General features: G+C 40.7%; 1 protein-coding gene across 1 annotated transcript; it reads right to left on the reverse strand.

The window, feature by feature from the left end:
• Window positions 1-18642: 18642 nt before the first annotated feature.
• Window positions 18643-52087, reverse strand: CDKL4 (cyclin dependent kinase like 4). Its single transcript, XM_008700201.2, has 8 exons — window positions 50748-52087; window positions 47618-47739; window positions 36154-36226; window positions 29478-29568; window positions 28350-28547; window positions 26647-26729; window positions 24612-24668; window positions 18643-19289 (listed from the first exon to the last, which is right to left on the reverse strand). The coding sequence occupies exons 1-8, from the start codon at window positions 50913-50915 to the stop codon at window positions 19026-19028; spliced, it is 1056 nt and encodes a 351-aa protein (XP_008698423.1). The 5' UTR covers window positions 50916-52087; the 3' UTR covers window positions 18643-19025.
• Between the last annotated feature and the right edge of the window lie 4290 nt (window positions 52088-56377).

Here is a 56377-nt window from a genome sequence, read left to right on the forward strand (position 1 = left end):
TTTTTTTTTTTTTTTTCGGTTTTATGATTTCGACAATCAGTGGTTAGTTCTCATCTATATTGTCTATAGATATTTGAAAGTGGTGACAGGTACACAGGCAATCAATGTGTAGAGTTTGGTGAATCTTCGTCCTCATTACGTTTCTCAGACAACCACACGTGCATACTGTATAGCACATTCTTTGACCCAGAGACTCTGCTGAACCAGGGGTCGGTACACATACCTGGCATTTCCATCTCCTTCCATCAAATTTCCAGATTTCTTTGAGTGCCTGAAGGGTTTGCTTCCTTGAAGTCCACTCCATGATGTACATGGGATTGTCGATGGTATAGTCTCTGGTCGCTACCCCACTGATGGCAGAACGACCCTTCTTCTCTCCACCGTTCTTCTGGGAGCCATTCTGCAGGGCCCAGGTTGGAAAGACCCGGTGATCTTAATACACTTTTCTTTTCCAGGGCTTCTTGTGATGCTGGGCAGCACCATGGCAGAAGCATCCAACCCCAGACTTCCCCACTGCTTAGTCGAGCCAGGAGTGGCTCCCACCTCCTTTCCCCGTTAAAAATTGAGTTAGAAATAGATCAGAGAAAGGGACTAATCCATGAGTGACTAGAGGCCTTTCGGTCTTGTAGAAACTATAAAATCAACACTAACAGAAAAATGAGTTTGAGTCCTGGGATCAGCCCTTTGAGATCTGCCTGCCCTGCATGGTCTGAGTTTTCCTGTTTGGCCTTACTATGGCTGGACACTGGACTCTCCCTGGGAAGCAAAGACAAGAAGGGAGGAGACAGGTTCAGACCCCGATGGTGTGAAAAGCCTGTCACAGCTGGAACCTTATCTCTGCTTCCCTAAATGCTATTCATATTGAAACAAATATCCTTTAAACAGCAACAACAACAATACAACCTTTTATTTTGGAGTAATTCTAGATTTACAAAAAAGTTGCAGATAACAACTTATAGTTCCCGTATATCCTGACCCAGTTTCCCCTGATGTTAACATCTTGCATTACCATGGCACATTTGTGAAAGCCCAGAAACCAATATTGATTCAAACCATTCACAATTCCAGATTTTATTTAGGTTTCACTAGCTTCTCTGCCAATGTCCTTTTGCTGTTTTAGTATCCAGTCCGGGATCCCACATGGCACGGAGTCATGTCTCCTCTGCTCTATGACAGTTTCCTAGCCTTTGTCTTTCACAGCCTTGACAGTTTTGTAGAGGATTGGGCAGGTATTTCGTAGACTCAACTTTGGTTCATCTGATGTTTTTTCTCATGATTACACTTGGATTATGGGCTGTGGGAAGGATACCAGAGGTGAGGTTCCCTTCTCTTCATCGCAGATTGGGGGTACAGGACACCAGCATGGCTGATCACTGGTGACGGTAATTTGGATCACACGGGCAGGTGCGGTCTGCGGGTTTTTCCACTCTCAAGTCTACTTGTCCCTTTCCATATTCTCTTCTTTGGAAGAGTCAGCAAGTCCAACCCACACTCAAGGGGTGGGAAACTGGGCTCCATTTCTTGGAGGGAATAGTGTTTACATAGGTTATTTGGCATCAGTCTGTAAGGAAGCTTTTGTCCCTTGCTACCCTTCCTCCCTCATTTATTGATTTATGCGTGTATTTATGTATTTATGTATGTATATACAAGCATCCTTTTAGTTAAAAGTAATAAATAGTCTTGTTTAAGGAAAGGTGCTGGGTCAGTACTTAACGAATACAGACCCCTCTATGGGTTCCCAATGGATATAAGAACAGGGACTCTAAAAAAGACAGTTTAATCTCAGCTCTGCCACATATTAGCTATATTACCAAGGGCAAGTTACTTAATCTCTCAGTTTTTCTTTTTAAAAAATGGACATATTATATATAAAAAATACTATTTAGGGGTGCCTGGCTGGCTCAGTTGGTAGAGCATGCGATTCTTGATCTTGGGGTTGTAAGTTCGAGCCCACTTTGGGGGTAGAGATTACTTAAACATAAAAGCTTTAAAAATTACTATTTTGTAGAGGCATAAGAATTTAATGAGGTAATTTAAATGCATAGCATAGGGTCTAATGAATAGTTAATGCTTAATAAATATTAGTTGTTATTTATTACATGATTTAATTTTATCAAATTAAGAAGTATGTATGTAATATATGCATATGAATATACATTTAGGGTATAGCTGTTGATGATATCCTTAGTGACCTTCATTTTCTTCTCTTTGCTTATTTGTACATTTAAAATTTTCTATAATAAACATTTTTTTACTTTCCTAGTCAGAGAAAAAAAATAATAAAAGTCTCCAGATTGATAGCACCTGCCCCTGCCAGAAGTATAGAAAATGTCCACTTTCTCATATCACTGCTGGGGAGAAAACTTGCTAAATTTTTTCTGAAGAATATACTGGCAATGACTAGCAGACACATTAAAATTTTGCAGACCATCTAACTCAGCAATTCCGTTTCTAGCTATTTATCAGATGAAGATATTACAGAATATATACACAAAGATTTATCCTTATAAATGTTCAGTACATCAATTATAAAAGCAAAAACTGGTAATAACTGAATCTTATATATGAATTACAGTCTTGGATAATCAAAAGGTCATTTCGTAGAAAAGTATTTAATAACATTATTAGAATGTTGACAATATATCCAGGTGACAAAGGGCAAAACTTACGACCAGTATAATTTTATTTCTGTAAAGCACACACAGAGTTGTTTGAAAAATATGTCTAAATGGTGACAGCTATTATCTCTGTGTTGTTGGATCATGAGCGACTTCCTATTTTCTTATTTGGGTTTATCTGCATTTTCCAGATTGCCTACAAGGAACCTAAATTATTTTTGGAAATAGAAAAAGCCAATGCTATTTTTAACATGTTCATCACAGAGAATTTGGAAAATATAAAATTTTATATAGAAGCAAGTAAAGTTGCAATTCTACCAGTTAGGACTATTACTAAAATGTGTTATATTTCTTTAATTCTTTTACGTAAATGTGTGTATAATCTTTGCCCCTCCCCTCCCCCCGCAGATTAGGATCATACCATGTGCAATGTTTTGTATTCCCCGTTTCTAAAAAAAAAAAAACTTAACACTGTATCATAAACATTGCCCTAACTCTTGAATATGTTTAAAAACAATGTTTAAAAAAAATACCAAACTCGTGGGGCAAACGTGCAGGAACTGTTGTATAAAGATTCGTTACAAAGCGCACAAAGCAAGTTGCAAACTGTATTACAGGGCGATCATATAAGATAGTCATCAAAAGCACATAGTTTCGATTATCTCTTAGGAGGAGGAATTATGGGGAAATAGTTGGAGGTTTAAAATTTTAAGATAATGTGTATATTGTTGTTATCCCTGTAATCAAAAAATAATGCAGATTTTCAAACAAAAACATTTTTAAAGGGCTGTGCAATATTCCACTATACCCTGAAATGTCCCGTTGGACATTTGGATTTATTTCTGCCTTTTCATTATATGAATAATGATCATCGTAGTGTGAATATCTTTGCTTTCAAGCCCTTTTCTGAGCTCTTTATATCCTCTGATAAATTTGAAGAAGAACTCCTAGGTCAATTTGTGTGTACTGATCTTAAAAGATTTTGCTTGAAATGTATGCTTATACGGAAATGTATGCCTCTGTATACAGAGTAACAGATTTAACTTTCTATTTCTTAATAGAAATCAGCAAGACCACTTAGCTTATAGTGTCTGGTTTACTCAGAGGATTTCTCACGGGAAAAATGTACTCTCTTTTGAAATATATTCCAGAGTCTTATTTGAAAACTCCAGTAGAAACTTCGAAAACTGGCTACCAGTCTACAACAGAGAAATGGAGGCAATAGATCAACGTTCTTGATTCATTAAGCTAATGTGATGCAGGCCAATTCAGTACTCTGACATGGAATTCAGAAGAGAGACTGTAAAAAATAAATAGAAAAAATTTAAAAAGTCATTAATCCATGGTTTTCTCCTCTATCCTATTTTAAAAAGTAAATACAGGGGCGCCTGGGGGGGCTCAGTCAGTTAAGCGTCTGACTCTTGATTTCAGCTCAGTTCATGACCCTGGGGTCCTGGGATTGAGCCCCCCCCCCCCCGGCTCGTGCTTTCTCTTGCTCTCTAATAAATAAATAAATAAAATTTGAAAAGTAAAAAGTAAATATAGCCCTACTCTTTTTAAAAAGTAAGTTTTATTGAGGAATAATTTGTATATCATAAAATTTACCCTTTCAGGGTATACAGTTTGACGGCTTAGCATATTATCACTGTGTAACCATCTCCATCTTATTGTAGAATATTTTCATCATTCTTGCTTTTGGAAATTATTGCCCCATTTTATTTTGTGATTATTATACACAGAAGCTGCCTCAAATCCATTATCAGATGAGGCAACGAGGAGACACACGTAGTTAAATAAACAAATACAGTTTTGACCACCCAGTTAATCCGTGTTTAACATTTCTTTGGGGCCTTGAACATTTTCAAGGCCTTGGTTTTCTTATCTGTAAAATCAGACGGTTGGTGTGCTCTCACAAAGGACTCTGACTTAAATTCTATCTTTTTGTGTAGCATTCATCTGACTGTTCATATTTCGTGATAGGTTAAGTCCCATCACTTTGGTTAGAGCCAGGCCTTGCATACACAGAGGAGGAGTACACAGGTGCCTTCCTTACCAAATGTGAGGAGATCTACCCAAGAGAGACGGCACCTTTTACAGTCTGGGGCTAGCCAGTTCGCTAAGGACACATGTTTCTACACGGCTACTTTAGTGAGGATTGGCCTTAGAGAGATTACAAATATCAGGCTGTAAGAATTTAGTGAACATTGAAAATGCCCCAAAGCAAGGGACCTGGCTTCAGACAGCGAGTGCTTACCACCTTTAAATGCAAAAATAAGTGAAAGGTTTGGTGGAAGTCTTCTGAAAATTTTAAAGCCAGCTCTGCCAATTCCTCGCTACCTCTCTGAACCTGAGATTTCTTACTTGTAAATGTGGCTAACAATACCTATTTACTCCGGTGTCTGGGAGAGTGAGAGAGTATGTACAAAGCATCCAGTCCAGTGCCTGACATCTGAGGAGGGCTTACTGTAATTTAGTTCCCTTGGACCAGTTCATCTACCAAGAGCATAAAGGTCATCAGGAAAGAGGAGATAATACATAATGTAATACGTGATACATGCATAAGTCAGTGAAATTAAGGATTAATTGAAAAGCCATGGGCCGCCTGGGTGGCTTAGTCAGTTAAGTGTTTGCCTTTGGCTCAGGTCCTGATCCCACAGTCCTGGGATAGAACCTCGGCATCAGCCCCCCTGCTTAGTGGGGAGTCTGCTTGTCCCTGTCCCTCTGCCCTGCCCCCACCAACCCTCCAGTTCCTGTTTGCATGTTCTCTCTCAAATAAACAAATAAGATCTTTTTTTTTTTTAAAGGAAAAGCCATAATTTGCCTCCATAATGCATCAATGATTTGTATTTCAAGTATGATAGCTGCTTTATATTTAGAATATTGATTTAAAATATTTCTTTCCTTTTCACTATGTAAGGCTTGAGATTTCTATTATTACTTAATGCTTCTCTCTTGCTTGATCCTATCAAATTTCCTAAAATATCCAACAGCTTTGGTCATTATTGCTCCCTTGTGGGTTTAGAAATTCTGAAAAATTAAGGGGTGCATGGCTGGCTCAGTCAGTAGAGCAGTGACTCTTGATCTTGGGGTCGTGAGTTCTAGTCCTACGTTGAGGGGTAGAGTGTACTAAAAAAAATCTTTAAAAAACTCAAATTCTGACTATTAAAAAAACATACAAGAAACACTTTGTAAATTTGTGCAAGATAGGGTCTGATGGTTAACAAGTTGAGATAAAATAAAAGTACCGTAAAAAATGTTCTAGGATTTTATATACTGAGAGCCCTGGAAAATTTCCTAGCAATGGAACTAGATGGAGTCTTCTTGGGGATCTTGGCCAAAAATTTACTTTAATCCTTAGGAATTGTGCAATTTGAAAATGGAAGTTTCAATTTCACTTGTACTTAATGGCTATCTTTCAGCCATTCTTCCTTGTCGATGTTAGTGATCAAAGGGCATGTTGTGCACTTACTGGGCAAAAATGATATTCTTTCTCTTCGGAGTGGAATCCAGCTTATCTATTTATGGCATGCCATAATCTGTGGCAACAAGGAGTCTAAAGTGCTTACAAAGGCAAAACAAAACAACAGCAATAACAAAGCCAGTACCAAGCCCAGTGTTGAATAACGTAACCCCCCTCGTACCTCTTACGTATTTTTGGATTGCTGAGAAAGGGACAGCTGAGCTCTTGCAAAGCAACTGCGCTCTTAGGATTTCACACTTGCCACCACGGAGCTAGCTCTCTGTAGAGAGCTCTGTAGACAGGTTGGAGAAAGGAGATATTAAGAGTAGATCGGGAAGGTGGAAGGACCCAGGACTAGTCCCTTCCTTGTGAGGCAGTCAGAGCATGATCCCTAGCTAGGTTCTTGCTCTGTCCTCGTTTCTCTATTCAGTCTATGACAGACCTGAGAAAAAGAGAGGAGGTGGACACAGGTACAGGACAAGAGAATAGTGACAGTTGTTTTGTCTATATCATTTCATAAAGTATTGTAGCCAGAAGGATCCTTAAAAACATCGAGGGGCCAGAGAGACACAAGAGAACACGCTTAGCACAGAGCAGTTTGCTGGGGTGGGCTCTAGAACCCTGGGGTGGGCTCTAGAACCCTGCCCACGCTATTTCCCCTTGCCTGCACAGCTCTGGTGCGTGCTCTTTGTAAGAGATGTTGGCCGGGCGTGTCACTAGTACATTTTTTTTTTTAAGATTTTGTTTATTTATTTGACAGAAAGAGAGACAGCCAGCGAGAGAGGGAACACAAGCAGGGGGAGTGGGAGAGGAAGAAGCAGGCTCCCAGCGGAGGAGCCTGATGTGGGGCTCGATCCCAGAATGCCAGGATCACGCCCTGAGCCGAAGGCAGACGCTTAATGACTGAGCCACCCAGGTGCCCCCACTAGTACATTTTTGAAGCCCACAGTTGGCTGTCGGCCTATTTCTGCCTCCATTTTTTACCCCCTGTGGTAGCCTCCACTCCCAAGCCCTAAAGAGAGACCGGGGCTCTGATGTTGCCCTCCAGCCACTCAATAGTGCCGCCCACGGCAGCCCACGTGCCCATTTTCTCAGCACACTCATGAGGAACAGCTCTTGGGAAAGCTATTTCTTTAAACAAATTCACATAAAACCCGAACTGGGACTTTATCTCCCTAATCTTCTCAGTGGGATTACTCTGGAACCCAGATGCATTTCTAAATGTTAAATATTTAAAGTAGAATGAGGAAGAGATTTTTATCTCTTCTAGGCCAGACAGCCTCTGGGCAGAATTAGTCATGGTCTTGCTCTATTTCAAGTGTAAAGGGTCTAGATATAGGGAAAGGCAAACTGGGGAGTACCAGGGCAAGAGGGAAGAGGTCCTTTGTCCTGGGTTGGAAGTACTAGGAGCTGTCTAGATGTTAACCCAGCAGAGCTTTCTGGAGTTTGGGTGACAGTAGCCATGAGTTATATTATAGAATCTGGATTTGGAAATGGAAGAGGGGATTGCCAATGGATCCCTTGAAGCCAACTTGTGGCTGAGAACCTGTGATTTAGAGGGAACATTTGATGGAATCAGTTTTGGTGAGGGATTTTTCTTCTAAATGTGATTACATTAAAGGAAGAATGAAGAGTATGGCATCTAAAGAGAAGTCAGTCTCTAAAACAAATGTGTGTGTGTGTGTGTGTGTGTGTGTGTGTGTGTGTGTGTATTTTTAAGTAAGCTCTATACCCAACGTGGGACTTGAAGTCATGACACTTAGATCAAGAGTTGCATGCTCTGGGGCGCCTGGGTGGCACAGCGGTTAAGCGTCTGCCTTCGGCTCAGGGCGTGATCCCGGCGTTCTGGGATCGAGCCCCACATCAGGCTCCTCTGCTGTGAGCCTGCTTCTTCCTCTCCCACTCCCCCTGCTTGTGTTCCCTCTCTCGCTGGCTGTCTCTGTCTCTGTTAAATAAATAAATAAAATCTTAAAAAAAAAAAAAAGAGTTGCATGCTCTACTGACTGAGCCAGCCAGGTGTCCCTCTAAAACAAATACATTTTAGAGATTTATTTGAATTCAATCCAAGATTATTTGCAAATTTAGCTTATATAAGGTAGTGCTGGTGTTTTACAGGAAGTTCTTATATTAGTAAGATTAAAGACAGTATAATTTTCTCTGACCTGAAAATTGCAGGTAGTAGAAGGGAGAGATTAGCCAAATCCAGGAGGAAGGAAATTGGATAATGGAACAATTTCTGCTCTTTTCTGTCAGAGCAGAAAGTGAAGTGATGGGTATTTGGTGAAGGAAGAAACGAATGACAGAGGATAGGGATTCAAATCCAAGAAAAGTAAACGTGTGGCTAGAAAGGAGGATAATTATGAAGGAGGAAGGGAGGGACAGTGGAAAGGCGATCTTGAGATGGGGAAGGTGGCAGGACAAGTGACAAATGTCAGTTCTTCCCCTAGGTGCACTTCTGACAGTTCCTCTCCTTTTCTCTTTTCCTCTCACTGCAAGCATTTCTCCAAGATTAGGACTGACTTTTCTTCTCATTGCCTTACAAATACAAATTGTCCATACGATTTCAGTTGCCAGAACACACACATTAAGTTAAGACTTGTGTCTCCAGCATAGGTCTCCTGCTTTTTTCTCTAGTTGAGTTTCCAGCAGGTAATCATGCTGGACAAAGACAATGTTAAGCTTGTTTTGTGTATCCCCACACCTAAGATGCTTTTTCATCCACATTTCGTTGTACCTCCCCAGCCAGTTCTTCTCTCTCTGGTGATTCCAACCCCTCAGGCAATCTCTTGGACGTATAGTCCGATTATCTCACGATGCTGATGTTGGTGTCTTCTCTAACTTTTCTGGTGAGATCTTAATTTGTGGTTAACCCCATCAGGCTGTTTCTTCTTGGTGGCTATGTATTCCCTTGAGGGCTTGTTTTCTTCTGTGTCTGCCCAGTACTTGATAACTTGATCGTGTTTGCTAACAATAAGCAAATATTTTAAATAATACCAATAAATTCAACTGACGTAAAAAGAAAAACGACATTTTTATCTGCTGGAGGATAAGGGCCTTTTCATGTTGGAAATGCAAAAGCCACTTCATGGAAGATATGAGTAGTTGAGGAGGATCGGGTCTCACACTTTTTTTGGGAGGAAACTTGGCAATCACTAAAAAAAAAAAGTCTAGATCGTTGCCAGAGGGGAACATGGTGGGGGATAGGCCAAATAGGTGAAGGGGATTAAGAAGTACAAATTTCCAGCTAAAAATAAATAAGTCATGGGGATGAAAATACAGCAGAGGGCATATAGTCAATAATACTATACTGACTTTTATGGTGACAGCTGGTAATACGGTAACTGTGATGAACATTTTGAACTGTATATAAATGTCGAGTCACTATATTGTTGTACGCCTGAGACTAATATAGTATTGTATGTCAACTATACTTCAATTAAAAATAATAGATAGGGGCGCCTGGGTAGCGCAGTCGTTAAAGCGTCTGCCTTCGGCTCAGGACGTGATCCTGGCGATCCGGGATCGAGTCCCACATCAGGCTCTTCCGCTATGAGCCTGCTTCTTTCTCTCCCACTCCCCCTGCTGTGTTCCCTCTCTCGCTGGCTGTCTCTCTGTCACATAAATAAATAAAATCTTAAAAAAAAAAAAAAAATAAAAATAAAAATAATAGATAAATAGTCAAACTAAAAAATATTCTATGGATTTCTTTCAAAGGACCACATATTAATGTAGAAGTTAATATATTCCCAAAGTTCTAGAGGGTAATAAAAGTAATAATCATTATATAGCTCTCTCTATTACAAAGCACATTAACATCATCATTTCATGTAATACTTTTAACAACCTCAGGTGTTAGGATTCTCATTTCAGGTAACTGTTATTCTCCCTGTAGAGGCGAAGACACTGATGATCAAAGGTCATGACCTGAAAGTGGCAAAGCCAACATATGACCTGTGGTTGGATGTCTTTCTGGTTCAGAGAGAGGGAAAATGTGGAAAGACGATGGAACCAGTCATCTAGAATACTCAAGGTTGCTAGAGACCTTTTTGACTGAGAAGAAGCTCTGTTTGTGTAATGAGATAAGCCTTTTCCCTAAGAGCACACAGGATGACCACTAGCTGATGTCTGCTGAATGGGAGGATGAGTGAAGAGCACTGGTTAAAAACACCCACCAGGACCCAAACTGACTGATTCCTTTTTTGGGCAAAAGGTAGAAAATGAATAGTCTGACACCTCTCCAGTTATCTAACACAGACATGAATATTCTTCTTGCAAAAAGAAGGAAGGTTCCTCGTAGGCCACTGTAAAGAGATCAAGTAATATTTCTATCAAGAATGTACTCATGTATTTGGTAAAATCCAACGTGTGGATCATTTCTTCATTACAGTGTTTTAGATTTCCTGCATAGGGTAGTGCACATGTTTTATGAGAAGATGATGTCCTCTTTGGAAGCACAGTAGCCCTGACTAAAATAAATAGAATTCAAAGACAGAGGCCAATGTGTAGTAGGGAAGAATGATTTCCAGATTCCCTAGAGTGTATTTATAGTTCTAGGCTAAATAACATCAGATCCCTGATTTACTTTAAGTGTGCATATTGTTTGAGAACATGTTTCTCAAATTCAGTGGTATGCAATTGAAAAACATACTCTTGGGGCGCCTGGGTGGCTCAGTCGGTTAAGCGTCTGCCTTCAGCTCAGGTGATGATCCAGGTCCTGGGATTGAGTCCCACATCCGGGTCCTTGCTCAGCCGGGACCCTGCTTCTTCCTCTGCCTGCTGCTCCCCCTGCTTGTGCCCTTTCTCGCTCTTTCTCTGACAAATAAATAAAATCTTAAGAAAGAAAGAAAGAAAGAAAGAAAGAAAGAAAGAAAGAAAGAAAAACATACTCTTTTCAGTTATCCACTGCTATAAAACAAATCATCCCAAAACATAGTGGCTTAAAACAATATATTCTCATAATTTTGTGGGTGGGCTGGGCACAGCTGGGCAGTATGTGTTCTACTTGACACTTACTTGGCTATATTCAGCCGGTGGCTGCACTGAGTTGGAAGGTCCAAGAAGGCTTTACTGACCCTTTGGTGCTCTTCCAGTGTCCTCTTTGTCTTCACACAGTATCTTGTCATCTGGAGGTCTAGCCTAAGCTTCTTGACAGCATGGTGGCTGGCTTCCCCAGAGAGAGAAAGCAGAAGTTGCCAGGCCTTTCAAGACCTAGGCCCCCAAAATGGCACAGTGGGACATCTGCTGCATTCTGTTTGTCTAAGGAAGTCACTGGTGACAAGGTGGGGAGAAGGGAGGGAGTTCACCTCTTGATAAAAGGAATGGCAAAGGGTCATTACAAAAGGCCTGTGGGATGGGAGAAATCATTGCAGTCAGCATTGGAAAGAACCTACTCTACTCTTTCAACATAGCACTATTAAAAATAATGAAAGCAGAAGGGTTAGTTCAAAAGAAAAGAATTGAAGCATCTTTAAATAATGACCTCATTCATTATTTTACTAATTGTTTTTCTCTCTTTTGATCATTGGTCTAAGTTTGGTCTTGAGCCTCTTCAACTTTTTAAACCCACAACAGAAACTATTGTGATGATTTGGAATCGAAGTTGCAAGAAAATTTCATGTTTTGTAGCTCATGTATTGGGAAGGGTCAGAGAAATATTTTGATGAATTGAAAGAAAACGAATCTTACAGCCTCAAAGTAAATGTTCCCAGGAATAGGTATCTATTGGGTCGGACTGGAGAAGATTTTCTTAGTTTTTCCATTTGTGAAAATTGCCAACCCAAGGCACAAAAAGGAAGAGTTGCTATATCAACTGTTCAGATAGTCCAACGGAGAAGAAACAAAGTAACAAGTTCTGAAACTTACATGTGACTATGACAGTTTTCCTCATTTAAATACAAAGTTTTAGGCAATTGGACTACTAGGTGAGTTGAACAGAAATAAGAAGACAGAAATATTTCTCACTTTTATTAAAATAAGCTAAAGAACATGTTCAGGTTAAGTTATATATACAAATAGAAGGTCACCGAAGTATTTAAGCCCATTTTTAGGTAAATATCTTAAGCTAAATTTTTAAAATATTACATATATTTAACATCATAACAACTAAAACTGCTTTGTAGTGAATTGTTCCTGTGGTATAAGTTGCTGTTATGTGAATTATTGTGTGCTAATTATTATTATGGCTACAATTTCATGTGATTTGAAACAGACCTGCTTCTATACTAATATATTCTAAAATTGTAAGTAGACCCATCTTCAATGTGACGGTATCGAGAGACATGGTCAGTGACTAGTGTTCACAACAGAAAAGAAAAATTTTAACTTTAATAAATACAGGGTGTTTCTACTCTTGCTAAGTAGGATAAACGATTCTCAGCTTGAGTAGATTACAGGTTAAATATAAAGTAGACGGAACCGGAGTCTCTGCCGCTCAAATATAAACCGGATAGAATTCAGATATATTTGTACGGTTCCCTTAAGTTACCATGAACTGAAGGCATTACAGGTTTTGCTGAAGTTAGAAATGTCCTCAGTGTTCTTTGCCTTAATGGATATCTTAAATTAGTATTTCCCAGCATGTGTCATTTCCCAGCTAATTAGAGTTAGATTAAAACATCAAAGAATGATTACATATTACTCTGCATTTTAAAAGCACACCTGTTTTATTTACATTAATTAAAATTTAGTGATAATTAGCTTTAAAATCCATGTTAGTTTATAAAATTGAACTTCCATTAGACAGTTGTCTGCAAACTACTACTGATGTGATAGAACTAGCAGGGCGTGGTTGTGTGTGTGTGTGCAGGAAAGCAAGCAAGCGAGGGAGATATGAGAGACGGAGAGAGAGAGAAGGGAGGGGGAGAGAGAGATCTAGCTCCTGGCTAGATCATAAAACCCAAAATTTATCTCGATCTTGTTAATGAGAAAAGGTCTCTAGAAAGCCTCTTCTAGTGGAAGAAATGTCCAGGACAGAAACGCCATGTGCGATGGAGAATCACAGAGGTCCACAGCTGAATAGGAGCCCTAGAAATCACCTAGCTTCTCTCTTCCCTTATTTTTCAAATGGGAAAAAGAAGGCACAGAACAGTTACACGTTGTGACAAGGCTACACCGAGAATTGCAAGCCAGTCAAGAACCTGGTGTCCCAATGCCCAGACCAAATGATGTCTATTATTGTTCAACCTACCACTTGCAAAGACTTTGTCTTCTACTAAAACAAGAATGAAGTTGTTGAGTTCATGACTTTAATAGAAAACAAACACTCACACACACACACACACCCAGAACATTATTTTATTGTGTGCGGCATTTTATCTTTATGTCTTAATTGCAGGCATCACAAATTTGTATGTAATGCATTATAAACTGGAAGCTGGTGATTCAGCTAATACCTTACACTGATTCCCCAGTTTTTTCAAGATTTTAAGGCTTGTGGGGTTTTAGGATCATTCCTCTTCTGGCAGTATGTTTTAATTAATGATAAAAGTCTTTTGGTTTTGTTGTTGTTGTTGTGTTTTTTCTTTAGAGAATTCTTTGCATTCAAGTTTGCTCCACAACCAGGATTGGAAATCACTGGTGGTGACAAATGACTAAGAAAGTGCCATCTTTTTGAAAAACTGTGATTCTATGACAAGTAAGCTAAAGAACCATAAAAAAATCTTCAGAGTCGAGATTTTTTTCAAAATAACTTATTAATTTTCTTAGGTCTTGTAGCCTGGGGGATCTGCATGAGCACTGAAGTCAGCCATACGGCTCACTTAGAAGGGGGCTAGTCTGCTCTCTGCTCCTCTCTTCCTGTCCTGCCCAAGAGCTTTGTTCGCACCCCTTACTCAATTATCTCCCTACTCCAAAGCACGCAAAAGCCTCTCGAACACAACTTTGTGATGATTCAGTCTAGTTAAAATCATCTTCAAACAGTGACCCCCCTAAGAGGGCTTTGTGGTTGGGGGCAGGTTGGAACAAGTGCATTCAAATACCACCAGGACTGAAAGGGAGCCCAAAGGCAGAGCCCAAGCAAGCAGCCTCCCGGGCTGAGCAGGGTCTCCTGAAACGTCCTTTCTCTGGTGTATTTCCTTCTTCCCGAAGAAGCAGCAGGAGCACAGAGAACGAAAGCCCGCATTTTCAGTTCTCTGTAGAGTGCTCTGCAAACAAAACAAAACGCAAACAAAACGAACTGCTTGGCTGCTTGGAGAGTGTCAGGCACAATGCGGAAAGTCTGAGGAACTCAGGGTGCAAAGAGATCGTGCTGGGGTGGAGAGAGGGGGAGCACTGCGGCGGCGCCGCTCGCCAGGGTGGTGCAATATTTGGACGGCACAGGAAAGAGCTCTACACATAAATGAAAAAGCTTGAAAGCTGGCACGGGTGAGACAGGCCGCAGGTGAGCCAGAAACCTGACAAGGGTGTGAAGGAAACGCGTGCTTCCAGAGCTGTGTGGGCTTCTGGGAAGAGCCTGGTGAGTTTTACAGAGGTCATTCCTTAATTCGGGCGCTAGATGCCGAGGCGCAGCTGTCTTCCACGTGGCTGAGAAACGCAAGGGAGTCTGTGCAGCACCGAAGTGAGAACCAGGCGCTCGAAACAGAAAAGCGGAGCCGGTTGAGGTCTGTGCGCCTGCGTGATTCAGAGGCGGGTCGCCCAGGGAAAGGGCCAGTGTGCAACGCTACTCAGAGGATTATTTTTCTTCATGGTAAAAAGACTGCAACAGAGCATTTTCCTAAGCATTAGATGCTTCTCCTCTCCCCATCCCTCCCCTCCCCAGTGATCTCTAAATGATGGATTTGTCTATGGGAAAAAAAATTGAGAGAGAAAAACGCCAGTTTGCCTTAATTCTTAAAGGTAAGCAAAAATAAGAAAAGACAGTCACCCTATCAACCCTTGCCAAAAAGTCCATCGTTGTTTGAAGCATGATTATAAGCAACATGGGAACTGGAGTTGTGTGCTGTATTCTGAATTCCTGTGTGTGCGTGTGCTCGTGTGTGTGTAATATAATGTAGATATTTCGGAAAGCTGGGGTAGTATGAGTAGCTTGGCAATAAGGAGACTTACATGGTAAAAACACTATGAAAGTTTAAAAGAAATCTTTCAGCAAAGTTGCCTTTTATCTTTTATTTCTCATTCTCCTTGTTCCTGTGGCATGGTTTAATTAAAAATGCAAGAAACATACAAATCTGAAGAGGCGCACTCTTGATGATAAGATGACAATAAGAAGACCACAGAAGCTTATATTCACGCTAAGCACGTTAAATGGCCAAATAAGCCCACTTGGAATGTCCTTCCAGTGAGCAAGAAACTATTGTTGAGATGCCATAATTCCTAAGAGATGCTCCCAAATAAGTGAACAAGATTCTCTAGAAGTTTCCATAGCCATGTTTATAAGTGCAGTAAACTTGTAGAGGTGAACATAAGATGTTCCTGTGTTTTCCTAAAGGCAATTTATGCTGGGTGTATCGGTGCCAGATACACGGCATTTCTGGAATTATGTGTATTTGCAAAATTGGACAACACTCAGGTAAACATGCCAGACCCAGGAGCAGACAAGAGTTAATGAGATAATCTTAATATTTATTGAAACATCACTATTTTGTGCCTTTATGGCAGACAGCGATAGACAACCCCATGCTATTATTTTACATGAGTTCCTTGTTAGCAAACGAAAAGCCCATTAAACAGACTGCATCATTCTTACATGTCTAGGATAAAAGGCAGCTACCATGATGTTTCAAAACTTATAAACATATATGGATATATGCGTGCATATGTGTACGTATGTATGTCAGTGTATCTGTCAAGTTTACTTGGGAAAATATCCCAGTGTAAACTGGGCTTACCTATTGTGTTTTGTTTGTTTGCTTCTTTTTTTTGGTAGGAGACCCAAAGAAGTTAACTGAAAGATCATCTTTCTGTTGGAAGCATTTACAAACCTGATCTGATCGTGATACACAAGTTCAGGGCTGCACAAGTTCACAGAGGCTATAGAGTCAAATGTTTGAAAGAGTATCGACCGTGAACTAAATATTGAGGACACACACCCAACAGGATACATCTAGACACTGAGATGATTGAGCCAGGAAAAAGACTAAGAAACCGTGATGTTCCGAAGGACAGCATTAGAGTCAGCAGTTAGCGCAGGGCATTATGTCATGAGGATGGTGATTCCTTGTAGTTCCTTATTTGCTATGTAAATGTATGGAATTTTCTCTGGCTTGCTTTAAAATTAGAATCATCAATGTCTCATGAGACAGAGAGAGTTGAGTCTGCCCTGGAATCGAGGGTTAAACCTACGTGACATTTCAAGGTTCCCTTCCTACACCAGTATAAAATCCAGCATTATTCAACAGACCTGGTTACAATAGTGTAAATTAAAATGCAGAAACATAATGTCATTCCTTACACAAACAACAGCTAGGCAAGCTATTTGATAATGCTCTGAGACATTATGTGGTTAGGTAAACCAAAATGACATATGTAAATCTTTTTCAAAAATCAACATACGAGCCTACAAATTCTCTATAATCGCCTCGGGAGGGGCTGCTCTGATGAAATTGAAAATGTCTCCTCCATATGTGCTGTTTCAGACTCTATAACATTTAAAGAAAATGTTCTAAAAGATAAAGTTGGCCTGTAAAAAGCATGGGCAGAGGAATCAGTAATGATCAGAGCAAAACAATTCTAGAAGGCATCTTAATTTTCATATGGCTCATTTGCATTTGAAACACTGAGAATTCCTATCTCTCTTGTACAAAAATGTGTACATATTAAATTACTTTCCACTTGAAAGAACATTTTCCTAAATGTTTGGAAGATGATCAAATTTTAACTGGAGGACTTGTTTTCTTCCATCAGGTGTGGGGGAGATGTGGCTTCCTGGTAGGAGAGGCAACAGTTGATTCTAATAGCAGAACAAGACAAAAATAAGAAAGTAAATGGAAAAGAATTCCTATTTGTACAGTTTGATTTAAAGATGGTAAAACAAAAAGGATACATAAGATACAAAGATGTCAAAAGACATCAATTTAAAAATCAAATAGGGTTACCTTTCCAAAAATTGTGATATTCTGATACTTGAAAATTAGGTTCTATTACTTATTGTAGAATTCTCATGGATGTAGTTGATATATTTCAGCATGTTTATTTCTGAGTATCTAGTCAGTGTTTAAAAGGTAGGTGCCCATCAGCTGTCAGATAATATTTCCAAGAGTCTACGTTCTACGTATCTTAAATTTTTTAATTTTAGGATATTAATTTTAGGATATTTGGCAAAACAGTAAAGATTTAAAACCTCTTTACTATCAATTTTAAACAATATTTAGTCTTAAGGAAATTGTTGGTTACTCACTCAGAGATCTAGAAGTTGGTATCCGGGGGAAATTTGAACTCACAAAGTGAAACCACATTGAATGAAAAGACTTTTTGAATTTTTAGTTTATTTTCTGATACGGTAAAATGTTGAGGGAAGAGGCACATGTTCAGAAAGAAAACCAGAACCTGAAAGACATCCCTGTCTTCCTCTTGGCCTTGCTTTCCAGAGACTTCACCTGGTGGAGGGAGCTGCTCAGGCATGGTCTCAGTGGTGGGGGCTCTAGTAAGGCTTCCTGGGGAAGTGGGACAGGATGCAGTTGACTGAGGACAGAGAACATGACCTAAGTTCTGTAAATGAGATTATCTAGGTGTATGCTGCTCTTTGTGCTTCTTTGCCTTTTGGAGAAATAAAGCCCCTGATCTGTATCAGCTGTGCTAGCGGGTATTAAGGAATGGGGAGCACAGCTGTGAGCTGGAGACGTACAGGGAGCGCAGCACCCGCACCCCCTCGAGGTGAGGCTGGTAGACTACAGTCAGGAGCTGAGGGGCAGGATGGGGCCATGCTGCTGCTCACCCTCCCAGGCCAAGCGTGGGGAACCTGGGGAGATGTGCTTTAAGGAGACTGTTTTTACACACAATTCACCCTGTATTGCAGACTGCTGCCTCAGACTTATTTGAGCAAACCCTAATCTTTTGGTTAAGTCAAGTGCACTGGGCTTGACTTGCAAACACAGAACTTAAAACAGTAAAAGATAAAATGGCCTGTGTAGTACAAAATTTGAAAATCATCTTAACATGTCATCTTATTGATTAATTTGATCTTTCTCTCTCAACAAACTTTGATTTTAATGATCAAAAGGTTGAAACAAACAAACAAACCCTTCTTCCTTCATGGTAGACATGCTAATGAGAAGATAAATGACCAATAAGGAGACCGAAGGTGGAGGCTAAAGCAAACATGGAATGGGGTGATTGTCAGTCCGGTAACTACAAAGTTACATCGTCATTTATTAATAAGCAATGTTCTTCTATTTATTTATTTGAATAATATTTACCAAGTACCTTCTATAGGTCAGACAGTTTTAGGGGCTGGGGACATGGATGAAAAATAAACCCCAAACCAAAACAAACCTACGTCCATGGGGTTTATGTTTTAACTTCAAAGTTTTTCTGAAACCAAGTGAAGCACGGTCACCTAGAAAACTGCAGAATCAAGGTCTGTCGTATTCATCTTACCATTCTACAATATTGGCATATTTTAGGAAGAGCTTGGTTCTCAGGTATTTGAGTTTCATCTCTTAGTATCTGCCAGAGCTTGTCCTTGGTTTTGAGTAAAGGCCTAGGGAAGGCAGGCCTAGGTGCCTGCCAGCGGTAAAAAGACGGAAAGAGTTAAGTTTTCATACGGTGTGTCTGGAGGTGACAGAAGGGCCCCGGGATTCCTCAGTAACGTTCAAACTCAGTCCTGCTGAAACTGGGGTTTTATTGCACGAAGTTGTTGTATTTTGGGTCCATGATCTGGCAGGCGAACCATCCAATCAGCGTAGCAAAAAGTTGAGCAATACTTTGATTCAAGATATTTGGAATAAGATTTTGCAACAAATTTGGATATTTTCATAGTTTTATGGTTTTATTACATCAATCACCAGAATTTATTAAGATAAACAAATACAACTAAACCAGTGCAAAAAAAGGTCTTGGTGTCTACCGAGTCTCACTTTGAAAGGTAGGAAAAGGAAAGAAAAAGAATCATTTTTATACATTTTAGCTTTGAACAGAGGTACCTGCTGGCGTCTTCTGTTTCGTCCTTCAGTACATGCTTTTCTTTTAATTTGGTCCTCGTGAAAAGAATCAAAGTAGGGGCTCTCCAGTAGTTGGGCACAGGTTAATCTGTCATCAGGATTCATCTTCAGACACTCCTTTGAAGGAAAAGAAAGTATTCAAAGAGGGGCCTATTTTGTTACTGTGACCCGAAACTGAATAACTTGTCAGAGCAAATATGAGTTTAGAAAACCTTCAGGTGGTGTCTATTATCAAGTACTTGAAAGTTGTCGATAACTAGAATTGCTTTTCTTTTGCCATTTTAAAGTCTTGAGGGTAGAATTCAGTGTCTCTGGAAGGAGGCTACGAGTACAGCAGGTGTTTTTTTTCCCCAAAGATTTTTGTCGGAGAGAGAGAGAGAGAAAGAGAGAGAGAGAGAGACAGCAACAAGCAGGGGGAGCAGCAGGCAGAGGCAGAGGGAGAAGCAGACTCCATGCTGAGCAGGGAGCCTGATGTGGGATGCCATCCCAGGACCCTGGGATCATGACGTGAGCCGAAGGCAGATGCTTAACCCACTGAGCCACCCAGGTGCCCCATAGATTAGGTGTTTCTACCAATGACATCTCTTCATCACTTGTCAAAGCAAATAGTTTGTGGGACACGTCAAGTGTGATCCCGAGCGCGATCCCAGGACCAGCTGCATCAGCATTACCTGGGAACTTCTTGTCAATGCAGTTCCTGCTCGGTCAAAAGCACTGGGGGTGGGGCCCACAGGCCTGCATTTGATAAGCCCTCTGGATGATTCTGATACCTGCTCAAGTTTGAGAACCACCGGTTTAGGGAGATGGCTGAAGTATTAGTTTTCGTAACAAAACAAGTCTAAAACCTGGATAATTGGTGTGTGTGTGTGTGTGTGGTGTGTGTGTGTATATATATATGAATAACTAGAGGCAAAAAGGAAAAGGTAGCATCATGACCCTTTATATTAGAGGCTACTAGAAACTTCTAGCTTTGCCTCTGAGAGGGGAGGACTCTGGCCGCAGTGGGGTTGGTGGAGTCCCGTCACAAAGATTTTCTTCAAGAAGTCCTGATACTCTTTGGCCAGAGAATGGGGCTTTTCCCATGAAGAAAGACAGATTATGATCCATAAGGAATTAGAACAGCCGTAGAACTCCCAGGCACAGGAGACCTGAAATTTCTTGCCTTAGGACCATAATAGAGAAGTAAAACTTACCAACACAACAAACATAGTTTTGAGGCGTTTAGGTGTCCAGATAATTACGTTGACTGAGGCTGTCCCGCACTGGGCTGCCCTGTGGTGTCCATTCCTCCCTAATCCCAGCTGACCTCAGGTCTCTGAGATCCTTGCAAATGCCGCCACCCCCACCGTCTCACCTGCCCTTCAGAGCCATGTCTGATTGGACCTTGTTTTAAGAAACAACCCTGCTCGGCATAATCAGCACAATCAGCTTCACCTGCTCCTCCTCAGCTGCCACCTGCTCCAAGCAGACCCCATCCCAGCCCCACGTTAATGATCCGCACCATAGTTAAGTCTATCTGCTACTGGGGGTCTGACTCCTCAAACCCTAACACTGACAGGACTGTAACCAGCACAGAAAGACTGATATTCAAAGATTCTGAATATAAACTGTGGTAGTCCATTTCTTCATCACTTCGTTCTGGCTTTTGCCTCCATCATGGCACTTAAGTGACTCCTGTTATTCATACCTATGACTTCCATATTCATAAATCCAATAGGTAGACCATGTTCTTATCCCCACAGTGTTAGACACTACTGGCCACATTCTCCTCCTTGAAACTCCCTTTGGCTTCTTGATGCTTCCCTTTCCTTCTTCTTACCTCGTGACCACCCCTTCTCAAAACAACCTGTGTTAGTTTACCCTCTTCTCCACAACGGGTGGGTGGAACTCCTCCAGGCTCAGTCCTAGGCTTTCCTTTCTCCTCTCTTTTCTAGCTGATCTCACGGATTCCTAAGGCTTCAATTATTAAGGTTTATCAGAGACTTCCACATGTATATTTCTGGTCCAGACCTCTCCTTTGAACTCCAGACCCACATACGCAGTGGCCTACTTAACAGTTCTGATTTGTCTCAAGGGCACTGTTACGGATTGACTTGTGTCCCCACCAAACTATGTTGAAGTCCTAACCCTCAGTACCTCATCATGTGACCTTATTTGGAAATAGGCTCTTTGCAGTTGTAAATGGTTAAGATGAGGTCATACTGGAACAGGGTGGACCCTAATCAAATGGGATGGTGTTCTTATAGGAGGGAAGACAATGCAAAGACAGATACATGGAAAACACCAGAAGACAGAGGCAGAAATTAGAGTTCTGTTGTCACAAGCTCAAGAATGTCTGGGGCTACCCGAAGCTGGTAGAGCCCAGGAAGGATCCACCCTAAAAGCTTCAGAGAGAGCATGGCCCTGTCAACACCTTGGTTTGAGACTTCTAGTCTCCAGAATCGTGAGGATAAATTTCTGTTGCTTGCAGTCACCCAGGCTGTGGTACTTTTGTGACAACAGCTCCAGGAAACTGGTACAGATATCTCGTGGTTGCCACCCTCCTCTATCCACTCCCCAGATCTGAATCATAACTAAGTCCTATCAGTTTTATTTCCAATCATATGTTGAATTCATTCACTTTCTTTAATGGGCTTTCAATCTGTTGAAATCTGGTCTACTAAATACCTATGGGCTTTTACTTTAAAGAACATTTTTAGATTCTAAGGAAACGCTGCTAATGCAGAGCTGTTCCATGGGGCCTGGGCTAGAACGATATCCCATTTTGTTAGTTTTAGGAGCAGTGAGATGAACTGGGTGGAGTTGAGGCTTCGGAGTTCCCGACTGCCTGGATTAATACCTTTCTATACAGCAAGAGGCTGATGAATTCTCAGAGGTGTTCCCTGAGCAGAGTGTTCCCACCTCAGGAAAGGTTTTTAAGATGAGGGACGAGAAATCGGAACTGCAAAGTACATGTCAGGATCCTTTCAGTGAAACTTCAGATTTCACAGAAAAGCCTTAAAAATATTTCCAAGAGCCTACAGACTTCTTCTTTGGCCATATTAAACTGATACAGTGATAGGATGTTATGACTATGAAAGCAACTGAGAAATAAATAATACGGTGTCTGTTGTCTCATTTAAAACCTAATGGAGAGACACAAAAGCTGCCGTAGATCGGCCACTGCATGCCTCCACTGGCTTTGGCACTGTCACTGGCTGGCATTTCACCCATTTGAGCAGTTGCCTGCACAGATAATGGCCTAGTCCCATGGGATGACTACCTGTTATGGTAGCTGGGTTTTATTTGTTATTAAAGATGTCTCAATTGCAATTAGTGAAAGAAAGCCTTCTTTCGGGGCACCTGGGTGGTTCAGTTGGTTAAGTGTCTGCCTTCGGCTCCCGTCATGATCCCAGGGTCCTGGGATCAAGCCCCACATTGGGCTCTCTGCTCAGCAGGGAGCCTACTTCTCCCTCTCCCTCTGCCTGCCGCTCTGCCTACTTGTGTGTGCTCTCTCTCTCTCTCTGTGTCAAATAAATAAATAAAATCTTAAAAAAAAAAAAAAAAGAAAGCCTTCCTTCATCTAGCCTGGGGCAGGAGTCTAGGAGATAGGATGTGGCCCATGGAACAGCATAATCCTTGATGCACTTAGAGAATCCTTGGGTCCCAGGTCAGACATTACAGGTATAAATCAAATGGTTGAACGACAAAACTAGCTTCATCCAGAATTGGTCAGGCAAACAGGGTACTTCACCTTTGCAGCTGAGGACAGGCAGTTTGTCCTATACCTTGGAGTTTTTCTGCCCCGGAGCTGCCTTCTAGGAAGTTTTCTCTCTGGCTAGTTAGAGGAGTAACCAGCAGAAGACTTGGCCTTCACCTGAAAATGGGTTGGGTTTGTAGCCCTGGGCAGATACCCTCCCCGCAGGAGATCTTGCTAAATTGTAGGTGGGTCAGAGCAACCTGTTCAGAACAAGGTTGGGAAACTGAACTTCTAGGACAGGGCCTGCAGAGTGCTGGGTTAAGGCAGGTCAGAGCAGGGCGACAGAGAAGGCAGCTGAGGGCCAGTGAAGCACTGGTAAGGGCCGTCTGAGAGCACAGAGGTGTCAGGCTTTCTGGAGGACTCAGACTAAAGGAATCCAGCACCCTGGGTAGCACCTTGGCAGTGACCACCACTAGCACAATGGCTAGTCTACACAACTGACTCTAGATCATCCAGGTGGCTCTGCCTTGAGATCAGATACTTCTGAGTTAGGCTGTGTGTCATAATCACCTAGGGGGATGTTTAAAGATACAAATTCTTAAAAAATTATTATTAAAAAAAAGAAGAAATAATTTGTTTTTGAATGGCTATAGTAATGTTTATAGAAACATGTTGAGATTGTAAACTAACTTCCAAACCATTTAACATTTTCCTATATGCTCATTGTGTTTATTCGACATATGTATACTTAAAATACACATATCAAATGTCTGTGAAAATAAAACCAAAGACAAGGAAAAAAAAAAGATACAAATTCTAAGGTCCTGTACAGAGAGATTCTGCTTCTGTAACTCTGAGGATAGATACCGGGATGTATATTTTTAAAAAGCTCATTCTGATGAGTAGTCATTCTGATGAATAGTATGGAAACCACTGCTATAGATAGAACTTAATTGGTTGCTAAAGATAGATACCTTTACTGATATCTCCATCCGTATCCCACCAGGAGCTTTCAGTATCCACAGTGGATGTAAGAGTCACATCTTCTAGCATGGGTCAGTTGGTCAAGCATGAATGGCAGACTAGTCACAGGTGAAATTTCTTCTGCTTTTTATTAGAATTTGTCCTCTGTTTGACTATTTCTTTTGGGCCTAGTGGAAGAGCTATATCTGGTGTCTGCATGTCTCTGATTTTGCTTGGTGTACTAATTGTTTTAAAAAATGATTTTAAATTTTATTTAACCCAATGTATCTAAAACATTATCAGTCCAACATGTAATTAATATCCTAAAACTTCGTAGTGAAATATTTAATATTCTTTTTTGTAGTAATTTTCATAGGAATCTAGTACATCTTCCTTCTAATTAGCCATATTTCAAGTGTTCAATAGTAATATCTAGCTAGTGACTACCACCTTGGACAGTGCGGTTTAGACCTTCAAACAGTCATCCTCATCAATTTCTATAGACTGAATATACTGACTTAACAGTCAAATTTCCTAATAAATGCAAAAGAAGTAATGGTGTTCATCACAGCAAATGCTAATTATACTCTTCTGTCTTTGACTAGTTTTAATGGATATGTTAGAAAAATTACTGCTTCAACTACTGATGTTCCTTTAGCTATAATTATTTTACAGTTCCTTATTATTTTCAATGACTACTTGGCATTATTTGCCCTCACTGTCAATCCCTCCCAGAGTTACCAGCTTCAATTATTACAATTTGCAGTCAATAATGGTTATAATTGATTCGTAAGTACCTTCATGAAATTCAAAGACATGGGATGAGCATCTGAGAACTTTTCTTCAAGAGTTTCCTAGAAAACAAAATAAAGAATTTCAATGTTACATAACAACAAAGTTATGTTTATTTTGAATATTTTAGAAATAACACTTTGGAGAAAGACCTCCCCTAGTAGGTTAGATAATTCCTTTTAAGGACTTTTTTAAAGTCCTATTTTTATATAATTTTACACTATACTATAAAGGTTTAAAAGACAAAAACTGGAATTATTTTCTTTCTTTTTTTTTTTCTTGACAGAGAGAGAGAGAGAGCACAAGCAGGGGGAGCAGCAAGCAGAGGGAGAAACAGGCTCCCCGCTGAGCAAGGAGCCCGATGCGGGACTCAATCCCAGGACCCTGGGATCATGACCTGAGCCAAAGGCAGACGCTTAACCGACTGAGCCACCAGGCGCCCCTACAACAGTACTTCAACACCTGTGCAGATTTACTTCTGGGACGCTGGGAGCATTAATGAACATGTGTCAGCTGCATGTGTCTGAGCACTACGGAAAGCAAGAGAATGATAAACACAAAATTCAGAATAGTAGGGAAGGAAGAGCATGGGATCAAGGGAGGAGCACATAGGGAAGGGGGAGCTCCAAAGATAATGGTAATAGTCTCCTTTATGTTTTTTAGGGTTTTTGTTTGTTTGTTTTTTTTTAAGTAGGCTGCACACCCAGCATGGAGCCCAATGCAGGGCCTGAACTCACAACCCTGAGATCAAGACCTGAGCCAGGATAGAGTTAGATGCTCAACCAACCTAGCCACCCAGGTGCCCGGGTAATAGTCTCCTTTAACTAGGCAGCAGGTACTTGTGACTTTGTATTCCATGCTTTAAACTAAACTGTTATATAAATACTCATTTGTAATTCAAGCTCTAGTCTTGTTAATTCAATTTTAGCCTTTTGTTATATTTGTTAAAACCTTTAACAAATATAGGGGCTCCTGGGTGGTGTAGTTTTTAAGTGGCTGACTCTTCGTTTGGCTCAGGTCCTGATCTCAGGGTCGTGGGATCAAGCCCCGGGTTGGGATCCGTGCTTGGTGTGGAAGTCTGCTAAAGTTTCTCTCTCCCTCTCTCTCTGCCCACCCCCACTCGCTCATTCATGCCCCCTCTCTCTCAAATAAATAAATCTTAAAAGCTTTAACAAATGTAAGAAAAGGAAATCTATTATAATATATCAAGGTATTACATAAAATACTGAATTTAAAATGAGCAAGGTGTCTAGAGATAGTTAGGATTGTTCGAACCTCAGATTGTTCCCATAGCCATAAATCATGATGTGGCCTTACAGACTTTTCCCATCCCTGCTCCACTCTTGTACCAACACACAGCTCAAATGTGGGCACACACCTCTTCTGACTGTCCTTTCATTCTGCAGGCAGAATTTAAACCACATGGAGCTCTAAAAATCATAGCCCACCCTTAGGTGACACAGACAGGAAATCAATGTCTATAGAGAGTAAGAGTGTCTAGTGGTCATTGACACATTCCCAAAGAAAGGCAAAGACCACAGAAAGAGCGCAGCAGGGATCAATGTGATTTGGAGTTTTGATTTGGATACAATGAGGATCATTTTGTAGAATGACTTTCCCCGTGAAAATATCTGTTGTGAAGAAATGGCTTTTATGGATGAGCTTTGTTTTACAAGCTGAAAAAAAATCAAGAATGCATGTTTTCAAAATAAAGAAGACTACAGTAAGCACTGTTTAACAGTAGATAATTATTTCAGGGAAAGGTACTGAGTGTTTTGACTAAAAGGATCAAGGCATTTATGTAAGGAACTAAATATACTTTCACTTCAAATTTAACATTAAGTTAATCTTTGATTAGACAGGGCAAGTAGACTCTTAAAGCATTCTCTTGGTTAATTTATGCTGTTTTATATAACTTCTTTGATCTGTGTCAAGTGTGCCAGAAGGAAAACAGGAGCCCAAAGTACAGATATTTTGAAAAATACCCCTTTAAAGAAAGCTGCAACATAACCACAAAACATCCGAGACCGAGCAGCTTACCATGTCTTCTGGCTCAGGAATACTGATGCCGTGGAAAAACTGGTTACTTTTGAAGATAGATTGATGTCTTGGGATTAGTTTTCCTGGAAAATACAAACCACAAAACTCATGACAAATTTAATAAAAATAAAAGTGTTTAGAAGGTTAACTTCTGAGGTCCAGATATACAAGAAATACTGACCCTGATTATTCCTTCCAGATTTGGGAGGAGTGAGTCCCTGCAAAACCATGCCTCTCAGGGAAGGGCAGTCCTCCCACGCAACTCTCTTTGCCACATGTGGCTCGGTCTGCCACTCAGCCCCCCCCCCCCCCAAAGAGGAGGCAAGAAAACCGTGCTGAGGCTTTACAACATGATTTCAGAACTATCTTACAGTACTTGCTATTTTTAATGAGCAAAATGAGGCTCAGAAATTTAATAACTGTCTAAAGTCACACGGTCATTAAGAGACAGACACAGGATTCAAACTCAGGTCTGTCTCATGTCTGCTTCATGTAAATTTCCACAATCCTTTTTGAAAATAATCCAACAATATGTACTTAAGGTGTAGCCTGTGGTAATCCTCTACCCTACATTTTTCATACCCTACCCTTCTCCAGAAGAATGTGTTGGAACCAAACAGAGACCTGCCTCAGACCAAACAGCAGTGCTTCCATCGTCCAGCAGCTCTGCTGCCAGGATAGGCAAGGGGCAGGAATTAATAAATACCCATTTGGTGTGTCAATGTATCGCTTTCCTTGCATCCCTGCTGCTTGGCATAAAGCTGCAGCCAACCTTCTGGGTTACGTCCTCTTCCAACTGCCACGGATGCTGACACAGGCTGTAAGCTTATGAGAGAGGCCCCTTGAGTCCCATTCTTCTCTGCATGTAACTGTTGTACGACTTCAGGCCAATCATGGAAGCTCCCTGAGCCTCGGTTTCCTCGTTTGTAACGTAGGCACAATTAAAAATGTTATAATGTCCTTAATGGGTTTTTCTTGAGACTGGAATTTGTAAATTCTTAAGTGTCATACAAAGGAGCAGAGTTGAAGAGTTGTAATGGAGACAGTTTAGTCTACGAAACCTAAAATATTTATCATCGGGCCCTTTATAGAAAAGTCTGCTGACCCCTGCTCTAGAGTGAAGGGAGGAAACCCCTCCTTTGCAGTGGGCAGAAATGACATTTGACCAAATACCTCTTAGAGTCCACACTGTGCAGATGACTCATATCCTTTTCCCTATCTTAGCCTGACACGGAAACTAAGTGGATAGTTTATTCCAAGGCTAATTGACTCGACTTGGAAAGGAACCGGAGAGCCCCTCACTGAGCAGAGTTATGGCGCCACATGGAGAAAATGGTTGGACTTTGGCGATAGCCCAGCACAAGTAACCAACCGAGTAGCACTTCGGAGAAGCAAGAAAGCTCTTGTTCGCGGGGCGCCTGGGTGGCTCAGTCATTAAGCGTCTGCCTTTAGCTCAGGGTGTGATCCCAGGACCCTGGGATCGAGCCCCACATCAGGCTCCCCACTGGGAGCCTGCTTCTTCCTCTCCCACTCCCCTATTTGTGTTCCCTCTCTCGCTAGCTGTTTCTCTCTCTGTCAAATGAATAAATAAAATCTTAAAAAAAAAAAAAAAAGAAAAAAAGAAAGCTCTTGTTCGTTATAGTGACGTCCTATCACCGTTAACAATTGAGCAACTCTGTAAGCCATAAAATGCCCCCTCCTACCCAGTGCTCTGATGATCAGATAAAGCTGGTCCACATCTGATTTTCCAGGCCAGAGTGGCTGGCCTGTCAGAAGCTCTGCAAAAACGCACCCGGTGGCCCACACGTCTACCGAAGAACCGTACTGCGTATCTCCCACAAGAAGTTCAGGAGCTCGGTACCACCGCGTAGCGACGTAATCGGTGTAGGCGTCTCCTGGAACTGCAAGTGCGGCAGTCAGATCAGGTGGGGCACACCCTTGTACCACGTGACCTATTCGGGGGGGGGGGGCGGGGGGCAGGTCAGGCACTCAGGCAAGCTGCACTAACTCCGAGGCCACCATGCTCCTAACTGTTGAGGCAGCCAGGCTCCAAGTGCCCAAATACTTCCACTGTGCGCGCAGCTAGTCAGTTCAACTCCCACGGGTCCCCGGGCTGAGTTCACATCTGTATCATCCCACCCAAACTGGGGGGCAGGAAGGAGGGTTTCTGTAGTGTAACCTCAAGTCGAAACCAATTTCCAAGGGCATGGCGAAGCCACCTCCGTCTGTCCCGTCAGGATACTGGGTGTGCACACACGCACTTGCAGCCAGTCGTTGCTAACGCCTGTTTCTGCCTGCCCTACAGTTCTAGATTCAGGCAGAAATAATGATTTGTCCCCCTTTCCCTTTGGTTCCCCCTGTCTGAGATGACTTCCTTTCTCTTAGCACTGTCTCTGAAGCTTCTCCTTAATTTTCCATTTATACTTCTAGTCTTCCCAACCCCGTGGGGGTGTTCCCGACCTCTCGGGGGCACAGTCGTGTCTCCCTCCCTCGTCTGCACCCTCGCTTTGGAACTCCCCTGAGAACCATCTTGTATAATTGTCTTGTGTCTTTTTCTTCAGACTCTAAGTGCATGAAGAGCACAAATGCATCTTATGATTCTTTTCCTCTACGAGGCAAAGCACATAACTATGACCGCCGATAAACTGGAGTGCAGTGGAGCGGACTCGCAGTGCGCACGAAGGTCCTGGCTGAAAGGCAAAAGCGAACTTTTCCTCTTTGACTAATCACAACGTCACATGTAGCCCCCGTTCAATATCTAAAGCAAGTAAGAGTTTATATCATTTCATAATCATCTGAATTGGAGGAATAAGTGAAAAATTATTACTTACTCAGAATTCGTGCAAACCCAAAGTCACAGATCTTGATTATTCCTTGCTTAGTTATTAGAATATTTTCAGGTTTTACATCTCTGTGAATACACTGTAAGAGAATATTTGATTATTTCTCTGAGTCATCAAAATGACAAAGCATAATAAACATTAAGTATTAGTTTAGGTGATAAACACAGCTTATGAGATAAAAACAAATATGCTTTCCCTTCATTTTTCTAAAAGAAATTTAATTGGCAAATTTTCACTTGTAAATCCGATCACGCCCAAAGAAAAAAAATATCAAAATGCTGCTATGTAAGTGAAGAAATTGAAATCATAATTGTTGGATAAGAAAACTTTTTTTTTTTTTGAGAAGGCTGTGCCATACAATAATTTCTTCCACACTTTACTGGGCTCTACTTAAACTGCAAGAGGGAAAGCCCCAGATGAGATGAGAGTCAGTGTACCTCTGATAAGAACCGCCACCCAAGAATCCCAATTCAGGTTGAATAAGTATTGCAGATTTGAGAAATTGGAAAAACATTTGAACGATAACAAAAATAATTTGCTTAAAAACTGGCTTATAACCGGAGCGACCATATTATTTGTTGCCCAAACTGGGGTGTGTGAAAGGAGCTCTGTTAGTAATTACGCCAGGACAACAGGCCCAAACCACAATGGTCCTGGGTAAGCTGGGAGGTATGGTCACCGACTTCTCCAGAGACCCTGAAGCCTTCAGCATCAGGGGACGAGGACCTCTGCCAGCTGCTCAGCAGTGAGCTAACCCGGGAGGATTAGCAGCTCTCCTGAGAGATGACCACACAGCGCTGTCTGCCGGGGTCCCTCCTGGGAGAGCAGGACGCCACCGTGAGGCGTTGTCCCCTCACAAAGGCTCCTGTTATGCCTGTGTAGGCAGAGACCCTACAGTTTGCTGCATCACCGTCATGGCCCTGAATGGGGCATGTGCTCCTGGACGTGCGAGGGCCACTCGGGGGTGAGGAAGGCAGGCTGCGTGAGCCTCACTCCTCATTCTTCCAGAAATGGCTGCTCCCTGGTGTGGAGGCCCTCCAAGAACACAACTCCGGCCCTGTTCTTCAGAACTTTCTCTCTCCAGTCCTTCCTCCCAGACAACAGATAGAACTGACGCTCTTCTTCATGACGTTGCTCGGCCGTCGTCTAGAGCTCCGTCCTTTTCCGAGTACTTGCACGTGAATGACTTCATTCCTGCCACAACCCTGTGACTGCAGGTGGCCCCTGACAGGGTCTCTGGATTGAGGGTCACAGTAATCCGCTCCTTTTGCCTCACTCCTCTGCTGTGCTGTCAGTCCCTTTATATAGCACTGCCACATCAATTCTGAAATAATTTTTCTTTGCGATCTGGGAAGAGAAAAGGCTGAGTCCCAAATTCATTTTAGGTCACAAAAATGGCAGTTGTAGTAGAAGCTTGTTCCCAGTTAGTCTCCATTATTGTCAACTGTCTCACAATTTGTATGACCAACAGAAGAAAGTTCTAGGCCTCTTTAAAGTCCTAAGGCCTTAGATATTAATTTTGAAAAAATACAATACAAAATAATTTTGAAAAAATTTTGAAAAAACCAACATAGTTTGAGGTCCTACCTTTTAAGCAACACATTTATGAGACCTGGATTAACACTCTGAGTCCTATTCACAGTAGTTGGTGATTTACCAGGAATAGGTCATGTCCCTCAAAAGAGTTCACATCAAATTCTCAAATTTCTGGACTACGTGTGGCATTATCAAGCAAATGGACTTAACGCTGACACTTGACTTTCGGCCTACTTAGATAGGGTCTAATGCAAATCCATGTGTCATCTTTAGCAGTTTATTTTCCAACCAAAAAAATACAAAGGCAAATGAAGTATTGATGTGTGCCAGAGAAACAGAAAAATTACTGGTGTAGGTGCAGGTAAGAGAAGCTACTAGTAAAGAGGAAGAGGATATTGAAGAAAGAAAAAGAGAGTCAAGATGCCTGGAACAGGGGCACCTGGGTGGCACAGCGGTTAAGCATCTGCCTTCGGCTCAGGGTGTGGTCCCAGCATTATGGGGTCGAGCCCCACATCAGGCTCCTCCACTATGAGCCTGCTTCTTCCTCCCACTTCCTCCCACTTCCCCCACTCCCCCTGCTTGTGTTCCCTTTCTCGCTGGCTGTCTCTATCTCTGTCAAATAAATAAATAAAAAATCTTTAAAAAAAAAAAAAGATGCCTGGAACAGTAGGAAGTCAAGCATGGAGAACGGAAGCCGCTTAGTCATACGGTGTTTACTTTCCCTGCTGCAAAGCCACACTCAGTGCAAACTCAGTGACTCTTGCAATCAGCTCGCTTTCCACCAAAGAACGAGAAACCTGCAAGTCGGTGTTAACAGAAGCTGGGTTTTTTTTTTTTTTTTCAATAACTTAGGTTGCATACACAGCTTTTAGAAAATATTGTTCAAGTTCGGTTATTGTGGCTAATGCGTAATCTCGTTTTTACTGGCTCACAAGTCAACAAGAAGAGGTATCCGTGACCCTCAACGTTAAGAAACTCCAGAACTTTCACAAATTGCTTCTTGTACAACTTGATCAAATAATAGTTTTCTTTCTTTCTTTTTTAAGATTTTATTTTTCAAGTAATCTTTACACCCAGTGTGGGGCTCGAACTCACGACCCCAAGATCAGGAGCCTCACGCTCCACCAACTGAGCCAGCCAGGCGCCCCTAAATGATAGTTTTCTATTATCTGAGAAGGTTGTCCTCTTTGAGCTTTAGAGATGGATACTGATACAGCAGTGAGGAGAAGGACCTCCTTCTACCCAACCAGAACATTAATGTTAACGAGATGATGATGGATGCTGCAGCCTGATAGCCACTGTAGTTTTGTCATTTTGAGATGAAGTTCTTTTTGTCTACTGTATCAGCTATATACGATTCCAGGAGTTCATAACGATACTACATGGGTCACTTCAGTTAACGCATTCTAGCAATACTGGAGCGTAAGGAAGAACAAAAGGAGTAGGTACTTTCTTAAGTCCAGGGCTTCTCAAAATTTAATGTGCACACGAATCTCCTGGAGATCTTGTTAAAATGCAGATTCTGATTCAGTAGATCTAGGGTGGGCCTGAGAGTCTGCATTTCTAATGAGCTCCCAGGTGATCTCTATAACAAGGCCTTAACCCCTTATTACTTTAACCCTCCTTGTCTTGGTTAGGGTCACCACTCTGGAGATAATAAGGTAGTCGTGGTCGCCATAGGTTGAAAGCTGTGAATTTTCAGCAACACCATTGGGTCAGATTGCCTTTTCTAGTCTTTGAGAGTGTCATGAGGGTTCCTTTAAAAATAAGGAGAGGATAAAGGTTTTAGATGTGGTATTGTCACAGCTTATGTATGACCTAAAGTTTTCCCTTTGCATGCGTTTTAGTAATAGATAAAAAGATACACAAAGGCTTACCATAGCATAAGAAATGGAGATAACCAGAGCTCAGAAATAATTCCCATGTTGGAGGAGGGAAGTTTGTCTGAAAAATTATCCATTTTTAATAGAGGTCATGGATTATCAGTTGGAGGTTTTAAAACTTAAGATACAGAATGTGTTGTTCCGAGCAGAGAAATGATGGCAGTTGCATTGAGCTATAATAATATTTGGGTCTGGTAATAGTAAGTTACAATCAGGTAGGTAAGTTGATTGACTCATTCATTCATTCATTCATCCAGTTATTCAATTGAGCGAGCACCTTTTATCTAAAAAGATCCATGCTAGGCGTTGAAGAGATACAAAAATAAATCAGCCCAGACATTGCATTCAAGTTTATAACCTGGTACACAGGAAAATGTCTGACTATACAGAGATAAAGGACAAATACTTATAGTAAACAGAATTTTCAAAAAATCCTTTTAATTACCCACAAGACTCCTACAAGAACCTTAGGTAAACTTTAATACATCTGATAGCATGGTGGAAAGCAACAGAGATGTAGTTTTATTTACTTTTTAATTTTTAAATTTTTTTAAAGATTGTATTTATTTATTTGAGAGAGAGAGTGAGAGAGCACATTCAGGGGGAGCAGCAGAGGGAGAGGGAGAAGCAGGCTTTCTGCTGAGCAGGGATCCCGATGGGGGGGCTCAATCCAGGTCCCCAGGATGGTGACCTGAGCCAAAGACAGGCTTAACTACTGAGCCATCCAGGTGCCCTGAGATGCGGTTTTAATTCACCATCATCTTTAGTAAGTATTTGAAAGCATTTGCGTTATAAAAACCAGGCTTATGTATCTTGTGAACAAAATTTCTCTATACCTTATTTTTTATTTTTATTTTTTTTAAGTAGGCTCCATGCCTGGCATGGAGCCCAAAGAAGGGCTTAAACTCACGACCCTGAGATCAAGATGTGAACTGAAGACCAAAAGCCGGATGCTTAACCAACTGAGCCGCCCAGGTGCCCCAACTCAATAATTTACTAATAGAAAATAAAAACTTTTTATTGATCCTAACAAACTCTTCATTGACTTTCTTAAAACTAAAGGAAGCTTCCTCTAAGTATTTGTTTCCACGATTTTGCATTCTTTTCCAGCAATCCTAGACTATGATAGACATTCTGCTGACACCAAAATTGACCATATGGTAGTCTGTATCCTTGCCCAGGCACTGCCTCTGTCTAGGCACCATCTCAAAAGGTCTAGAGTTATTTTTTTTTTAAAAGCTATCATTATAGCAAAAGTCCCCAGAAGCCAACTTCAAGAAGCTCCCACTGGCCCAACGTGGGACAACTGAACATCAGAGAGAATGATGACTGCAAAGGATTGAAACACATCAAATATATAAGATCCATGAGTTTGTAATGATGCTTACATTCCCCTAAAACCTTCATTGTTCACTCTTAGAGGTTGCTAAGATACCAACTTATCACTCTGAGTATTGACAAATAAAGGAAGTAATCACATCTTTATCTTACTGTGTTTTACAGTAACCAGAGTCTGCGAGGGTAGGTTCTTTTCCACAGAATTCAAATTAATAAATGCAGAAGAAATAACAGAATTTGAAAATCACCATCTTTTAAGCCTAATGAAATATTAGATATGGGCAATCATCATCAATGGATGCTAAAGCCATCAAGTAAAAAGGTTGACCAGGGATCCCTCCTACATTGTTGGTGGGAATGCAAGTTGGTACAGCCACTCTGGAAAACAGTGTGGAGGTCCCTTAGAAAGTCAAAAATTGAGCTACCCTATGACCCAGCCATTGCACTACTCAGTGTTTACCCCAAAGATACAGACGTAGTGAAGAGAAGGGCCATATGCACTCCAATGTTCATAGCAGCATTGTCCACAATAGCTAAATCGTGGAAGGAGCTGAGATGCCCTTCAACAGATGACTGGATTAAGAAGTTGTGGTCCATATATACAATGGAATATTACTCAGCTATCAGAAAGAACGAGTTCTCAACATTTGCTGCAACATGGACGGCACTGGAGGAGATAATGCTAAGTGAAATAAGTCAAGCAGAGAAAGACAATTATCATATGGTTTCTCTCATCTATGGAACATAAGAACTAGGATGATCGGTAGGGGAAGAAAGGGATAAAGAAAGGGGGAGTAATCAGAAGGGGGAATGAAACATGAGAGACTATGGATATGAGAAACAAACTGAGGGCTTCAGAGGGGAGGGGGGTGGGGGAATGGGATAGGCTGGTGATGGGTAGTAAGGAGGGCATGTATTGCATGGTGCACTGGGTGTTATACGCAACTAATGAATCATCGAACTTTACATTGGAAACCGGGGATGTACTGTATGGTGACTAACATAATATAATAAAAAATCATTAAAAAAAAAAAGTAAAAAGGTTGACCAGGAAATTCGTAGTGGAGAGGATCAAACTAAAATCAAACTCCTGAACCCACTAATCTATTTCAAGACGATCCAAAGTGGGACAAGCTGACATATGCCTCATGATGTTGATGCAAGAAGACGTGTACAGCATTACATATGAAATATTCTTGTCTGAAAAACTGAACCTGAAATGATCGAGTCTCTAGACACAAATACCAGTTTACTGGAAATACAGGTGAAAGAACAAGTTAAATGACACACAGGAAGCAACAGCCACAATGATTTCTAGAACACGGTAGCATTCAAAGTGTGTTTCTTGGACCAGCAGCTTCAGTATTAACCGGGCAAATGTTAGAAATGCAAACTCTCGGGGCCCTACTCCGGGCCCATGGAATCAGAAACTCTGAGGGTGGGCCCAGCAAACTGTATCTTAGTAAGACCTCCAGGGGATTGATGCGTGCTCAAGTTTGAGAACTATGGGTCTAAAAAAGTAATGCTAAATATATATTTTTTTAAAGAATACAGGAAGGGGGCCTCTTAGAGAATAAAAGACTCAAAAAAACGTAAAAACAAAGTCAAACCAAGTGCCATGGGGAGTTACACCACTGCTATCTTGCAAACATACTTAACCCAGTTTAAAAATGATCACAGGAATCCCCAATAGGATGGCAAATAGAACATTAAGTTTACATAAGCTTTTAATTCATAAGGGATTAGTAATTTGGTTCTCATGGAAATTGGGGGAAAAAGCCATGGATTGCGTTTCCCATATTCTGTGACTTTCTTTCTTTCCCTCCATCTTTAGCTCTTTAAGGCAATTCCTGAGCGATTTAGAAGAAAAGAAGAAATTAACAAACATATTGGAAAAGGTTACTTACGTTATGTTTATGACAGAAATTAAGAGCTTGAAGTGTTTGCCATAATACACTTTTGATCACTCCATCAGCAACTCTGGGGGAAAGAAAATTAAAAAGGAAATGAAAACTCCTACAATGGGGAGTCAGGAGCGGGAGCGTGGAACAGAAATGGAGTGGGTGTGGCTTGCCGTGGCCAATAAACATGGTGCCAAGGGTGTGCTGGAGATATTTCTTTGAATGTGTTCATGAAAATTGCTTTACCGTGTTTTCATTATAGATACATAATTTTCTCTTGTAATTTGAAAATTTTAGATCTGTAGAAATGATATATGCTTATCACAAAAATCCAAACAGTATCGCGAAAGTAAAGGAATAGAAAGTGCTGACTCAAAACTCGCCTCCCCAAACTAATTGCTGTAACGTACAGTGGCTTTCTCTTCGGGCACCTCTGTTTGTCTCCCTCTCTCTCTCTGCATTTACTTTTTTCCCTCTGCATTTACTTTTTAACTTTAATTTTTTTTAGAGGGGGTGGAGAGAGGGGGTAGGGGAGAGGAGGGACAGAGGGAGAGAATCTTAAGCAGGCTCCATGCCCAACGCAGAGCCCGACGTGGGGCTCGCTCTCATGACCCTGAGATCATGACCTCAGCTGAAATCAAGAGTCGGATGTTTAACAAACTGAGCTGTCCAGATGCCCCTTTAATTTTAAATAAATGCATTCATATGGCTCAAAATTTAAAGAGTATAAAAGTATATCCATGAAGAACTCTCTCTCACACCTGGCTACTCACACATTTCATTCGCTGCAACGTCCCCCTCCTCTTTCAGGAAGCTTATATGCATAGAGGTACAAATACTAATGCATTTACATCTATTTCGTGGTCTCATTATATGGATATGTTACAATTTACTTAGTTCCCATTGGTGAGCAATTAGGTTGACTCAATTTTATTCCTAGAAACAACATTTCAGTGAATATCTGCCATCATCCGTCTTACTGCAGTTGTGCAATTATCTTTTTCAGGCAAGTTCTAGAAGTGGGATTTCTAGGACGGATGGTAGGCACATGTTGCATTTTGATCCTGCAGATATGACCTAAAACCTGATTTTGCAGGAAGAAAGGCATACTTGCAAATTGACTTCAGCGGTTCGGTGGTAAACACGCTTGAGTACGTGCTAAAGTTGTGTAATGGTTTCTCACACCTGGTGAGCAGGCAGGTACGCAGCCAGGGGAGGCCAGGGAGAGCACACGTCCCATGAGAATGAGCGCCTGGTGCTTCTTGTCCCTGCAGGACCCTGGAAATATTGGAAGGCATTTTCCATTGTGGAATTGGGGATCTGGGTGACTCACATTCTGTCTGGGAGTCGTCTACCTGGTGTAACCATCTTTATAAATTATAGCAATTACATTCCCTTTAACTTTCTGTTGATGTCCTCCCATGGCTCACATCACTGTCCCACTGATGGCGCCTTCAGCTGCATCGTGCCCACCGACCTGTTCGGGTCCCTAGCTCCGCATTGTCTTGCCAACATCCGGTTTTGCCAATGTTATGTTTGCCAAACTGTGGTTAAAATAAAAAGACAACTCATCTTGGTTTTCCCTGGCCTTTCATTAACTATTAGAGACTTTGGTTTTCATATGATTATTGGACATTATGTGTCTTCTTTTGAGTATTTCCTGTTCATGGCCTTTATGTCTTTTTTGACTGGCCTGTTTACCCTTTTTAAAATGGATTCATGACGACTCAATAGATAGCGGAGTCTGCGTATGTGCTGCAAATATTTTTATCCATGTGTTGTTTTCAACCCTGTTCGTGGGGATGGGGTGGCTGTTTGCATAGTTTCGAAAATCTGAAATGCAAGATGTCTTTTGCTAAGTGTCTACTGTAAGAATTTTTTAATTAAAAAATGTAAAATAATCCAATATTCCAAACATACCCATCACTTGGCCTTCATGTTTTATCAGACTTGGAAATTTAAACCCTATGTTTAGATCACTTTTTAAAAACTAAACTCATCCTACAGGTGTCGCTGGTCTTACAGAGGAGTGGGACGGCCTACATGGGACTCAGGCACTGAACCAGCTACAAGACCTCACCGGGCAAAGCTGTGGCTCCCGCTGAGAAACAGCAACAAGTGCGTGGAGGTATTTTTCTCAGGGCAGTTTTCTGACTTCAGGTCACAATTATGGTGGCACATTCTTGATATCCATGATCTGGTGGCGGCCCTTTGACTTCCGCTCTTCTAATTATTAAGTATTATTAATATAGTGAAAGCCCCGAATTCTCAGTATTAAATCCCTTTCAGCTAGAAGTGTCTAGAGCCATTTCTATTTCCTACACTGAATTCCTTTTTTTTAAAGGTTGTTTGTTTTAATTTTACTTATTCATTTGACAGAGAAAGAGAGAGAGAGAGCATGAGCATGGGGAGCCGCAGGCATAGGGAGAAGCGGGCTCCCCACTGAGCAGGGAGCCTGACATGGAACTCGATCCCAGGATTCCGGGATCATGACCCGAGCTGAAGGCAGACACTCAACCGAGTGAGCCACCCAGGTGTCCCCTACACTGAATTCTGATGTAACCTGACCTTTCTTCCCTCTTTGCCTAGAGCCATGCTGGAGACAAGTCGCTTGCATGGTTTTTTTTTTTTTTTTAAAGATTTTATTTATTTATTTGACAGAGATAGAGACAGCCAGCAAGAGAGGGAACACAAGCAGGGGGAGTGGGAGAGGAAGAAGCAGGCTCCCAGCGGAGGAGCCTGATGTGGGGCTCCATCCCATAATGCTGGGATCACGCCCTGAGCCGAAGGCAGACGCTTAACCGCTGTGCCACGCGGGCGCCCCTTGAATGTTTTTATAAGAGAAAGAATAGTACAGCCATTTGAGCCCTATGAGGCAGGGTTCAAATCCCAGAGATGCTGCTTCCAAGTTTTAGAACCCTGGGCAAGTTATTTGTGCCTGCAGTTTTCCTCATGTGTAAAAATGGAACAATGCTGCATAAGTTTATTGAGAAGACTATCTCCTGAGAGTCTGGGTTTTCATATCTCCATAGGTTTATGAAATGAGGGTCTGAGATCAGGTGAGGCCAGTGGAGGGGACTGAGACCCTGTAGAAAGACAAGAAGAGCCCCAAGAGAACAGCAAGAGGCCCTGAGGTGAGAAAGAACAGGGAGTGTGGGAGAAGCAATTAGGAGGCCACTGTGGCCAAAGCATGAGTGAAGTTGGTGAGGCTGGCCGGGGCCAAACCACGGAGGGCCTTATAGATCTGGGGAAGTAGTTTGGATTTTCTGTAAGTCTTAAGGAAAGTCATTGAAAGGACTCAAGTAGACAAGTGGCATAATATGGAGAGCGGAGCGGGCAGAGTGGAGACAGGAAGGTTGATGAGGCCATAGATTTAATAATGCAGGTGAGATGTGGTGATGTCGATTAGAGTGGTGGTGGTGGAAGGAAGGGAAATGGATTTCAGTCCTTGGAGGGCCTGGCAAGAGAAACACGCAGCCCGAGTCACATAAACATGGAATGCCGGGCGGGATCTAAGCACTCAGGGACGCAGGGATGCACTCCTGGAATTGGGAAACAAGATAGGGGCGAGGGTTCGGAGACCGGTGGAACCGAGTGTTAATAACATGGATTCAGGCACGAACGAACACCGTAGTGAAGTCCTGAGCTCTGGCTGTGGAAGAGGAGCGCTTGTGTTGTGGCATCTCCCAGGACGTGTCACGGCTCTGCTCTAAACAGAACAGCTCCGATTTCGAGAAGCCAGTCTCCATCACAGGCAACACAACAGACGAACAAAATACCAGCTACGAACAAATGCCACCGGTCTTACAGAGAGAAGATAGTTATCGAAGAGAAGACAGATTCGCGCAGGGCTCATTCCAGAAAGACAGAGGATTGCAACATGCTTCAGCCACAGGCAGCATGTTTCAAAGGGTTTTGAGGTGAAATACAACCTTCAGAAGAAGTCAGCTGACACTGGTGTTTGAATAGCGTATGCTGGGTAAGGGCAGAAACAAATACTGCAAGAGTGGAGGCCGGAGAGCAGGAACGAGACATCCTAGGTCAAGACTGCAGAAGGGTGTCGCGAGGGGGGACTTCTGACTGGGTGCCTGGGCACTGCGCTCTCTCCGTCGCTCAGGGGGATCCTGACAGCAGGACTCATCGGCTTTGCTTGAATTCCTCATGTAACTTAGCAGGGGCCAACCTGAGCTCATGGTTAGTACCCGAGACGAAATAAGTCCTCGGTAAACCCTTGGCTGTCTGAGACTACAAGCCAACCTTGACTCGGTCTGCTAGCCCCTTCACGCTGCTGCTTGGGTTGGCCTCCTCCCCTTCTGTCTCTTCCCAGCCCCATTGGTTTCGGCCATTCTCTGAGCATGCCCAGCTTGTTTAGCCTCCAGACCTGTGTGTTTATTGTTCATTCTCCGCCCCTCCTGAGGTGTTCTCCGACCCCTCCCTGTGCTTTCTTTCAATTTAAGGCCTTCATCTCGTTCACGTGTAGTCTGGGGCCTAGGATGGTACCTGCTGTCTAGTAGGTACTTAACTCAGCTTGTCTCTCCGGCACGCTCAGAAATTTCATAAACTAGCACCCTGTCATAAATCCCTTTCTGCTTAAACCAGTGAATTCTGGTGTTGAATCCTGACCGGTTCAGAATACGATACCAGCAGCGGATGTGGGCCGGAAACTAAGGCCTTGGGAATTGGGGATTGGCTATCCGATTTAATCGGGTCTAAAGGCAGGAGAACCTGGTACCATTAGAGAATGGACTAGCTGGCAGAGGGGCGCCCAGAGCGGATACAGTGGTTAAGTCATCCTCTGCGGTCACCTGGGATAAAATGCCTGTTCAAGGCAAGCCTTCAGCGGACTGGATGCGACGGAACAATGCGGGAGACGATAATACAAGAAAAGTGGGGCGGGTTGGCTCTTTCTAACTTCATGAGAAACTTTGATAAAGGACGGGGTTAGGGCCTTAATATCTTTGCTCAAGGCACAGTTAGGAAACCAGGAGTTTCAGTGCTTGCCCTAAAAAAAAACCCCTTATGACTTGTATCTATGGGACTCACTTCATGGAGCTATAGGGATTACATGAAACGACTGAAGAAGCAAACACGGAGAATAATCCTGCAGGGTGAGGACAATGTCGATTTAACTTCCGTGAGGTTAATTAATTTCTCAGTTAATTAACTGAGAAAGAGCTCCCTATACTTCAAGAACTGAAATGCGACACGCGGGAGTATTCTAGAACTAAGAGCACCCCAGCTTCCCACCAAACATCCCGTCGCAGGCAAACCAAACCCCCAACTCGTATATGAGGCTGGTTTTGCCGTGACGAGAACCCTCTCGTGGTCTCACTTGAGGTAGCTGTGCTGCGTGGGGATTTTTCTCAGACCTGGAGAGGTCTCCAAATGTTAACTAAAGTCAGAGTTCAGCATGTCCCAGGGGGCCTGTTACAAAGTCCAGCAGAAGCAAAGGTTACACAGCAAAAAGAACTATAAGAGGCTGCTAATTTACAGTGGGGAATGCCTGTGTGCATGGATTTCATTGAGGTAGGACCAGAGAGGAAGAATCAGAGCTTTGGATCGGGTGCTTGTAACAATACGGGCACACTGACGAGAGATTCCAGTTTCACCAGACGACCTGGAGCAGCTAGGAATGAGTCTAGCTGATTGCTAAATTGGTTGATTGAAACCTGGCTGAAGGGTTGCCTATGGCAATTGAAGTTGAATGCCAGAAATTCATTACTAAAATGAGGGGGAGGAGATCCAAAGATCTGAGGCGATAGGAGTGCTGGAGAGGATTTTTCATACGCAACACGCTCATCTCCCTCCCAACTGGGCCTCCTCAAAGTCTTTAATGGCAGCGCCAAGCTCTGCTCTTCTCCAAGTGCGTAGTATGGCTTTCAGTCTTCTATTCTGGTAAAGCAGCAGCATACCAGCCACTTCTGCTGGGCTTTTTCTACCCCAGTAGTTTTCATTCCTTGGACCAGAGCCAGCGGGCTCTTTCTCCATCTGTGCGGTATCTGCTTCAACTCTCCAGTTAGGAAATGGGGAAATAATCTCAAGGATGGATTTGTGGACCTACCAGGACTGCTGTGAGATGGATTTGAGTCAAGATTCCATTGACCACCAGACTTAATGCTTCCTGCCCCCCATTTCTCCCAAGCTGAACACAGTGGCTTTCAAGGTCACTGGTAACTGGTTTTACCTCAGAGACTTGTCCATTAATTCCTGAAAGAGAGGGTATTTCTCTTTTCCCAGCATACAACCGTCCTGATAAAATGGCTCCAGACTACTATGGGGCAGGCTGAGAGGGAGAAGTACAGATGTGTGATGTTATTGCAGGGCCATTCCGCAAGGACATCCTCAAGGATCCCTTTAGTCACAAGGCCCTGGTTTTGTGAACTGGGTATTGTGGTGACTCAAGTCAAGCCTCTAGTCACCAGTTTTTATAGAAAAATAGAACCTTAGTGATCTGCCCATCTATTTTGGTTCCAGAGAACCTATGGTCAATGAAACCATTTTGATCATTTCTATGACTCCGTGGCCTGTTACAGCAATTCTGGAAATGAAGAACTACTACTTGGCCTCTGCTGTCCAGGGATCCCGTCATCCCCACTGAAGTCATGAAGCCATTTCAAAGAAAGGATCTCCCCACTTCATTATCTGGCACATGACGCTTGTGCAACCCTCACTAATGTGTTTCTTGGTACTCATGATTCACGGCCATCTTTCCACCAAACCACACCCTGTCTTATGGGAAATTTTCTATGAACAGTTAACTGAGAGAGAAAGTCAAAACTTTTATATGTCAATTATACCTCAATAAAGCTACAATTAAAAAGGAAAGAAATTGAAGCCTGACTTATGGATGTGCTCAGTGTGCTCCCATCAGCCGGAAGTGGAGTGGGCAGCTGTAGTTTTGTAAACCCATTAGTACTTTTATAACACTGTACTCGCTTATAACTGTTCCTTTGTATTTCTGATCCCTCATTCGATCTTAAGCTTCTTGAAGGCAGGATTATTCCATTATACATAGTGCAATGGGAAGGAAAATCCTTCCGCTGCAATGGGAGGCAGTTTCTATCACATTCCAATTAACTTACTCATTGTACTTATGGTAGAAGACAGAAGGGTCTTAGAGAATGGGAATAGATTATTTGAAGTTTAATCAGGTGGTGCTAGTGTCGGCGCCTGCACATACATGTAGTTTCTTCACTTGAGCAAATCCAACACCCGTCTCAGTGCTCAGTACTCAGTACACAGCTATTGATCTAAGAAGTGCTTTTTTCTCTGTCCAAAAAGTAGAGGACACCAAGGGTCTCATCTGGTAGAGGAAGCAGTACACTTTCACCATCTTAGTGTTAAATCAGCTCTTCTTAATGGTATAATTTAGTCCTTGGGTCTCTTGATCATCAGCTCCCATCCCACAGCTCATCCCACACGTCTGCTATGTTGACTGCCTCATATCTGCACACCAGTTATTTCTCCAAACTGTGAAGTTACCCTAATAAACAACGGCTCAAATAGGGTTGGTATGCATGCGGTCTGGTTGTTTACCTCTGTTTGCCATTCGCTGGATTTACACTCTCTTGGCTGTTATTTAAGTAGGGTTTAGGAAGGGAGTGAGGGTAGATGGATGTTTTAAATTAATCACTGTCCTGTGGAAGTACCCAGCATTTCATAAGAGTGGCGTGTTCTGCGCTGTTCCTAGTTGTGTTCCCCTATGTAGACCCAAGTCTCAGGGTGGACCAGAAGTATACACCGGCACTGCTAAATACACTTCTAAGACTTATAAGAGTGGAAAGTAGGTAGTTTAGAGATCCCTGTGGGCATGGCTGGCTGGCTGGCCCAGTTGGAGGAGTGTGAGACTCTTGATCTCAGGGTCATGAGTTTGAGCCCCACACTGCGTATAGAGATTACTTAAATAAATAAAACTTAAGGAGAGAGAGAGAGAGATCCTGTGGTTGCTAAATACATACTGAGTGAAAGGTTGCCTGAGTACGCTTTGCTCCTTCGTGCTGCGCATTTCTCCAAGACTGCCCGTCTGGCCAACTCTTCCCTTCATAAAGTCTCAGCCCAAACGCTTCCTTCTCTGCAGAAACTTCCCTGAACCCCCAGGGGGGATGTTGCAGTTGTACCAACATTAACCCCATCAGCATTGCCATTTATAACTGCCCCTCTGAATGTCTGTCTCTTCATTCGATTTTAAGCTTCTTGAGGGCAGGACTGTGCCGCTCTATCTTTGTACCCTCTGCACCAGCAGAAGGACTCAGTAAAAGATTTCTGAAGTGAATGAAAGAATGCTGTACACTGAGGAAGCTATTAAGATGAATTAGATATGAATTCTGCACTCAAAATACTGACAATCCAGTAAGAGAGAATGCAATAAAAACACATAAGGCAGAAGTACCAAGCACCATAACAGGGATAGAAATCAAACTCTGTGGTTATGCAAAGGAGGGAAGCAATTCCACCCAGGTGGAGGAATCTCTGAGATGTTGGGAATATCTAGGATTTCCCATTTTATTTATTTTTTAAAGATTCTATTTTTAAGTAATCTTTATGCCCAACATGGGGTTTGAATTTACAACCCCCAGATCAAGAGTCACACTCTCTACCAATTAAGCCAGCCAGGCACCCCTAGGATTTCCCATTGTAAAGATGATGATAGAGATAGGGAAAGTGGAGTGAGTTAGAATATTCCAGGTTAAAGGAAGAGCATCAGCTAAGTCCCACAGGCAGGAAGGCGTATGGTACATAGACAGAAGAGAAAGATGGCTAGTTCAATTAAACAGGTATATGTAATGTATGCATTGTATATCTTATTTTCAGGGCCTTGAACAATACACGAAGTTTACATTTCTAACTTTAGGAAAATGTGTATTAATTTATAAATTAACTTACAGGATGGCTGAACAATCTGTCCTCTAAGCCAATACAAACCCTATTTAGCTCATAATAAAGTTGAATTAATTCATCGTGTAAACTGGTTTTTAAATTAATTTTTATTTTAAAAGTAAAATATGTGCATTCACTGGAATATTGGGATAATTCAAAATAAACTTCAATTACACTGAACATTCTACTCTAACCTCATTTTTTTCATGTACCAATTCATGAACATGTCCCCAGGGCATGAATTATTCTACAGTTTCCTTTTTAATGGGTCTGAAACATAGTGGTCCATCATATGCACATAGCAAAGTGCATTGAACCAAATCTCTACTATTGGAAAATTAGGCCAGTCCCAATTTTTTGTTCTTGTTGTAAATAATGATGTGTTGAACATTCTTATGTGTAATTTTTTGCACCTGATTATTTTATTATAAATTTCTCTAAATGGAATGTCTTGGTCAAAGGATGAAAACCATTCAAAGAACTTCCGTACACACTGCTCAATTTCCATGCTAATGATACACTCTCTCCAGCCGTGAAGGAGAGTGCCCAATTCCCTGACTTGAACAATGCTAGGTATATTGGTTTTTCAAAATTCTTTGCCAATTTGATAGGCAAGAAATGGTACCCTATTTTGAATTCTTGAATTTTTCTGATTAATCGGGAGGATAAACATGTTCTCCGAGGTGCATCTGTCATTTTCCCCCTTTTTTATGATTTGCTTTTTCATGTAGGAATTGCATGTAAGTTCCATAAAGTTGGGCAACTTTTTTGGAATGTTCTATTTACTGCTATATCCTTAGCACGCAGTTGGAACAACAATAGGATTTTACTTAAGTTTTTTTAAACAAATATATTTTCCAACTGGGTGTTAATCTTTTAAAACATTTGATTTGCAAAATCTGCAAATGAAATGATACTAATTCTTCATCTGGCAAATAAATTACCTAACTTCTTTTTTGGTTTTGTTTATGGTACTTTTTGTCAAAGAGAATCTCTAAAACTAATTGATTTAATATTTGGCAGTTAAAGTCCCTTTTCTTCTTTTAAAAAAAATTATTGATTTAGATAACTTGATTTTCAAGTTAAAAAAAAATTCCATTGACATTCTGATTAGATTTTTGTGCAATAAATAAATAAATTGGGGAAGCACTATCTTTATAATAATGAATATTTCCATCCAGAAATATATGTTCATTTCAATAAAGTCATTTATGTACCTCGTTAAGTTTGTAGTTGTCTTTATGCAGAGGCTGAACAATTCTTTTTATCTTTATTCTAAACTTTTTTGCTGTTGATATTTGAATGAGAGCCTCTCCACTAGATTTTCTAGAGTGCTCATTGATACAAAAGCTGCTAATTTTTATGTGTGGAATTTGGAATGCTGTAGACATTATACTGAATTCCACTGGTTATAATGACTCTTTAGGCAATTCTCCTAGATTTTGTAGAACACTGCCATCCAGATAAAGATGATTTAATCTTGTTTCCAAAGTTATACATTTCATTTGTTTTTCTTATAATATTACATTGGCTAGGGCTCTCAGAACAGCGTTAGATTATAGTGGTGACAACTGACTTCCTTGTTTCTCACTTTAGTGGTGGTTCTTTTAGTGCTGAGTATAAAATTAGCTGTTGATTTGAAGAGGGGTGTGTGTGTGTGTGTGTGTGTGTGCACGCGCGCGCAACGGAAGTATCTTAATCCTAGTTTGTTAAGGTGTTTTTTTTTAATAACCAGTAAAGGATGTTGAATTTATCAACTGCCTTTTCAAATTTTATCAACCACATGTATTTTATTTCTCCTATTAGTGAATTATATGAATTCTAATACTGAATCCTAATTTTGAACCATGGTTCATTCCTTGAATTCAGATAGTCCAGTACAGGCATACCTCATTTTATTGCCCTCCACTTTATTGTGTTTTGCTTTATTACATTTCACAGACATTGTATTTTTTTACAAATTGAAAGTCTGTGGAAACCCCATGTGGAGCAAGTCTACCGGCACCATTTTTCCAATTGCATTTGCTCACTTTGAGTCTGTGTCTGGTAATTCTCATAATATTTCAAACTTTTTCATTATTATTATATTTTATGCAGATCTGTAGTCGGTGATTACAACTCTCTGAAAGTTCAGATGATAGCATTTTTCAAGCAGTATGATATTTTTAAAGTATGTACCTTGTTTTTATGGACATAATGCAATCGTACACTTAAGAGACTACAGTATAGTGTAAGCATAACTTCTACATGCACTAGGAAACCAAGAAATTCATTGGACTCACTTTATTGCAATATTTGCTTTCTTGCAGTGATCTGGAACTAAATCTGCACAGTCTCCGAGGTCTGCCTGTAAGTAAGTTAGCCTTGAAATGCACTGTGACTTATATTTGCAGTTTGTCTTCCTAAATACTTTTACTCTAGGTTAATATTTGTTTCCCTCTGAGCACATCCTAACTAAGATGGGAGAGGGGTAGCCAGCAGACGCATCTTGGTAAAGAGAGGGGTGTGTTTCAGATCTGAAATTTGCCACAGTTAATCCCACATATAATGAAACCAGATGGCCATACAGAGCCTCAGTTTCCAGATTACTTACCCTTTGGGGTTTCTTTCCAGCTCGTTTAAAAGTGTGTGATCACAGTATTCAAAAACTAAATGCATTTTCCTTTTTCTCCTGAACACCTCGATGAGGTTCACAAGGTTTGGGTGTTTTAATTGCTGCAAAGGAATTGAAATACCAAGTTCAGTGATTTATTTCTCCTGATAGTTTCTCCCCAGATCCCTTACAATTTAAACAACACAGGCCTTGTTTATCATTCTCTGTGCATCTCTTGTGGATAATTTTATTACGGTTACTCACAAGAGAAACTACTCTTAGTAAGAATCATAGACACTTAAGGTTGAAAAAAGACGACGACATTTTTCTTCTTCTTCTAACGTACCTGTAACAGATGGTAATTAAATTGCTTGAATCTCTCCGGAGATAGCAAGTGAGGTACACAACATAAAATACAGGCAATGATATCATAAATACTTCAGGGATTTTGGGAAAATTCTAAACATCCAAGTCATAAAGGAACCTGGATAAAAAACTGAGGAGATGGAATTACTGAGTAAAAGGCTATAAAAGTTATCAATCCCCATTTAGCTTGCATATTGCCATGGATTTAATATGAATGTCAGCTGGATTTAAACAGGGTCTGGATTTTAGTGTTGGCTCTCATAAATACTAGATCCCAACTTTCAAACCTGATTAAACTGCCTATTGTAGGAGTCCCTACAGTATGTTTTTAATGTTTATGTTTTCAGCTCTGTTCTCTGATTCTATTGTTTTCTCTTATGCTTAGATGTTTTATGTTTTAAATTCTACCTCAAGACGAAGCCTTTCACAAGGCAGCCTCTGTTCAATGCTATAAACCAGAGGAAAAACTCGAATTAAGTTAGACAACCCATCATAGAGTAACTATATAATTTATCGTTCTATTAGGGTAAGGAGTATAAGGATGAGACTGTCCCAGGCAAACAAGGATACGGTCAGCCTGCCTAAATCTCGGGTGACCATATAATTTAGCATACAAACCAGGATGCTTTTGAAGGAGGGTGCTAACCAGACTGGAGTCTGGGACAAAAGCTATAAACCAGGACATTCGATCACTTCCACTTACATATAACTCATCTTCCCTGTTCTCCCAGTATACTAACTGCATCACTTTTCAAACCCTATGCCGCTTACTCAGAAAGAGACCTATATCGAGGGACACAGTATTTTGTATACAGTGGGACTGCATAAGTATTTTGCAGGCCCAATAGCGATAGCTCCTCTACTTCAGTATCTGTAAACACGGTTTGAGGGGGAAAAAAATCATGCTGTAACTATGTGCTCAACAGCTTGGGTAAAAGGACTCTATTACATATTAAAAATATGTCTAGAGCACAAAATCAATTTGCCATTGCCTAAAGGAGCAGAAAGGCAGAGTGGAGGACACAGGTCACACAGGTAAGCCAGCTGCTTTGTGCTACACTAAAAACCACGGAATGGAAATGAAACAGTGTCTTTACCAGGAGAGTAAGGGAATCATAGATGCTAACCTGGTCAAATCTGTCTTTGGGTAGATAAGCAATTTCTATCCCCTTTGCAAATGAAATTAACTTGGCTCAGAAAAACAGTGACTTGTATAAGTAAACAGGTAATAAGGAGAACAAAAATCAAATCACATTTAAATAATAGGATAATGTGAGGAAGATAGGGTAAATTTATCACGGAAGGAATCTGTTCAGGGAATGCAGGGGGTAACATATCAAAGCTGGCAAGAGGTCCATTAGAGAACCATCACCAGACACCAAGCTGAGGTGGAATCTGGCTACTTTTTACCTTAAAGTCCGTTTCAAATTTGGGCATTGTGACCCAGGACGTACTACCTGAGCATTAATCTTCCTTGCAGACATGAGGAGGAGGGAGGTGGTGGATAAAAAGCGTTGCTTTTATTGGAAAACAACCCACAGCGGGGTTCAGACACACCCTGTAGCTTAGCTCAGTGACGAAGCTGGCTGGCTAACCTGCGCCCTCTGCCGGCGATGAGGTAACAGTGAACCGGTGTTTCTGATGGATGTAATCTTGAAAACTCCGTGTACATTAACTTATATTTTAAACCAATATTAGTTTGAGGAAACCTGCTGCAAATAATACTTGGGAGGACAGATAACATGATCATTTTTACCTCCCTCTAAAAATGCGTTTCTGGGGTTTTCCTAAAAACGATGATATATGTCAAAAGTAAACGTCAGCTGTTTGTTCTTGAGGAAATCACACTTCTATTACTCAAAGTGTGGTCTACCAAAACCTTCTGTGCCATCGGGGAGTCTTCTGGAAATGCTGTATCTCAGGCTGACCACGGACCTTTGACTCAGAATTCTGTGTTTTAGCAAAGTCCCCTGGGGAATTCCCACATTAATTCTGCACATTAATGTTTGAGAAGTGCTGTCCTGTGCCTCAGTTTCCTTTCTGATAAGATAAGGATGCTGGATGAGAAGAATCTCTAAATTCTTGTATGGTTCTAAAACCAGAAGAATTCTGTGATAGGAAAACATTTACACTGAAGACTTACGGATGTTACATGTCAAATCCTTTCAGAGTAAAAACAACTTTAGGGGTGCCTGGCTGGCTCAGTCTGTAGAACATGTGATTTGATCTCTGGGTCCTGAGTTCAAGCCTCACGTTGGGAATAGAGCTTACTTTAAAAAAAAAAAAAAACAACTAACAAAATATTTGTGGAAAATGTGTATACATAGCTGGGGGAGATACTCGATGTGCCTGAGAACCAGTGGACAGCAGGAAGGACCAGTCCATATTGATGCCCACAGGGGCACTGGTAGAGTACTGTGGGCGTCTGTGCCAGGAGATGTTCTTGTAGTTGCTGGTTTGTGGGGAGAAGGATCTGGGAAGGGGGCGGGCAGAGAAAGGCTAAGGTGGGGGCGGGGAAGGGTAAACACTGGGCCCAAGGGACTTAGGACATTGGATATTTACCAACCAGAATGGAGGTACTTCACTATCAGAACGGCCAAAGTCCAAAGTAATAATCAATTTATTTTCCATAGTTGCTGAGACCAAGAAATTTAAGTCCAATGAGAAAAAAAAATCACTTTAAAATTCATTCAAATTGCAATTTTGGCATCCATATTTCATCCAATACCATGATGTTGTCGATATACAGAGAAAGTTTATGTACCTTCAACATACGTATTTCTCTTAGTGCGATTTTTTTAACAACTGGATCATCTTCAGATTCCACAAATTTTTTAATAGCTACCACTTGTCCAGAGGTTTTGTTTCTGCATTTGAATACAACACCGTAGGACCCTTCTCCAATCTTAGCTAATTTTTCATACTTTTCCATTATAGTTGAAAGGACTTAAATTACTGTATTGATTGACTTGCAGCACCTGGAAAATAAGATGACTCAGCTGAATCAAGTGATCAAGGACAACGTTCTCACAGTTTCATACTTAAAATCGATTTACTCAGGATGCCAAAGATTTATTTCCATCAAATAATTTTAAATACACTTAAAAATATTTGAGCATTATTTTGGTAATTCAATTGTCTTAATGTGGTTCTTCCAGCTACTGCAAAGATTTCATGTATTTCTTATAATGGGTCCCCTTTTACCTCAGTTGAATTAAAGAATTGTGGAAAGGAACCTTATCTAGTCTATTTTCATTATCCTCAAGTAAATGATTAAAATATGGTGCTGTAAAATCCAGCTGAAGGGACATTTCATACTCTTGTGTTCAGCGTTTATCTTTTCCCTCCTCACCCGTTGGACTAGGGGAACTAGGAAGAATTGAGAACAAGACACGGTACAAAGTGCTATACTTCCACCTGGTGGAGAGAAGAAAGAGAAGATGTGGACTGTGGAACAAAGCAGCCGTTAAAAACAGTAACATCTTTGTAGTGCCTCATTTATTGCTCTTAGCTTTTATATGTATGAAGGAACAGATCCTTAAATTCTTAGCTCCCAAAGAAAATAAAAAGCACAAAAAAGAAGACAGGTTTCTCTAATTTTTCATGAATGCTTTCTTTCATTGTGATTTCCATGGAAATATTTAATTTTTCTGTCCTGCCTCAGCCACTCATGAATTTCATGGTGATTGGATTACATATTAAATGATAAATAAGGCCAACATTATTAAATAAATCAGTCTAGGAATTAAAAATATAAAAATTTGAGTAAGTCTCAAAAATCCCACCCCGCTTTGTCCAGCAGAATCTTAATATAATCTGATAGTGATAATAATAGTTAGCACTTAAGTAACATTGTCCTATGAAAATTACATATAATGTCTACAACCATTCTATGAAGTAAGTGTTATTTTTATCCAATTATGTGGATGAGAAAACCGAGGCAAAGTGAAGCTAGTATGGAATTGGAACCCAGGCAGTCAGGTTCCAGAGACCACAATTTGAATCACTATGCTACTAATAAAATGTCAAGTGAAAGATTTGACCACTTTTTAAATTTCTCATATTTCAAATGAGTACCCTTTTTCTTTTTCTTCCTTTCTTCCTTTCTTCCTTTCTTCCTTCCTTCCTTCCTTCCTTCCTTCCTTCCTTCCTTCCTTTCTTTCTTTTTCTCTTTCTTTCTTTCTTTCTTTCTTTCTTTCTTTCTTTCTTTCTTTCTTTCTTTCTTTCTTTCTTTCCTTCCTTCCTTCCTTCCTTCCTTCCTTCCTTCTTCTTTCTTTTTCTTTCTTTCCTTTGCTTTCCTTCTTTCTTTTACTTCACTAACATCTTTTCCAACCACAGAGTGTCTCAATGGAGAAAGAAATTCTACAGTGCCATATATATATATATATATATGATTCTATTCTCTCTCTTATGAAAGGGAGAAAATGGAAACATACACACTTAAAAAACATGGAAAATTCATCACACATTATGTTCTGGAAACTCTATGAGTTATACTGTGTTGATACATGGATATTATCATCTTAAATGTATTTAGATACAAGCATGTATACATTTGTTCTTTAGCCTAGTTATAGGTGACGGAAGAAAACAGTAGGAACTAGGAATTTGCTTTAGAAAGTTATTGGTATAAATTTTTGTGGATTTATGAATTTAACCTGCTTGATAAGCCTTACAGTTACTGGAATAAACTATGAATATGTCAAAAAGCTTAATTATGATATTTAAGTCTATGTATTATTTTATTTCCATCTAGGTAGATGATTTGATCTATTGAACTATGATTTTTTTCCCCAAATGGCTTAATAGTGATTGAGTTGTCAGAATGATATTTAGATCTCTCAGTCACATCAACCAAACTTCTGAATATGATAAAATAAAACACCAGAAAATAGTACTTTATCTGGTAACCTCTCAATAGTATCTGTTTTCTAAAGCCCTTATATGTTCATGGATGATAAGTCTGAGCATGCAGGCAGGAGTTAGACCAAGGCAGAAATTCCTCCAAGGGATTTATGGCTCTAATTCCAGCTTTTTAGGACTCTACCAGAGTGTTAAGGAGCAGTAATTCCTAATATCTTACCTGAGGTACAGACCAACTACTTGTGTGTTGACTATCTCTACACAAATAGAATCATCTCAAAATCAGTTTGTTTTAAATTAAATGCCTTCTTTCTTATCTGCTACCCCTACCCAAAGTTCTTAAACCTGCTACACATTATAGCCAAATGGCTTGTGAAGATGTATATGGTGGAGAACTTTGAGACAGCTGAGGATAATGGCAGCTGTCTTAATCAAATCTCTCACACAGCTTTCACGAAGCTGTAGAAATCAACCAGAACAATAAGACCACATAAATGCAATACTTCCAAAGTAACAGGAAGACAGAGGAATTTACAAACTTCAGTAGAAAAGTAAACTCCAAATTCTGGAAGAAATCTCTCTTAAGGTTCCACTATAAGCCTTTGCAGAGAGTAAATACAGAATGGGGTGGGATCTGTAAAAAACTGTAAAGAAGAGAGTAAAGGAAACAAAGGGTCTAAGATAGACTTAAAATCATCCCCCCCCCCATTCCCTGAAGAGAAAATGCATCACAAGTGCAAAAACACTAAGTGTGTCCTGGTAGATCAGAGCATTTGCCACAGGGAAGGGCCTTAAAAGTCATGGATACTGAGGGGGCATTGGTCAGTGTGACACTACTCTTGGGGAAGAGAAGGGCAAGAGGGGAGGGAGAGGCCTATCGAATCTCTGTCAGAGACTGGATAGTGAAGGGAAAAAGAAGCAAGAGGGATAAATTTGTGCCCCTGCAAGACAAAAGAGAATCCAAAAACTGAAGGACTTGCAAATCTCTTCACCACTAATTACCAAAAAAAAAAAAAAAAAAAAGGTGCTACTCATTAAAGAAACTGCATGTTGGTACAGTGACAGAAAGGACTCTCTTGAGTTAGGATTACTGTCAATTATTACAAGACAAAACCTGCCCAGGAAATAAAATAAAGAAAAGCAGTCTCCATTCAAACTTATTATTGGAAGAAAATAGAAATGAGAATTGAACATTTCTGATGAAAGTCGTGACAAAAAACGCTAACAATGAAGCAGAAGAAAACTAACACACCACTCCAAACTGATTTAAATATCTTCTAACATTCATCTGGAGATGTGAAAAGCCACTTAAATTTTTTATTTATTTATTTGAGAGAGCGATAGGGAGAGAAAGCATGAGTGGGGTAGGGCTGAGAGGAGAGGAGGAAGCAGGCTCCCTGGGGCTCTATCCCAGGACCCCGGGATTATGACCTGAGCTGAAGGCAGAGCTTCACTGACTGAGCCATCCAGGCGCCCCATGAAAAGCCACTCTGAATCAGAAATTCAAATAAGACCAGAACAGCAACAAAAAAACAAAAAAAGAAAAAGAAAAAAGAAAAAAAAAGATAGTTGATTGAACTAAGGAAAGAAACAAGAAAAAGACAAAATCATCTCACAAATAAAGGCTAAAAAACACAAGATGCCAATGGGATAACAGATTCCAATGAAAATTTAATAAGGAGAATTTTAAAAAGGCAGAGCAACAATTAAGAGAATAAAAATGAGAAGAAAAAAAAAGTAAAAGAGTTCAGAGAGAAAGTGGTTGAAATGGAAGACAGGCAAAGAAGGCCCAACATACACAACTAGAGTCTCTGAAGAAAACAGAACAGTGGAACAGAGCCAATAGTTGAAACTATAAACTATGAAATTTTTCTGGCAACAAAATAATATTGGAGTATACATATTGAAAAGGCCCATCAGGTAGTTGGAAAAACTGAATCAGAGAAATCAACTTGAAGATGTATTTGAATAAGACTATCAAAGAAAATCTCTCATAGCCTGCAAACATAAAGACTAAACTGAAGTCTAGAATGAGAGTGACATTGGACTTTCAAGAGAACACACCACGCAACATAAAAATATAGCAGCCTTTTGAAGAAATTCAAGAGAAGAAAGTGAAAGCCAGGATTTTACACTCAACCAAGCTGTCTCTCAAGTAGCAAAGTTATAGATACAGTTTAAAATATTCAGGCCCTCCAGGAATACTGTATTCATGAACTTTCTCAAAGAATCTACAAGAGGATAACTCACCCAACCAAGAGCTGATTGGGAAAACTTCAGGAAGAGATTTATAGTAAGCATTTAATATATTTAATTGAAGACTACAGCAAAGGTGGGGACGAGGGTGGAAGAATAACATATAAATGTCAGAAGTGCTGACAGTGTAGAAAGTAATGCAATTAAAAATACGTTTAAGAAATGGAAAGAGAAAGAAGCAGATTAATTCATTGATAACTGAATAGATGGAGGAGTAAAATATACCATTAAAAACAGACAAACCAGAGAATAAAAGGTTAAATAAGAAAGCAGGGACTAAGAGCATTAAGAAAATACCCAAAGAAATGGGAGAAATAAAAATCAAACACAATACTTAGAGAAAGAAACACAGATTAACATTGTACACATAAAAATTATAATATAAAATAATATGACAGAGTAAAGACTAATATCAGTGTTATCAATAAATATGAGTGGGCTTACTCATTTATTAAATGAAAAAGATTTTCAATTTGGCTCACAAAGCAAGATCCAAGTATAAGCTCTATGCAAGAGACACATCTAAAGTGGCTCAGAAAGGTTAAAAATAAAAAGACAAGCAAAGGTATTCAGGACAAATGGAAACATTAAGAAAGGAGATTTGTGATCCTGCTATCTGATGAAGTAGAATTAAAACTAAAAAAGCATTAAATACAACAAAAGGGGAGTATTTTTAATGCTAAAGCCACAATTCACAATGAAGATATAAGAGCCCCAAATAACATAGCAAATACTGTTATAAAGCAGAAGCTTTAGGACATGCAATAAGACATGTACAGAAACACATTAATAATGAAACTTAAACACATCACTCTCAGGAAAAAGCAAGGAAATGAACACAAGATATGTAACTATGTAGAAGACCTAAACAACGTAACCAATAAGGTAGACCTTTAAGAGAGAGATACATTGAATTTTATACTCTGATAATCTAAAATATACCTTCTTCTCAAGCACACATGGAATATTTATTAAAAATGACTATATATTAGGTTACAAAGAAAACATTAGAAAGTTTCATAAACTAGAATTATTATAAAAACATTCTGATCACAAACTATCAAACTAGAAATTAGAACAATTTAAATATAAATTATTATTACTTATATATAAATTATATATAAACATAAATGTATAACAATTAAAATTATTATTTGTATTAAAATATATATCATATAAATAATACACATACATTATACATATACATATAATAATATACATAAATATACATATATTATTTATATATATTTATATTATATATACTTATATATATAT

Source organism: Ursus maritimus, unplaced genomic scaffold, assembly GCF_017311325.1.
Source record: "Ursus maritimus isolate PB19 unplaced genomic scaffold, ASM1731132v1 scaffold_6, whole genome shotgun sequence".
Taxonomy (NCBI): Eukaryota; Metazoa; Chordata; class Mammalia; order Carnivora; family Ursidae; genus Ursus; species Ursus maritimus.

What these genes read in the sequence shown, in the direction of transcription:
- CDKL4 (XM_008700201.2), bottom strand. Translation starts at nt 50,915, where the DNA reads ATGGAAAAGTATGAAAAATTAGCTAAGATTGGAGAAGGGTCCTACGGT. An exon ending in GAGAAATACGTATGTTGAAG is followed by an intron (nt 47,740 to 50,747) that starts GTACATAAACTT and finishes ATTCCTTTGCAG; the next exon opens with CAATTAAAACACCCAAACCT. An exon ending in TGTCTTTGAATTTCATGAAG is followed by an intron (nt 19,290 to 24,611) that starts GTACTTACGAAT and finishes TTTCCTTCAAAG; the next exon opens with GAGTGTCTGAAGATGAATCC.